This window comes from Lonchura striata, chromosome 9, assembly GCF_046129695.1.
Source record: "Lonchura striata isolate bLonStr1 chromosome 9, bLonStr1.mat, whole genome shotgun sequence".
Classification (NCBI taxonomy): domain Eukaryota; kingdom Metazoa; phylum Chordata; class Aves; order Passeriformes; family Estrildidae; genus Lonchura; species Lonchura striata.
The window spans coordinates 9608821-9659338 of NC_134611.1; the positions used below are offsets into that span (position 1 = coordinate 9608821).

Sequence of the window (50518 nt, forward strand, 5' to 3'; positions counted from 1 at the left end):
ATGGATTTCCTGTTCCAAGGAGGTAAGAGTTGAATCTGACCTCAGATGAATTGGACATATGGGAAATGGACAAAACCAGCCTTGTGACTATCTGCAGGTTTTTTCTATCCTAAGAGGAAGATGTAGTCAAGGCCCTTTATCCCATCCTCCTGCATCCTGAAATGATCTATTGCCCAAAAGTCCAGCTCTTTAACCCACCTGCCACAAACTGTGCTCAGATGTTCACAGTCTCCCGACTCTGCTGCTTTCCAGAGGGATCCCACACTGTACCAGGATGTGCTGTGCAAAGGCAGAGCCTCCACAATGCCACCTGCCAGACTGTGTCCCACACATACATTTTCAAAAGTGTATTATTCTACACTGAACCTATTTCTTATTAGGCAAAGTAGCAGAGCTGAAAAGACAAAACTCAAGTAAAAGTTTAAAATTAAAATCTGTGCCTCAAAACCACAGCATTCACTCAACTTCTTGCAAGCCAGATCTGTTGAGTCAGGTGTCATCTCAGTGGCTCCAGCTGTGACAAATCATGTCAGGCTTCTCTTGCTTTTTTCATTATAGTGAACATTCCAATATGCAAAAATTACATGTATTTTGGAAAATAAAATAAAGATATACCTGCCAACCTGACAATACCTCTGTCTGTCACACTTATAGCTGGGAAAAAAACCCAAACCAAGAGTTGGCAAGGGGTGCTCACCAGAGTCCATGAAGGAAGAACAACCCTCCCAAGCATTTTAATGTCTAAAGCTGAGATTGCCCCTCACATGAGCTGGAAGGCTCAGAACACAAAACCCTCTGCCTAGAAGACTACAATTTGTTTTTTTCCTTTACACAAGGCCTTTGAAACCAAAGCTGAAGCACTGCTATGTTGTGACTGGCCACATTTTGGTACCTCCAGCTTCCTTTCTAATTCTGTCCCCAAGGAATCCAGTTAACATAACACAACTGCAATAACATAAACTTCACAAAAAAGGCTGATCTAAAGCTACAGGGGATTTTAGCTGGAGGAGTGGAACTTAATGCTGCTTGGTCAACAGAGCATTAGGGAGTGAGAAAGAAAACCTTTGTAGCAAGATTTCTAAAATGGTAGAGACTTAGGTAATGCTTTGAGTTATGCAAAAAATGAGTAACAGAACTTCATGTCAAAAACTGCTTTGTACCACAGAGCTTTTCCTCGTGAAGGTGTATTATTTGTATCCACTCTAACATTTATTTATTCAAAGTTGTCATATTCTAAGACTGCAGAATGTTCATGGAGGATTTGGGATTTCTAGAAAAAGACCTGTTCCCTCACTCCCAGAAAAATCAGAGGAAGTATTATACAAAAAAATTACTCAGCAAGTTGTAACAAAAAGAAGGTATTGAAAGTGAAGCAACACAGGACAGATGTCAAAAGATGACATTAGCAGGTAAATGGAGTAAATACACAACTTTGTCCTTTACTCATCTCCTTAAACCCTGCAGAAATACCAGCCTGACCAGTCCTCTCAGCTGCAGGCTGTTTAAACCTTTGCACTACTCCCTCTACCTACTGCTGATGGGAATGGAAGGTTTAAGCTGGGATTTTTGTTTTAAGAACATCATAGCTGCAAATGCTCAAGCCTGAAAGCCCCAGGCCTGTGCAAACCCATATTTCAATGAGGGAAAAATAAGGGCCTTAGCCTTGGACATTATTCCTCTTAGTAGCAAACAAACTCCAAAGATATTTTTTCACTTTTTTTTTCCCTTCACATTTCTGTGCAATTTTTCCCCTTAAAGAACTTAATCTCATTCTGCAGCTGAGCACATCTTACCTGAACTGTTACTGGGATGGACTACTATTATCAACGGTACCTTGTTTACATTTCAAAATTAATTTGGCCAACAGTGGCCAAAGGTATTTTGTGTGTGCTCAAAATTCTTGAAAAAGGCATGTTCTTAGCTTGCATAACAGATATCTCAGAGTTCTTCTGGTAGTATCAGTAATTCAAGAGGAGGAACAAATTGCTTTCTGGACAGAATTATGGCTGCAATCCTGTAAGTCCCCTTTGTTTTAACCCACAAGCCAAATGGCAAGAACATAGGAAAAAGCAGTGAATACAAAAGCAAGTGTTATTTTACAGAGTTAAACACTGCCTTCATTTGAGAGATATGACTCCTATCTATTCCAATCCTTTAGATAAGTCAATAAACAATGCTCAGGAGGAAACTGTTCATATGACCAGATTGTACTTGTAAAAGTTTACAGTGGAGCAATGCCATATTTGTCCTAATTAACAGAAAACTAATGCCTTGGAAAAGATGATGAACAGTGGGGTCACAAATGTTGATTCATCCAGATATTAAAAACCAGGCCTGAGCACTGAGTTTGTGGGCAGTAGAAGACAGCTGAAATTCAGTATAAATGAACTGATGCATATAGAACAATAATTTAAAATATTTGTTTCCCAGTGCAGAAATAAGCACTGAGTTAGCATGAAAGGAATGAGCCCCCAGTTTTAAGAGATCTAAGAAAAGATCATCTCAAAACAAGGAGTGATCAGAAAAGCAACTGGAGAAAGAAAAATATAGATAGAAAATGCTCTTGTACCTTAAAAAGTTTTTAACAGGACAATTGGAATGCCACATACAGCAAGGATACCTGGATGGTTACAAGGGTCTCTCCATGTGACACAGTTAACAGATGACCTCTCTGTAAGCTGTGAAGCCTGAAGGTGACAGGACAAGAATATAAACACCAGGAGTGCTCTGAACCTGTTCACTGTCCTTCCAGTAAAATAAAAAACCCCACAAAAAAGCCCCCAAAAACTAAGAGTACAAAAAACTGCACTGTACAGGACAGAAAAGGAGTAAGTTAAATTCTATATGATGTGTAGGTACAGAAACTCATAAGCCATGCTAAAAAAGCTGTCCAAGGATTCCAAAAGGGACTGGACAAACTCATGAAAGACAGACTGGATTGAATCCAGACATATTCAATTCTGGCTCAAATTGGTGAGCTGGGAAAAAAAATGGCAATCAGTGGTAGTTAGGAAAGTACTCTGAGTAAACAGATGATTGGCCATCTTCATCTTCCTTCCAAGGTATCAACAGGGAGAAAATCCAGGGGGCCAGAAGGATTTTTGGTCTGATGCAGCAGAGCCATTCTAACTGCTCAGCAATCTGTCACCATTCCCAATAGGAGGCAGAACGATTGGCTTGAATTTGCTCTTTTTTATTATTATTTTGATTAAGTCAGGAATGTGAAAGTTTCAGTGTAAGTTCCTCAGCCACAGCCCAAGTATGTGAGGATGTGAGATGTGCCTACTGGACTGAGATGAAATTTATGGATGATGTACTGACAATGCCTGAGGAGGAAAAAGTGGATGCCTTCAGGTGTCCTTTGTGACAACCTAAATAAAATACTCAGTTCAGTACATTAACATGAAATCCATATTTATAAGTCTGAGAAAAAGACACACAGAAGAACAGGAAAAGTATATTTAATTCTCTATTAAACTTCCAACCAGAATACATTTTCCCAAAACAGAACTTAAAGCTTTTACATAACTGACAAGAATTTCATCATGATCAACACCAGATTTTACCAGGAGAAAACAGGTAACATACTGATTATCTTCTCTCTCTGCTCTCCTGGCAAATCTAATCTCTTTTCAAGGTGAAGAATTATCAAATCCTGTAAACCTCCAAGCAGCATTCTAGTTCCTGCTTACTTCTGGATATTTTGTTTATTTTTTAATTCCAAAGTAGTAATAAGAAAAGTATTTTATAGCAAATTCCTAAAACCTCTTCTAAAAAAACGTTGTTAGAGATCCCCTTTACAAGATCATTTTAATGTAAGCAGCAGCAAATTGGATAGAATGGAAGTCTGAAAGCATTTGTATGATCTGCTATTACAGTCTTTAAAAAATGCAACTCACTTCATTGCTATGCCAAACTATTTATAACTTTCCTCTCTTCCTTCCCAACTAACCTCAACAACAGTAAGCAGCCTAATTCAGCTCTAATTTTTACAAAATTGTCCATATTGATTAGAACAAAAGCTTTCACAAAGCCCCACCATGTACCATTTGTAAGTGTTAGTGCCTCAAGCTTAGCCATAGAGAAACCAATGGAATTGTTAAGAGATTTAAGTTCTCTAACCACAGAATTTAGGTGAGAGAGGTCCAATCAAACCCAGGCTGTGCCATATTATTGATAATGTCTAGTTTAATTCTACTTTTTTGTCAAGAATATCAAGTACTGACTATTCACTCTACTGAACTCAAAGTTTAGCTTTGCCTGGCTGGAGCTGTAGATTCTGAAGTTTCATTGCCATGCCCATGTTCCCAGAAATCTTCAGTTTGCCTTGAAAGAATGCCTAAAAAAAAAAAAAAGATTCTGTGAAATGCAATACAACATGTTATCCCAAATGCACCCCTCCAGACAGTTATGGATTCTTATGGATGAGCAGTTTGGCATTTCCAACAGTTCTGGCACCTCACCTCCAGCAATAAATGCATTGTCTGGCTATAGAACTGCAAACTGAGGAAGCTGTATTCTTATTATATTTTTGACACCTAAAGAGAATAAACTTGCTTGTTTCTTAGATTATCACAGCCACAGGTCTGTACCTGGAGCAGGCAGAACACCCCATGTTTGGGTGGTGACTGCTCAGAGCAGACAAGCTCATTATTTCAACTGCAAAGAATAAAGCCACAGTGACAGCAGGTGCCACAACTGATTTCTTAGTTCAATCCTCCTCAGCCTTAACTGGCTTTGCTCCTGATCAATTCAATTTTACAAATGTCTGTTTGTGAAGCAGACATGCAGAAAATTTGGATTTTTTTCCTCCAGACCTTGTAAGGTGATAAACTGCATGCACCAAAATACCCAAACTGTAGATGTAAAGCTGGAGCTGCTTCTGAATTTCTACATGTCTATTACAACATTTCAATAATGTGTTTTATCTTAAAAATGCTCCTAGACACATTTGAGTTTGCAGAATTTACCCCATGGTTACCAGATGAAAATCTTGAAACAGTTACCCAGAGCATTTCAAATTTGGAAGCACAGAACAGCAACTTAAAATTAACTTAAACATCTGGTTTACTTGTACACTAGGACTGCTTTAGGCATACAGAGGAATAAAAAAAAATAAACCAACCAACCAACCAAAAACCCCACAAACTCCCCACCCAACAACAACAAATGACAGGCACTCAGTAGATGCTCACCTCAATTTCTACTTTCCAGCATCAAGATGACTCCTTACACTAATGTCAGCTCTGGGGGTAAAGCCCTCCAAAGAGAGGCCCACATTCCTTCTCTCTCATGGCCAGTTGCAAAAACTGGCTTGCCCCTCTTCTCTGCAAACCAAGCACTATTATATCTCCTCCTGGGATATAGCACAGGACACATCCCTGCAGGATATCTGACATACATCCCTGTCCTTTCTTGATGAATCCCACTTTGGGTGATTTGTTCAGAGCACACCAAGAATTGTCATTTTTCAGATCAGCCATGGCAGTTTTGGATGAAAACATTCAAATGATGAATGATGAAGTTTGATGATTCAAACTTAAACACATTCAAAACAAACCATCCAGTTCCCTGATCATCTTTGCTGTACTTACTGTCTGAGGGTTCATTTTGCCAGTCATGAGTGCCAGCAGATCAGTGTCAGCCATTGTGATTGTACAATCTGCCTTCTTATCTGCAAGACAGGAGTTAAATGAAGATTCAAACTCAGAAATGAAAACAGTTATAGGAGCTACAACTACATGGAGAATCCTTTCAGACCACAGGTCAGCAAATGATTCCTGAAGTATGTACAAGCAAGAGCCACTAAAAAATATCAGCAAGAGGCCACCCAAAGCCAACAGGCAGCTGGGCCACCTTGTAGCACAGACCACCCCAACACTGAAAAAAGATGGGCCTTCCTGAAAAGCTAAGCAAATTAATTCCTTCAAAATAAATAATAATCTACTTGTATCCAGACAGAATGTTCATTGCAAGCACTGATAATCATCTTCCAGTTTTATCAAGCTTATATTTGCTAGTATGAAGATCAGCTTGAAATAGATGAGTTTTCCCCTGTGACACTCTCAAGATATTCATTACAGACATTTCAGGCATTTCCTGCCCTCTCCTTCCATGGGAACAACATGTGCACTCTGAAAACATTCATTTGAATTAATTCAAGTACAGAAGTTTCTAGGATCTTCTTCTTACCAGAAGTAAGCTGGAAAATTATTTTAATAAACTCTGACATAAATACTGATGTGTAAATCAAAGACCTAAAACCTGCATACATCTTTTCCTGCACTCATCTTATTATTAGACTGAAATCTATGATAGAATTGTTTCCCATGCAACAGAAGACTGTGGTCTTCTTTTTGTAATAACATAACAATGAATTTCTGAATAAATTCCCCTGTCATGTTTTTAATTAAAAGTTTGTAATGCAGGTTCATGGATATATCAGATTTTGAGGACTGGCTCTTACCTTTGGTTTTTTTGTTTTTTTTTTTTTCATTTTCATTACTAGGGTGTATGACTTCAGATTCAAGACAAGACATATTCATGGCAAGGGTACCAATCTCGTGTCTTCAATATTTTTATGGGGCTCCACAACACCACCCAGTCTATTTTTTATTTCTGCCTTTTTCAGAATGGAACTTGAAGTTTATGTCACTGGTACAGCACTGAAACCAATCAAGTTTTATTGCTTAACTACCTGCAGAGGAGAAGTAACTTGACAAGGCAGACCAGTTTACTGCTTACCAGTGTCTCCAACAAAGCAACTGAAGAAACAGCTACAAATTACACTTTTGGCCTAAATTTTAAGCAGTGAGAACAACAAAATCCCTGAGGCTTAATTTTCACTTCTTTTTTTCCATTCTGATTCCTGTGAAATCATATGACAGATCTACCTGTAGCCTCTAAGAAAATACACTATTATCTCTAGAAAGATTCAGTGTAGAAGATGTTTAGTTCTTGGTATGAAACACCATGGATTAAAATTGCCAATAATAAGAAAAGTTTAAAATTAAGGTAGCTCTACATCATTTTTGCTCAAGGTCGCTACAGCCTGAACGAATATGAGCCTGTATTTGTTAGTTTTATGTGTGCTGTGCAATGGCATAACAAAAGAGCACTGACCTGAATTAACTGCCACAGAACCTTTGCCATTCTTCACATCTACTATCCAAGTTGCTTCTTTCCCACCAGGACCATCTTTTACTTTGAAGGCAAAGATTCCACCAATTTTCTTAACAAATTGCTCTCCTTCCTGTAATGACACAGAATGGGAAAGTAATTTAACATAATTTTCAGTTAGTCTTAATTCAACAGAAGTAATTAAAAAACCTTCACCATTTCTACTAATATAAAAGTATCTATTCCCTCCATTAGGTATCATTTAAACAACCATCAAAAAAAATCTAAACAAACAAAAAAACCTCAAACTATGACTATCTATATTGAAATCTATTAAACTAAGAGAAATGGTTCTAATAGCCTTGTCCTGACATAAGTTTGACAAAATACAATTTCTTCTTCTAATCACACTTAAAAAGCAAGCACCTAACACCAAACACAAAGTTTCTTTGGTTAGTTAGCAAGCTTCTCACATACAATCTAAATTTGCCTCCACTGAAATATTCTTATGCAGATAAGAACTATCTGGAAAAAAGGTAACTTAAAATCATGGCACAGTGTAAAAGTTTCTGGCAAAATCCAAATCTATAGCATTTGTTTCAATGAGCAGTTCTGAAGAAGTGGTGGATGCTAATACATTTCCAACAGGTTTCACACACATTCTGCTGTCAATTAAAATCCTGTTGTAGGTAAAAGAAGTAGTTAAATACCTCTTGGAGCCTCTTTTCAATCTCTTTGAAGACCAGGTGTGCTTTAAATCCATCCACAGCTGCACTGAGAGGCACAGCTGCAATACGGTCATTGCTGAAACAAAAACCCCATTCATTTAAACACTTCTAATCACATTTGCAACATCAAATGATCACCAATAGGCCTAACACCAGCAAGAAACAGTTCATCAGTATAAAGCAACTCTGGTATCAAAGTGAAGCTTGCTCTCTTGCCAGCCTGAACTACAATCACTCCAGATATCTGGGTGTTCTGTGTGTATGAACTGAAGATTAATTTTATAATTTAAGTAAATCATTACTCTTATTCCTGATACTCTGGAGAAATCACCCTGCATGGCCTGAAAGCAACATGGAACCCAATTCTTGATTTCTGCAGGGGCACACAGAGCCAAAGTACAAAGAAACATCCAAAGAAACGGCAATTCAAGCAGCAGGAGGAACAGGCTCACTGCTGTTACCATCTCTTGGCAGCAGAGCCCAGAACTGTGGTCAGGTTTGATACTGCTGAAGTGACAGAATTGCTCAGGAAATGTTGCTGGAACTTATTGGGGTGGTACTGACACTGCCCTGCAGATGTGTGACAAGGTAGCAACAGTGGGCACTGTCTTGTCTGAAGGAGATATATCCATTTTGCTAAAAAACCAAGGCTGTACTAACAGGATGGAAACTGTAAGGCTCAGAAAAAGCACTGTCTTGTCTGAAGGAGATATATCCATTTTGCTAACAAACCAAGGCTGTACTAACAGGATGGAAACTGTAAGGCTCAGAAAAAGCCACCAAACAAAAAGCAGAACTGTTGCAAAAACTAATGCAAAACTGATCAAGTCCTGCTGCCTTGATGCACGTTCTTACCAGCCATTACTAAAGCCACAGGCTTGATCTGGAACCAGTCACTAACTGTACTGTAGGCAAGTGATGTGAAGGATCTTCATAAACACGGAATTTCACCACCTTTCCCTTAATTACACAATGCACATCATAACTCACTTACATAAGGGGTGTCTGAGCACATCAGCCACTGCTCCATTCCAGTCTGACACACACTGGTGCAACTCCCTGTGTCAGGGATGTCCCACACAGAGCCTTTGGGAGAACTAAAGGGCTTTAAGCTTCTCTAGTATAAGATGAAATGAGTATTGCTAAGATTTCTCTGGGTTGTCTTGTACTTAAGACAGTATTTTAAAAATTCTGAACACCCGTGAAGGTGAAATGAGCCATAGGAGATTAGACTTAAGTTCTTCAGGAGAAATATTATCTGTACATGAAACAGGACTACTTCTAGCCGCACCTCAAGACTGATGATATAAAAATAACAACATTTTCCATAAAGTGACAGTAATTTTAAAGACAAAGCTCAAAGCAATGGGAAAAGGTGTAGTCCCTCTAACAGTCTTTCCCCTCAGATTTAAAACTGTACTAACACCCACTGACAAGTTATGTGAGCATGTTTGCAGAGAATCCATATCTATATTTTTTTCCCACATGGTAAAACCTTTTACAGATTAAAAAAGAGACAGAATTATCACTGACACTACAAAAAGTCACTGCTGCAGCCCTTGAAAGTTCAGTGGTTTTTCTCATCACCTCATCCACAGGTTATATTGTCACCTCCCAGGAATTGCACAGGTTTAGCTGAAACAGATGTTAGAAATATGAGCTGGGAGGGAGGGGTGTGTTTCTTTCTGAAAGGCCAGTGTATGATAAATTCTGCTGTTCACAGGTTTTCAAAGAAAACAAAGAACTGAGATTAAAAGCCATAATACCCACAATAAGCAGGTCAATCTTTCTAAGGAAATCTGAAAGTGAAAATGTAAAGGGAACTGCATTGTAAGTCTTCCCTAAAATACCAGAATAATACAAATTTTAAGTGTTTTCTCTCAATTCCTGTCCATTCGAGCACTGAGCTACAGCAGAGTGCACACAACTTCATATCAGTGTTCTCTCACCTGAAATAGGCTATAATTGTACATGCAAATTCTGTAATCAGTAACACACCATAATTCTGAGGAATTACACTATCATGTGAAACATGGCTGAAAGCAATCCTTCACAGAGCTAAACCACTAACATTGTAGCAATGACAGCAGTGGGTTCTCTGTTCTCATGAATGTCTTGCTGGTGGCATCTTGGCAGATCCCTAGTGTCAATTAATTAACTTTAATGTGTCCTGTTTTAGTCTTGGAATGTTATTTTAATTTATTTGGTAGCTTTCTTCCTCCAAACATCACTCTTCCTTACAAGAGCCATTTCTACGAGGCAGTCTGAGCACTGAGAGTCACTGAAAAGCTCAATGTGACACGAGAGTGTGTGAGTTTAAACCTCATTACAGACCTGCAGTGCTGCAGGTACACAAGAGTCACACGTGTTTTGGTTTACAGGGCAATCTCCCCGTGGAGCCGCGGCAGTAACTCCAAACAGCGAAGTTCTGCGGTTGCAGGGAGCAGGACAGGCAGGCTGGGCCAGCAGCGCTCTGTCCCCGCGCTGTGCGCAGCCCCAGCCGGGCGCTCCGGAAGGCCTGGCAGCGCGGCCCGCGGTTCCCTCCGTGCCGGGGAGCCCCCGGCGTGTGTCGGCTCACCTGCCGTCCCCGGGGAAGCCCATCCTGAAGAGCGTCACGACCACGGCGCCGCCGAGCCCCAGGTTGTGCTGCAGCGCGACCTTCGCCCGCGGCACCTGCCGCCGCCCCGCCAGCCCGCGCAGCTGCCAGCAGAGCTCCGCGCACTGCGCCAGCCCTGAAACATCGAGCGCAGAGCCGCCTCAGCGAGCGCCCGCCGCACGCCCAGCGGCCCGGACACCCGCCCGCCCGAGCGGCGGCAGAGAACGGGCCGACCTTGCAAACCCGAAGGACGGGCAGCCCACTGCATCGCAGCCCTGACACTGATGATGTTCACCCGCCGGTCCGCAGCCAGGGCCCGGTCCCGCCGCACGCACAGAACCACGGAGTTGATTCGGTTGGAAAAGAGCTCCAAGATCGAGCCCACCATGCCCAAGCACCGAGTGTCAGCTAGACCGGCACTAAGTGCCATGGCCAGTCTTCCCTTCAACACTCCACCACCTCCCAGGGCAGCCCATTCCAATGTTTGACCATCCCTTCTGTGCAAAAATTCCTCTTGATGTCCAGCCTAAACCTCCCCTAGCACAGCTTGAGGCTATGTCCTTTCATCGTGTCTCCAGCTGTCTGGGTTACAACCCTTCTTTCATGGAGCTGGAGAGAGTGAGAAGGTCCCCCCTGAGCCTCCTCTTCTCCAGGCTGAGCCCCCCCCAGCTGCCTCTGGAATTCCTCACAGGATCTTTGCTCCAGAATTTCCCCCAGCTCCATTGCCCTCCTCTGCATGTTCCTCAGACTTTTCTCTTTTCCCAGTCTCTTCCTCTCCCTTAACCTGGACAACTTACTGCACAGGTCTTTGGACAAGGCAAAGAATCTACATTTCATGCACTGAACTGTATATATTGCCAATTGAAACACTATGAAGAGGAGAAGTTAAGAAATTTTAAATTCCAGTCATAGATGAGAAGGAACAGGTTTCATTCACATCCTCTCAGCCTCAAGGAGAGGGTGTGTACTGTGGTGCAGCCTGCCCTGGAATGGTTTGGATATTTAAGAGGATTTACACGACCCTTGTTTAGCATATAACTGGCCTCAAGACTGTTTCCAAGAGAAATGAAGTTGACAGGCTAAGACTTGTCATTTTCTGCATTTTACTGACTCTTCCTCCATCCCATGGCACTGGAAAAGCAAGAATGCCACTAAGCGTCTCTGCTTTTATCACTGTGTAACTGACAAAAATTAACATAAACCTGGCAATGCAATACTCTCACCGTTACAGATATCCACAGTCGCATTTTTCTGGAACCCTTTTTCTCTAAAGTTTCTTAACACTTCCCCTGGCCCCCACACTTAACTGCATATTGTATCTCACGGTTACAACTGTTCAGATTAAAATTTGGTGTTTCACAAGGTTCAGTTTTCTTCAGTTTCCTGATAACTTCTCATTTCCAAACAAGGAGGGTGAATTATCTTCACAAATCCAACACAGTTTAAAGAAAGAGAAAAAAAAAAAAAGGTGGGGGGGAATCTATGCTGCTGGGAAATGGTGACCAAGTTATCTGTTGTAAACATCAGATAAATATTTTGACATCCAAGACTTAACAAAATAGGCTTCTAGTACAGCTAACAATGGTACAGGCTATTCAGAGACAGTAAAAATCCCCAAAACCAGAATTTTAAAGGATGACATCATATTAGAATAGTTATTCAAATACTATTCTGAAGTTGTCCTATTGAAAAATTATTTAGGAAAGGTTAAGCTGTGTTAAATTGCTCCAACACTTGGATTATTTGGAAAGAAAATTGTGAAGAAGCTTTGAGGCCCTCATGTTTCAAACACACTGGTAAGCACCTGCCTGCTCAAGAGCTGTATCTCTTATGTAATGGGTGTGATTAAATGAAGGTTTTGCATACCTGTGGCACCAAGAGGATGTCCCTTGGAAATCAAGCCACCACTTGGATTAATAACCCATTTTCCTCCGTAAGTATTGTCTCCTCTGTCGATCAGGTCACATGCTCTTCCTATAAAACAGTATTCATGTAAGAAAAATGTTCTTTTTTATTTGTAAGTGATTTTTCAGTTCTGCTGTAATTTATCAGAGATGCTGCATGTCAGTCAAACCCTAGGAAATGTTACAGCTCATCTTTCACAAAGAGGAAAAATTGGCAAAACTACATTAATGACACTTGCTTATACCATTGGAGAAAGCATAACATGAAAGCAAAGCATTTGGTACAAAAGTTATTTTTAATTTGCAGTTTAATTGTTCTATAGATATATACAGCATTATTATATAATCAATGTAATAAAGCTATTTATATTTTGTTCATGAAACTGCAGTGATAACTATATTTTCTGTAAGCTGTAATTTGTGACCCCTAGGACTAGGAGGGTGAACACAATCCCTCACCACAAAGGCCAACTAATGGTACCTTGGGTTGTATTAAGACATTAAAACAGTGAATGAAACCACTCAGAAAATTAATGTTTAGAATTGTTCAGCTTTCCAGACTATAGACAATTCTCCCTTTTAACCAGCTCTTACTCATTTATTCTTGTACCAGCTTCTTCAGCCTACATTACTAACACTGAAGTCTAAAAAAGGTCTGTCATGGTTCCATGGTGCCATTAAATGACAACACCAAGTTAGACTTACCCATCTAAATCCACAGTGGTTTATGCCATTTCATTAATCTTTATGCCTAATTAGTCTATCATTCCAAGATAAGTTTCATATACTATTAAGGCCAGACTGACAAAGGGTTGTGAGAACAGCACTATTAAATAACCATGCACAAGGCTAATTAGTCAAATAGACAAGTAGCACTAAGATTATTCTGCATCAATTAAAGGAATGAACCTAAAGAGTTTAATGTACCTGTTGAAATATACCTGTCAAACATTTACCATTTTTGCTGCAGATACCATAAAAACACAGCAAAAATTGCAGTAGAAAGCAAACATTCAAAGGCAAACACATAAGTCTTCCTGGAATTCCATAAATGTCTGTTTCAGTGAGAAAGCTCAGACTTAATATACCACCTAGTGCCAGAATATGGTATTTCCTCACAATTAGTTAAAAACAAATTTGAGAAAGATTGTATCAGATAATAATCTATGCACAGCAAGAATATGTTTAGAATTTAATTATATCATGAACTGAAATAGCAGTTCAATGCAATATTTATTTGAAATCATAAAACACCCTCTTCAGCAGAAAATTTTAATGATTTTACTTACATACACAGGGCTAAATTTCACTGCCATTGAATCTGTTGTAAATCCAGAAAATTCACTGACATTAAACTAAACTGGACTGAGCATTGCTACACAGTTGACTTTAGATGCATGTTGACAACTTGCCAATAACTCTGAGGCAAAGCTGTTTCAAAGATCAGTGACTTGCTAAGGCCCCTCACAGGGAAATCTTCTCCTATATTTATATTCTTAAAAGGAAATACATAGATGGAGGGAAATCTTGGGGTAAGATTATGGTAGAATACAGCTCCAAAAAAAAGGGGCCTAAGACTGAAATCACATGAGTTCTTAATTTGGGTATTTTTGGTGCTTTCCATTTTAATAAAAATAATTATCTCCACTGCTGCTGTTACCTTCTGGACACAGTCCCAGAGCTTCGTAAGTGATGAACTCATTAACTGAGAAGCAGTCATGAAGTTCAATCACATCAACATCTGTAGGTTTCAGCCCTGCTTTTTCAAAACATTTTTGTGCAGCTTTTTTAGTCATGTCATAGCCAACCTGAGAAAAGGAGAAATTCTATGTTAAAATATCATTACAGAAATATAGCTCACAGTTTAATTTTTGCACCTAATTTTAACTGTGCTTCTATACATCCTGTCAGTGAAATAAGGAGATAGTATTCCGATTTATTTTAGTGCATCACGTGTCAGAGTTTGATATTCATACAATAAAAAATGTCTAGAAAGAAATAACACATTCTAAGGGTTATTGTTGGCATGCAAAACCTTTCTGGGGAATATCCTCTACTTCTTTAATCTTGATCACAACCCAAATTGTTCCTTTGCATGATTCAGACCAACAGATTTGAAACAAATCCTGAAATTGTCATGTTACGTTTTTCTATGAGCCACCTGATTGTTTTAAATTTCATTACTGTTATAAAGAGAAAAATGAAAGGAATTTTATTTTGTTGTTAAAGTCGCTTAAAAGATAGCCTGTAAATAATTTGTTAAAAACTAGGTTTCTGATAGCCTGTTTATATGTTACTTATTGTCATTCCACAATCATACTCCTTGCTTATTCCATATCTGTCCAAATGAAATCAATTTTACAGTCACCACAAAGCATTATGTTTGCTCACTTAGATGAAAATGTTTCTAGCATCACTAGGACTTGCAGGTACTTAAAAAAAACACTAAAAAAACCCAAAAACAAACAAAAACAAACAAACAAAAAAAACACCAGCCCAAAACTATAAACAAAAGAAACTCAGAAAAACCACCCCAAAGAGTACCATGGAATACAGAATTGTAAACCTACCATCTTCATACAACTGTTTCCTTCAAATGTGCTTGGATAATCAGTACTCATTACTTGTGCTACAATTTCCACAGCTTTTGGCTGCAACTTATGCCTTTTCACAAACTCCTCATTAGCCAAAATTGCAGCTGCAGCACCATTTGATGTTGGACTGATTGAAAGAAAAATAATGATGTTATTGTTCTAAATCAGTAATGTCAATCTTCATTAGACTGTTGATCTTCCATAGATTTATATTTTAATACAAACCAAAAAACCCAACAAACAAAACCCCACTTTCTTTGGCTGATACCACTGAAACTATAAATTCCATCAGTGCTTACTGGACACTTTCAGTAATATTTATACCAGACATTTGAAAATCATTGTATTGAAATAGAAATGTGTCACTAAAGTTTTTCAATTAAGAACAAATCAAAGCTTCTCCTTGGCTATAAACATATATACATTCCAAGAGTGCTTAGGAAAGGCTGAAGAGGAGAATTAACATTTAACAGCAATAGATGCACATTAGTAAAAGAACAGAATTACATGAGAACCCCAAAGTACAAAATTTATTTCAGCTCAGAATATTACACTGAGAGCAAGTATCTAGTGTTCAGTCATGACAAGAGTTTTCACATTTGTCTTACTTATAAAAAGTTCTACTTAAAGCAATCTGTAAATTATAACTGCCACAAAACCAGACTTTGTTTAAATAGATGTCCTACCATATTTGTCTTAACATCAAGATCTATTTCACAATGCAAAGTCCTCTCCTTACCAACACTGTAAGACAGTCAAGTAATCAAAAATTTTGCGAGAATGCAGAACTTCATCTAACGTATACTCCTTTTGGAACTGGGAATACCTAAGGAAAACACACAGATGCCACCTCAGATTGAGCAGCACACATACTAGTATCACACTACTAGGCAGCTATAGAGCTCTCTTTACAAAGTATAAGGCATTGGATAGAGAATTAATTTTTCATATATTTCTAGAACAATTCATTTATTTTCTCATTTCATAATAAAGAACATATGCTGGAAATACTCTGAATATATTCTAAAAATACTAATTTGTTGTGCATGAATTTTTTTAACAACCAGGGATGTTGACTATAGAGGTAGAGTACGTGACTCACGGGTTGTTGGTTGAATGGCTGTGGTTCTTCCATGCAATTTTCGCAAAGTATTCTGGATTTGTCCCTGAAAAGGGGAAAAAAAAAAATATGTTTAAATACTTTGTTTACTCAAAGTATTTACTTTGCTGACATAACAGTTTAAATATAGTGTTGTAAGACTCTGATTTTCAGAAGCATCTTTACAAGAGACACACTGTGATGAAGACTTTCCTTAGAACTCAGCTGAGGTTTCAAAATTAGATATAGACTACTAAACATGGCTGAGTTTTAGCTGACAGAACAACCAACTCACATATTTAATACTTTCATAAAAATACAGAAAAAAGTGCATTTTATTTCATGTATTATTCTACTACTTTAACTTAAATGATCATTTTCTTATCAGTGCAGAAGAGCTGCAGTGAAATTGTAGAGTCTGAGTGCATATATTTTTTCATATAATAGCCTAAAAGTGCAAATAAAAGATGCACAACAGGCCAGGCTGTTATCTTGGAGACAATTCCTTATCTTGTCAGGGGGTAGCAAACAGCAGTGGCAGCAGCCTTGTGCCAGGTATTAAATCAAATCAAATACCCAACAGCTTTTGCCTAACAGCTCAGCCCCATGCCCATCTACCTGTCCTGAGGTACAGGGATAAAATGCAGGGAGTTATGCAACCTTAATGCCACCATTTCTTAAAACAAAATCCTATTACTTTTAAATCACTTCATAAAGAGAAAACAATGAAAAAATGTATGTTAACAGACCATATTTCTCCATATGTTCTTTGCCAGCGCTTGCAAACATCTGAGGTGCCACTGGAGCACTTGCTAGGCCATATTTATTTATCATAATTTCTAAATGTTTGTCCATAGGATTAGTTCTGTCTGCAAACTGAAAACAGAAATACAAAGCAAATAATAATTTCCTTTTCTTTTCAACACCACCACAAAACTGTCACAGATTTCAAAGAAATTAGAGGTTTTTCTAATATTTTAACAAGTCTCTGTGCAGTATGTTGCACTTCAGTGATATAATCATAAATATTGATAATTTCCCATCTATAAAAAAAGTAAATAAGCAGATAATGCTTGAGATTATAACCACTGCACTGATTCATGGCAAGAATCATTGCTACATGATTTCTATCACAGTCACTATTTTCAGCAAGGGACTTTGGGTATTTTTCACCTCACTTAAAATCCCATCATTTATATAGTTTCAAGTTATAAAATTAATACCCTAGTAGTATTTTCAATGAAGCATAGATTAAATATCCTAAAGCATGTTAAAAGCTAACTCTCTCATTTTTATCACTTGCTAAATTTAACATTTTTCACCCAAACTCCTTGAATATATTATCAAATTTGGCAGTTCTGCAGTTAAATGACATATGGGCTCTAATATTGCTTGCCTTAAGGCAAAATACAAACAAACCCACACATACTTCTCCAGTAAAAACAAATAAGAGTCAAGAAGCTCTTAGTTTTTGGGAGAGTGTGTTAACAGGTCAATCAAGTAAGTATCAGACCAGAAGACCCAGAATCTTTTCTTGATTTGCTGTGTTGTTTGAGAAAGACACTTCAGTTACTAAAAGCTTCAGTATTTTATCTGGTATTTTCATTTTCCCCCACTAACCCAGTCTTTAACATAATCTTGGCAAAATGCAACAAACATGACACATAAATTTCACATGGAATGTTTTATAATTTACTTTTTATAGTATGTCATAGCTACCATCAGAATCACAAAACTCACGAAAAGATTATTTAGATGAAACAAATGATTTCTTTTGTCATCATCTACAGCAACACAGTAAAGCAAGTGGTATATTGACAATACATCTCAGAGAATGATGGACTGTATCTCATGTACAAACATATCAAGTGTTTCAGACACTTACACCTGAAGCAAGAGATCCTTTTGCCATCCTCTCAAAGCCAAGTGCCAGAACACAATCTGCCAAACCTTAGAATAAAATAAAATATGTGGCTATTTAAAACACAATGTGTTTATAAATGACACTACGTACTAACAACTATTCCATTACAAGATATGTACACAAACACCTACCAGCTGCTCTTCCTTCCTCCTTTTTGAAAGAGTCAAAGTAAAATAGACAAGGTATTGATACAAAGATATTGATACCTAAGAATGAAAGATCACTACAGGACTGGGGTTTATTTTTAACTGTCTGACAGCAACTCTCATAGACAACCAAGCATTTATGTCTCAGCTACAAATACTAAACAATCATATACAGTGGTACTATAGTTCTCATTGCAGAAACATCAGCATCGGTGCAAGAAAGTATCAAAGTCCACAAAGGAACTGCAAAAATAGGAGGAAATACTCAAGCATGGTCCGTCAGTCTGCTCTCTCCCCTCCCTTCCAAAAATGTTAAACACTTGTATTAACTTCAAGTTAAAAGAAAAAATCTAAGTTTTTTAGCAGATTCTTCTTTTCACCCTGGAGAATCTAGTGCCTGGAGTACTGTAATGCCACTTGTTCTGCACTCCTCCAAACAATTATTGCAGAAACATTTAACTGGCAGAACTGACTGGGTTCATACAGCTCATGACACAGGAAAAGATACGTACATCCTCACACACCATCCTACAGCATCCCAGACAATCTCTTAGGTGCACAGAGCACAACAACCCACCTCCTTCTACAAGTTGTCTGGCCATGAACAAAGCAGTGGATCCAGTAGCACAGTTGTTGTTAACATTGATGATGGGAATGCCAGTTAGACCTAGACCATGGTAGATTGCCCTCTGCCCAGAGGTTGAGTCACCTTCAGATAGAAATACAACATTAAAATAAGGTACAAACTCACAAAAATTTTGCTTTTTTTCGTTTGCTGCACATACACTGCCATGTGCAGTGCTATTGGTGCACTGCTACCAATTAAACTGTAAACCTGAACTTCTGAGCAGTCACTTTGAGTAGGGCTCTCAGGTATTCAAATTAAAGAACCTCAGAAACAAGATGAAACTCTTCAGATTTTAAAGCCAGAAGTTTGTCCTGTTTCTGTTTCACAGGCTGGGAGTAAAAGGGACATAACTGGACTGGACAGAAGGGTCTTAGAGGTGTGGCTTGGGAGCTGCTCTAGGTATCACAGCAGACTGACCCTACTTCACTTGCCACAACACAGTCATTAATAGAGAACCAGAAGGAAAGTAAATGGAAAAATCTTTTTGGAACAGAAATAGATTTCCCCTCAATAGAAAGCTTATTGATGCCATTGCTCATACTTGATACACACGTAAGTCTACAATTGTCATAGAAGTCACATTCCAATAAAACAATAATACTCACCATAAACATAACCCACACATGCCTGCTTCACTGCTGAATAAGGAATCCCAGCATCAGCTAAAGCTGCCTGGCCTAAAAAAAAAGTTTAAAAGTTGGAAAAAAAGTTTAAAACTGAAGGTAAAATAAAAAAAAAAATCAGCTTTTACAACCACAACAAGCGAACCTAGAGTAGTATGTATGAGTCTTGCATTCACAAATGAGAGTTGTAGAAATCCTTTATTATAATGTGCAAACAATTAATATAGTCTTGTATCTCATAAGGACAATTTCACAGTATTTTGAGTTCTAAACAAGCTTCTTTATCTCAAAATTTCACCCAATCAATTTCATGCATTTCATTCTGTGCTCATGAACTAAGGTTGTTCATCCCAATGAGAGTAGGTTTTGAATAATATAGGTAAGTGCTCAATTATTTAAGTGCACAATCCAATTTAAAGCTATCCTGCTGACTTCAGCCTGGAAGGGCTGACCTGGACAGGTCAGTTATGGATTTGGTAAAAGTGCTCTGATTTTAAATCTGTTTTTTAGATCAGCTTTTCCTTTATATGTATAATAAAATATTGGCTGTAAGACCTAAACTAAGCATCAGGAATCAAACAAAATGCTTTCTTACTAAATTACCTGCTTCCTTAGCCATGTCAGGATAATCAGCACTCTTCTCACTAGGCTTTGAAAACTGGCAAGAAAAAAGTAAGGAAAACAAGGTGAGAGTAAATAACAGTGAGATTTAATTCATATTTTGCTCAAATTGGTATATTTAAAAGCCTTATATTTGATTTAGAAATAAGTTTTAAATAATGCAAAAGATGTAATTTCATTAACCCAAAAGTGCATGTACAAAATCTTTACAATTCCCAAGTACTGCTGCCAGACCCTGCAATGGCTAAAAGGAGAAAATAGTGCAACTTTATGGGAGCTGAGGGCCATTTCTGGTCACTGTTAAAGAAGATACATGGCTATGGAGATGGACAATAATCCTGTCTAAAGCCTTTGGGTGGGACATAGAATAATTATAATCTTCACCAATTCATCACAATATTCACTGAAGCTTTGATACATATTTCCACTTCTTTATTTTTTTTTTGTTATAATCCTATTTGTAACAAGAAAATATTTGTTCTTTGTAGAGAATTTATTATACCTTACTCCTCACTGATAGAGGTGGCATTTCTATTTTCTTTGTAGTGTGACTCATTAGAGACCACTACAAGTACATGTGGTTTGGATTTTTACATCACTAACAAAGTGTCACTGCTAAAAGAAATCCTCATGCTAACTACTTATAATCCTACAAATTTGATGTCCCCTGTAAGCATATGAAAGTTATTTGCTGCCTCCTTCTGCTTATGTCCCTGACTCCAGTCATTTGTACCACTTGGCTGTACTTTCTGCAGTGCTTCCTTTCATTTAGACAGAGACCCAACAGAGCAAAGGTCATAAGAAAAAACAGTTGGTGAGTTGATCATTGTAGAAGTCTGTAAGAGTGATTGATACTGCTTGGGCTAACAGAGAGGAGAAGAGAGTACTGACAATTCTTCAAGTCATGCTCAAGTGGTAACTGAGATGATCCACATCTGAAAATGCAGAGACTGGGGAGCTGACAGTTACACGGGAAACGTGGACTGTTGTTGTGAGAAGACATAACAAATTTTAGTAGTCATTATATCATTAGTGTTAATCAAAGACAAGCAATACAGACTTAAAAGATTTTATTGTAAAATACTTAAGATGCAATATGGTGTGTGACAAGTTTTACTTGTCTCTTCCATGAGGACATCACAAGTGAGCTCAATAACTACTATTACTACATTCTGTGATCTAGTCCAATAACCACAATTAACAGAATTGTCTTTAACCTTTCAGTTCCTCCCCTATCACACAACATGCTGGAGAAAGACCCATGCAGCAACAAGACAAAAAGTTATTATTTAAAAGGTGGCCAGGGAGTTTCTGACTACTCTAGAAAATACCAAAGTTATCTTGAGATTCATCTGTCTAGACAAAAGTGGTTTTTTTACTTGTCCTCTTTGAGAAGCATAAAATTGCTTAGGCTGGAAAAGCCCTTGAAGATCGAGTCCAATTGCTACCCCAGCACTGCCAAACCCAGGCTGCCTGTTCCTGGGTTTGACAACCCTTTCAGTGAAGGAATTTTACTTAATCCTAACTCTAACCTTAAATCCGCCTTGTGGAAACTTGGGGCCAAGTCCTCTCGTCCCATCACTTGTTACTTGGGAGCAGAGCCCCACCTGGCTACCAGCTGCTCCCGGGAGGAGCTGAGCGGGGCGAGCCGCGCGCTCACAACCCCGGGCCGGGACCAGAACCGCCCCAGCACACCCTGCAGGGCCCTGCCCGGGGACGGGCCCTGGGCCGGCGGCTGCGGGGCCACTGTGCCCGCCGCAGGGCTGCTGTATCGCCCTGTGGAGCACCGCCTTCCCCTTGGCCGGGTCCGCAGGCCCCGGGCGGGGTGAGCTTTGCGCTTTGTGCGGGGCCGGGCTCTGCCCGCGCGCCCCGTGAGGGCTCCGCCGCGCCGGGAGGGCGCGGGCGGCTCCCGCGGCACCTCCGGCTCGGCGGACAGGGCGGCGCCGAGGCCCGGGCCGGGACACGGCGGTACCTTGGTCATGCCGACGCCCACCACGAACACCCGGCGCTGCATGGCGGCGATGTCGGCGGGACAAATCTTCCTTCCCCCGCTGCTGTCGCCGCGTCCCGCGGGCCCCCAGCGACGCCGGGCGCGGAGCGAGCGCCCGGGCCGTGCACCCGCCCCTTAAAGGCGCAGCGCCCCCCTTGCGGCACCGGCCCGGCGTCCCGGCCCATAGCGCGGCCACGGTCAGTCTTACAAACATCCCTGCTTATCCTCCTGAATTCCCCCTTCACGGCGATTAGCAGACGTTTTTCCAAAGTGGAGGTGCAGTGAAGCTCGCCGCCTCCCCGGAGAAGGGCGGCGAAGATGGTGAAGGGTGCGGAGTACAAGTCCTGCGAGGAGCAGCTGAGGGAGCCGGGGGTGCTCAGCCTGGAGAAAAGGAGGCTCGGGGGGCCCTTCCCGCTCTCCACAGCTCCTGACACGGGGTGCAGCCAGGTGAGGGTCCGGCTTTGCTCCCAGGGAACAAGGGACAGGGTGAGAGAAATGCCCTAAGGTCGCACCTGAGGAGGCTTAGGTTGGACAATGGAAGTTCTTCACAGAAAGGGTGATTAGATATTGGAATGGGCTGCTCAGGGAGGTGCTGGAGTCACCATCTCTGGAGGTGTTTAAGGAAAGACTCAGTACCACGGTCTAGGGGACAACGTGGTGGTCAGTCATAGGCTGGGCTCGATGGTCTCAGAGGTCTTTTCCAATTCAATTGATCCTGTGGTTCTGTAATTCTTTTCCTCCAGAGATGTCTTTGGGACGGATACTTGACGAGATCGTTCTCTTTTCCTGAAACGCTGCTTGTTACCTAGAGATGTATTTACAGTGAGAGCTGAACATCTGACCCTCCATCCACTCAACTTCCCCTTCCCTCACTTCGTCATCTTTGAGGATGCCCATGGCCGAGGGCAGAATGCAAATCACAGCTCCTGCGCAGCCGGTGCCAACCTCAGCCAAGCTTCTGGCGGCGCTGTTTGCGGCAGCACGTCGCTTCCCCCGCGGGCGGGCCGGGCGCTGCCGGTTCCGGCGCGGCCATGCTGCGGCTGTGGCGGGCGGCGCTGCGCGGGGCGCGGGGCGCGGCGGGCGCGGCCGGGGCGCCGCGGGGCGCGGAGGTGCTGCTGGGCGCGGCCGGCGGCGGTGAGTGCCGGGGCTCGGAGCGCGGCTCCGCTCCTGCCGGCTCGGCCCGGCGTCAGCGGGGCCGCGTGTTCCGGAGCGGGGGTGGCAGCTCCGCCGAGTCCCGGGCGTGCATTGTTGTTTTGCTTTTAGTTATGCCTTGATACTTTTTTTTTCAAGAACGCTGCTGAATGAATAGCTAGATACTCTTCTTTCCCCCTAAAGTTATGTGTGCATGCGACCTCAACGCAAGAAGTTCTGGTTTGCATAGCTTAGATTTTTCTAAAAGCATTATCGTGCAGTGATAAAGGTAGGACAGGACCTTGACATGCCTGTGTACATTTATCCATGAGAGCCACGAAGCAGTTTGAGGTTCGGTTCAGATTGCCAGGGATTTACTTTCTGTGTAACTGTTGCAGGGGTTTATAAACAGTTATTGGTATTTTGTTAGTTACAAAGACATCAGGTAGTTACCAGCTGTACATTTCCTTTGCGGATGCCCGCTGTTCACTTGTGTCTGCGTTGCAGTGTGACACATCTTTGGTTCAGAGCTGGCCGTAGGCAGAGGAAAAAACAGCGACCTTCCAGCAGGGCAGAAAGACCAAGCAAGGCAGGTGCAAGGTACAGCTGCAGCATCTTCCAATGTTAAGGCTTGGGAAGTGAGCAGAAGTCTAGACAATTAATAGTAGATTTTTTTTTTTTTCTCTCCAAAGCATACAGAAGCCATTGGATAATAATTTACAAATCACATGTGCAAAGGAGATGTAGTAGATGTTGTGGTTTTATTTTTCTGCTTGGACTTAGGAACTTTGAGTAGAGTCCTTTCTGCTGATGAGCTTATAGTGTTGAAATTAAATGGAGTTCACTTTCAAAATGGTTCTGGAACATGAACTGAATGTGACCTGTCTGTGCTGTTCTCATGCAAACAGCAATCCCAAGAAGATGGTTTCCTTTATTAGGGGATGTACTTGAACACAGGAAGACTGTACAATAAAAAAATAAATAACATTCAGGAGAAACCTAAGATGGATCATTTGGGCTTTGGTTTTTTGTTTGGGGTTTTTCCAATTTCTGCAGCAATTCTAAGATATATGTTCTTGGATGTCCTGAACATTTTCTAAAAGTCAGCTTATCCATGATCTTTTACAGGCCTGAATTTTACTGTTATTCTGCATAACTGGGTTTTGTAGACATGGTGTGCCACCTCCAGTTTTAAAATAACTGATTGTTTTAGAATATACTTTATATGCATTTTGAGGAAGGACAAGATGTAGCATAGGCAGATATTATTCCCCGTTGTATTACTGTGTCAGAGAACTAAATGAAGTATAACTGAAATTGTCTCCTATTACTAAGGTATTGCTGAAATCCTAATGAACCGGCCCCACGCGAGAAATTCACTGGGAAAAGTATTTGTAGATGAAGTGAGTATGGGCCTGGCCTGTGAGTGTGTTTGGAACCATGATCAATAACTAACTGCAGTGAGAATAGTTGTGGGAAATCTAAAAAAACTTATCTCATGATGAAGGGCAGTGGGAGATGGCATTGGGCAAGGCAGGTGAACCTGGAGAAAAACAGAATGTAACAGTTACTGCCTGAGATGTGGACAGATATATTTGGGTTATTTAAGTTAGCTAATTTAAGTTAACTTATTGAAGTTAACTAAAATGCAAGTTAATGTCCTTACTTGTGTCATTACAACAAAAGCATACTCATTGTCACACCTCAGCAGGTGACCTGTTCAAGGATGACACATCCTATAGAAAGTCTGGCTCATGCCTGGACAGGAGGGGAAGTTTTAAGTACAGCAAAGGTTCATCTCTGAGTGGAAGGAAGAAAAGAGATGGGGAAATGTGTCGTTCTGAATTTGTCATCGAAAAACCTGCAGGTTCCACTTACATGATTTCCATGAATTTTCTGGCACCTGCAGGGAAATAAACGCTTCATCACAGATTAGGAGCTTGCTATAATTTCAGTGTATATACACCTCCATATGCCTAAACTTTTACTGTTTTTTTGGGTTTTTTTTACTCTTGTCTGCACTCCCTCCCTCATAGCTGTTCAGTGTCCTGGAGCAGCTCCGCTTCGATGAGCAAGTGCGTGTGGTGGTGTTCAAGAGCCAGGTGAAAGGAGTGTTTTGTGCAGGTGAGTAGCAAAGGCTCTGCTAATTACTCTGAAAAGATGTGGTGGCTTTGAGGGTTGTATGATAAGCAAATCATGCAGAAATGCAGTTGGCAATGAGTGCTAGAAGAAATAAATCTGTCAAAAGGGCACAGAGGGGCACCCTTGTTATTGCTGCAGCCCAGATGCCCACACTCCAAATTCCATGGACCTTACTTGACTAGAATGCTCTATTGCAAGACTTTTTAAATGGTCTGTCCTCTGAGAGGGACAGGAGGGAACATTTCAGATGTCTTTTCTTGGATTCTATCCTTTTCCTCCTTTATTTAGGAGCAGATTTAAAGGAACGTGCAAAGATGGATGATGCAGAAGTTGCAGAGTTTGTTAGAAGACTGAGAAATCTTATGGATGAAATAGGTAAAGGATTATATCAGTTGGAAAATTTATCCTAAGCCACTGTAGTGAAACATTTAGAAATGCTGTAGGAGGGGATAACCAGCAGGTTACCCACCCAGGAGTAGCTTTCCAAATGGCTTCAGCTTATGCCTGAAAGAAAGATCCAATTAGAATTAAATACCAACCATCCTGCTGCCCCTCCAAGGACAAGATGTACTTCTTATCCACAACAAAGCACATACACGTCTATGTAATAAATACCTGCTGCAAGAAAGCATTTCTTTATTCCACACTTCTGTGGAATCCTTGGGAGGCAAGTGCTGTGTTGCTTCTCCCACTTCCAGTACATGTCCAGAAACACTCAAAATATGGCAGAGACCTAAGAACACAGATTTGAATCTCTAAATGGATTTACTAAATGAATTTGTGCAATGTCGGGGGGGGGGGGGGGGGGGGGGCTGTATCTACAACTCCCTCACCTCCCTTTTCTTTTTCTTTGCAGAATGAATATGAGTTTCTGCAAGTCATTTTCTTCCCTATTTATGAATTATTCTGCTCTCACTAGAAAAAAATACCAAAGTCAAAAATTGGTCTAAAATACCAATCAGAATTGCAATAATTTAAAAAAAAATGACAGGAGCAGTCAGAGGGGTGGTTACAGCAGAGAACTAGCTCACCTCAGAAGTTGGCATCCAGCTGCCTGAGTATTTAAAAAAGTATCAAGTAGCTAATCTCCAGATACATCAAGTTCCTAAGATATAGGGTACCCTAGAAAAACAGTGTTTACTGTTCCTGTTTTCAGGAGCCTTGGCTAACAAAAGCACCACAAAAACTGAGCATTGTGACAGGGCCTAGGGATGGTGTGTTGTCTTTGGCTGTTTAACTGCAACAGATGGATATTCATGTCATAAATTTGCAAGGAGAGGACCGATCCTGTTTTGCATTGCAGTACTTTGTTTGCAAGCTTCTTCGCATGGAAGAGGCATGTTTTGCATTCTTACAAAGAAAAGAGAAGTGCAAGAAGATCATTTTTACTCTTTCCAGACTGAAAAATCTGTGCCAAAAGAAAATGAGTCCTTGAGCAATTCTGAACTGAAAGCTTTAGAACATAAGGATTTAAATTCCAGGGCCATGTGAAACAGAACTTGTGGGACACAAGTGTGCAATCTGTGCTCTCTTCTGTAGCTGCCCTGCCCGTGCCCACGATCGCTGCAATCGATGGCTACGCCTTGGGCGGTGGATTAGAGCTGGCCCTGGCCTGTGACCTCCGAGTGGCAGGTTTGTGTTGCTCAGTGTAGCAATCTCCTGGTAACTGATGGCTGCATTTTAAAGAGAACTTATACACATGACAGTGGATTGTTAATGGAATCCAGAACCTTGAGAAAAATTTAAGAATAGGTTGTACAGAAATTGTGACATTTAGTTACTATTTGGAAAGCAGTTCCCATGCTTAAAAAGTAAAGCCTAAAGAGTTCCTTTAGAAAACCATTTATTAGTAAGATTGAATAGTTATTGTAATTTAATACTGGATCAGATATAATCTGGCTAAATCTAACCTTCCCATCTTAAATCAGTTTGGGTTGGAAGACTTGTTTGTTCTGTTTCCATGCTTCCATCCATTATATTTTATCTATCAGAGACCCGAGGTTCTAGCTAAAATTTTCTAGTTTTTGAGTTTTCTAGCTAAAATTGCTACACTGGAGTAAGCAGACTTGAGACAGACATGGAGTAAGTACTGTAGTATTCAGACTTTCTGGCTACCTAGATAAATGGAGTTCCAGTTCAGTATTGACAGTTTCCAATTTTATTGATCAGTTCAATCTGGAAAATTTCTAGTTATACAAATCAAAATGTAGCTAACCCTACATTTATTTTTTTAATAGCTTCATCAGCTAAAATGGGCCTTATTGAGACCACACGAGGACTTCTGCCTGGAGCAGGTAACCTTCATTAAATTTTAACCTTCATTAAACCTTCATTAATATTCATTAAATCTCACTTTCTCAGTTGCATTGTAAATATTTTGCCATTAGAGTGTGTTCTTGAACACTTAAAGTGTTTTGAATGTAAATTAGAAGTAGCATCTTACAGTCACAAAAGAGATCTATGAATCAAGAGTTCTGTCTCAGACTTACTCTAAATGTAGTAAAGTCCTTTACACCTTTTCTTTTTTATCAAAATACTGAAGCCTTTCAGATGCCTTCAAAAATGCTAATATATTCAGCCAGTAATTATTAAAGAAACACATGATCTCTTTATTTTGTAAGCCTTCTGGTTTTATAAGGAGACAAAATACTTCTGGGGTATTTGTCAGAAATAGAAAATGGTGTTTTCCCTGTTGTCCTAAGGTGGAACCCAGCGCCTGCCCAGATGTGTTGGAATAGGTCTTGCAAAGGAACTCATTTTCACTGGCAGACAGGTTGATGGAGAACAGGCAGCCTCCATGGGGCTGGTAAATCACTCAGTGCCACAGAACAGCGAGGGAGATGCAGCTTACCAGAGAGCTTTAACTTTGGCTAAAGAAATCCTGCCCCAGGTAAGTGCATTGTTCATGGGACCAATGTAAAGACAGGACAATGTAAATGTGCTCCCCTTAAGAGAGAGCAAACACCTGAAATTCCTTTCTCCGAAATACTGAAGCCTTGGTTCCTGATCTTTAAGTCTCATTAAGTCTTTTTGTGAATGCAGCTTCTGTAAGAATAAGTGTTAATATCCAGCTGCTTAACCCATGGGACAGGTTTAGTCCCCAGCTGCAGCCATGCAGACCTGTAGGACACATTGAAACTCACACCGTGTTCATCTGTGAAATGCAGACAACACCAAATTGAATTTTATAGGATACTTATTAACTTACTGCAAATTTCTGTAGACTAAAATGTCATTTAGAGCAAAATAATATAACAATTCATCTTTTATGAATTAATGTGAATTTAATTATTTTAAAATATTTATTGTGGTTTGGTTTTGTTTTTAATCAAGGCACCATTTGCTGTGAAAATGGGAAAACTGGCAATAAACAAAGGAATGGAGGTAATAACTATTTTTGTTTAAATACTGAAATGAATTAAAAGATTATCAGCTCTTACAAATTACTACAGTAAAAATGTTTATAACGGATGAGTTATAAAATTTTTATTTATATATATTTAAAACCATTTCAGAGGTTTTAAAATATTTCTTTAAAGTAAAATGGCAGGAATTGTTTTTTTTTCTGCAGACAGTAATACTGTACTTCTAATATTGAATATCACTTACTATGAGTGAGAGTGACTGACTGCTCCCATTGATTTGAGAGCTGTGAAGTAGCTTTGAGGGCTGTACTTCAGACAAACCTCACACCTTTCCTCTCCTTCCCAGGTTGACATTGCATCAGGAATGGCTATTGAGGGGATGTGTTATGCCCAGGTAAACTGCCTTCAGAATTCATTCCTGAAAGGAACAACTGTATATTAGTTATAGAATGAGCTTGACAAATGGTTTTAGTTTAATAATTCAAAATTATTCCTCCTGTAGTTCTTCATGGCAAGTTTTGCGAGCATGCACCTTTCTCAGCTAATAGAACAATATAGGGTATTACAAGATTACCATATAATGTGTCTCTCAGCATGTTTTAAAATGAAGTATGAAGACTACAGGAAATTGTTTTCCTATATAGATCTGTGTTTTTTTTCTTAGGTGCTTTGTTTGTGAGTTACACTACAACCCTATCTCTTTTTTCCTAATTGCGAAACATGGAATTTTATGTATCATTGAAAGCAAAGCAATCTTAGTCTTATATCACTACTACTAAATTAGTCAGAACTTAAAAACACATCAGACTTGTAAATGGAAAACATATCTCTTTGTTTTATTTTTTTTCTCATGTAGAATATTCCCACCAGAGACCGTCAGGAAGGGATGGCTGCCTTCAGGGAGAAGCGACCACCTCAGTTCACTGGCAAATAATGCGTTCTGCTTCCCCTTGAGTTTTTGGAAATAGAGCAGGACTGAGGAGGGCCCACTGATTTCTTAGGACTATTTTTATCACACCATTCTGTGCACTTAACTCCTTGCCTTGGACTGCATTTCTAACTATTCCACTGGATCGTTTTTCTTTACAAATCTCCAAATAAAAATTTAACTTTATACAACAGATCTTTAAAGCATGTTCATCTCAAGTCATTTATAAAGATGCATCAATGCTCTTACAACTGCTTTGACAGAAAAAGCAGTAGTAGCACAGAGGAGTGGCCCTTGACCCCAGCTCTGCTGGGAACAGTGCAAGACTGACCCACTCCAGAACCAAAACTCACCTCCAATGAGCTGAACCAGTGCTTGAGAAAACACAGGGCCTGTATGTACACAGGTACATAGGGCCATCACATCAGTCTATGCCAGACACCTCTCTCCATCACCTGTTTTCCTCTATTAGCTGACTGGAAATTAAGGTTATTTTCTCCTTCAAGGTTCTCCAGCACTAAAATATGACCTACAATTTAGCTCTACAGCTTCTTACATCCCTAGATTGGGCATTTCAAATAAAATTAATTAATCAGCAAACGTGGTTTTAGGAAATGCTGTATAGGAAATGCTTTATAGGTTACCAAAGTAAGATGTGGCTTACCACATTGGAACTTCATGCTATGATAGTATCAAAGGAAACCACAGTTTCACTTATGCCAAAAGTGTGTAGGAAACTTACCAAATTATACACATATAAATTTTCTATGTAAAGATCTGCAAAGGTAAAGCACAGTCAGGATTTTCAGCCTGCACAAAAGATTGCAAATTCTACAGGTGGAACAAAAAGTTTGGAAGTTGCTTCCAGAATTATTCTACTTTGCCAGAAACTCCTGAAGTTGTACAGGAGTGTGAAGAGACCTTTCTATAAGTGGCATATACAAATAGATATAGTGCATTTATACCTTGTAGGCATGCAGAGTTTTCAACTAGAAAGAATTCTGCTCACTGATGGCCTGAAGTGTGGGGGAGAAAAAGGAAATGGGCATTTAGCATCTCTGTGCTTGATGGTTGCAGAACTTCATGAAGTGATAGGTCTCTCAGACATCTGGCCTGATGCCAGCATTGTCCTTGCATTTTGTGCTGCATGGAGGAATATTTTTTTTTTTTTTTTTAAGTTAAGTTGCTTCAGCAAATTCTCCTGTTATTAGGAAAAGACAGCACTGTAAGGAGAGTTGTCATCTTTATTTTAAAATATTGTAGCAATTGATTTATATTCATTCTATTGACATCAATTTTGACAAGTTTTGTGTTCCATTTCATGTAATGGAAATTCAATGGCAGACATCTCAGAAGGGTGGTGTGTAAAAGACTGTAGGCTGTTTTTAATTTTGAAGCCACCTTCATAATTCAAAGCTACAGCCAGCTGAATTTCTGTTGGAATTGAGAAAACTTTATGCAACCAGATCCACAGATTAAAATGATACCAGCCAAAATTATACTTTAGTACAAAAACCAATTACACAACACTGATTAAATTACTGATCAGTACCTTTTGAAGTTGCTGAAATACACATTAATTAGGTTATTGAAGATTAGAGGTGGTGTTTTTCTGTGAATGATAGGAGTTGGGAGGGAAAGGATTTAAAAACAGTAAAATACAGTAAAATATCAAGAAGCCATTTCTGCTGGTAAGCTACTAAACATAAGTTTTCTTTTTAAATCCAATCACCGAATATTTACAGAAGAGTTTCTGAATATCAAGCAGTTGCCATGGAAATATGGAGACTAAGCAGATAAAAACAACACCTGAAATTAAATTGAATTTGAATGGACATGCAGTTTGCTTCCATCACTTGCATTGTATCAGGCATCTGTACACTGTGCAATATTTTTTATTCAACACATGGTTTGAAACCCAAAGGTAACCAAGAAAGAAATAAGCTGTTACAATTAGCATCTTTATGTAAAATTTCATACTCCACAAAATGCAATTGACACAGGGCTTACACAGAACATTGGGTGATACTTTGCACTCACTGTCATGGCTTGGAAATATAATTCACTGCACAATACTGACAGAATATTTACAGTAAATGAGGGCAATCATTAGTCTCTTATAAATAAGGTGACCAAATATCCCAGCCTTCCATGAATACATGCAGCCCCCTCCATGATGAAGTCATGTCAGTTATTTTGCTCTAATGAGCCTTCTTCTATCCCCATCAGTATTCTAAAAAAAAAAAAAAAAAGATATCACACACAACCAAAAGTAGTCGCACAATAACAAAACCCCATTCCTGTTATAAAATTTAAATTCTCAGACATCCGTTTAGTACTGTCTCATTTTAGTTCCATTTCTACTGCTTTACTTCAGTGGGTTTCCCTTTTCCCTGAATGTGATGCTGGTCCCCACCTTGACAGGAGCAGGGAGGACTCTGGAGAAATGAACTGTAAAAAGGCATCATCCCAGCAGTAAAGAAAACAAAAGAACATGGCTTGCAGGCAAGAGGAAAAGGAAGCTGAAGACCCCATTTGCGTCTAGAAGAGTGAAGAGATAATGGACATTTTGGTCGCCTTAGTTACAAGTCTCTCTGTCACCTGCATGCATGGACTTTTGTTTTAGTCTATAAGTGTTGATCTCACAACCACACACAGTTTTATTCAAACACCAAACTGGTGAACAGTGTTATGAACAGCAACCACAAGGATGGAATAGCCTTTTCTCTCAGAAGTCACAAAACAAGATACTCCTTGAAGTCTTCTTTCCAGCTGTGCATATGGATCAGTACAAGTCCCATCTCCTGGTAGCCAGCACTAACCCTGCAGGCATGACCAGCTCAAGCTGTGACCCTTTACAAGTTGTGTACGAGGTTGCCATTAAAGGTGACGTTCAGCAAGGTTTGGGTACCACAGTTACCAGCAAATCACTTTAATGGTGACCAATATATTATAAATTACTCCAACTACACACATATCAGAGAGGATTATTACAGAGACAATATTTTACACTCCTCTACCTGCAGCTTTCAGTTTGGTTTGGTTTGTTGCTGTTTTCTACACGGTGGTGGTCTCCCATGGCGCATAATGTGTTTTTCTAAACTATCCAGGATGGCAACAGCAATCCTTTGGACATGGGGATCAGTGTGGACATTTTCCTTGATGTTGTACAAATGCTGCAAACCACCTTCTTCAATTAACATGCTGCAGTATCTGGCGGCTGTAATAGGATTATAAAAAGGGAATTAAAACCAGAATTATCTAGGGTAAAGGTAGGAGATACTGTAAACACTGATTCAAATCCACTTTTGTCTCCAGGCAGTATTTAAGACACTCCCTAAAGTGCCCACAGAAGTGCATGAGTACTTTAACTGACAACACAACAGAGTTATTTGGACAGGACTCCAGCTGTAATCAGGTCTCCTTACCAGTCTGTCTCAGCTGAAAGCTGGAAAGTGCCCTGCAATATGCACAGTATTCTCTCTTCCTCCCACCTCCTCTACAGGCATTTAAAGTGCACATAAACCAGAAGAAATGAGAATCAAAAGCACTAGTGTCTATGAGTATCCAGGCAATAATAGCCCCTTTCCCAAAAATCCTGATACAGAACAGTTACCCAAAAAATGGTATCAGATATACCACATCATTTGTGGAAGCCTCCAAACTTGGAGAGCAAATACAAATAGTTTGCCAAATATATCGATGGTGGCCTCTCATTAATTATAAGTTGCTACAAATGCCTTTCCAGGGTTTTTTCCACTTGCATTCTGGAATTCAATAAGTTGAAATCACACCCCCATCAGCTGCAGCATTATTAAGAGCAGGGAACAGCTATAAAAAGAGCTGTAGGGTGAATGTAATGTGCAAGCTCCAGAAGTTGTTATGGAAAGGTCAGGATGACTGTAATGCAATCCACAGGGCATTACCTCAGATGGGCCCAATTTCACCATTCATCTCAGTGATGCAACACCAGACTTGTTTTAGTGCTGATGTTGAGCATTTCATTGGGGATCACATTTACTGTGGCACTACAAATATTTCAGTTAGGTTACCTCGCTGAGGTGACTATGACATAGACAAATGGCAGCAGAATAAAAAAATACACAAAAAAATTTAAACCAATTACTTTCAGACTACTTTACACTGTCATCTATAAGAAGAGGTCAAAATAAAAAGCAACTCCTCTCCAGGACTACTAAAAACTTTCTTGGTAACAAGCACCAAAAGCTGATGATTTTCCTCCCAAATACATCTTCAAATTTCAGAATTAAACACTTTTTCCCCCACGGTAGGTTATTACATTTGCTACCAAACATTTGGTTTCTCTGCAACTTTGTCCAGAAGTTTCTGGCATCAACTACCATGAGAATGAAACTAATTCTGTCTTGGTCTCAAATTAGGAGTAGGCCAATGCAAACCTCAGTAGCCTGCCATGGTCATTGCTCTTAATTTAAGAGAAATTTGTTGCCCAGCATTAATATTTGCATATTATATTTGACTAAAAACACACGTGCAAGCAAAAAATGTAGTTAAATCTTAACAAATCCACATTTTGGAATTAACACAATGCATCTAACAGTAAAATTTTAGTTAATAGAAGAGATGTAAGGAACTTTTACTACACTCTTTTTCTGCCCCATTTAGTCAAGCCCCTAATGTAGTTTTTCCAGAGGATTAGGAGTGAATACCCCAGAAATTCTTATTTTTTCCCACTTCATGCTAGTGAATAAAATACTAAAAAAAAAAAAAAAGAACTTTAAGGGTAATATTCTCTCAGTACATACGATTTTTGCTGCAGACATGCTGCATGGCCCACACTGCCCATAACTGGACACCAGGTGTCATGAAACAGCCAAGTAGTGGAAAAAATGGATTGAAAGACCTATTAAAAAAAAGAGAAACAGTTACTTGCTTTATTACTAGATACTATTGCTTCAGAGGTCCTGCGTCTGTTCATTCAGTCATGTGTTAACTACAGGAGACATTGACAAACATTAAGAGCCTCGTCTGCTGCATCTAAAACTCATTTAAGACAACTACCTGCAAATATCAGATACAGCAGATATGTGGTATGCTTTTTTTCCCCTAACTCTTGATCACAAGACAGGACAATAGTTACCTACCTGTAAGCCACCATCTCACATTCTGGGGTTGGCCAATTCAAAATGGCAGTATGCTGTAAAATACAGAACCAAGAACACTGATTGTTAAATACAAACATTGAAACAAAAATATAAAAGACTGTGATTAAATTCACCATCATTTCTGTACCAGCTGTTCAAGGAGAGATGTCCTCTGGCTGCGACTTAATGTCCAGGCCTGCTCTCCTCGAGATATCAGATGAGCAATAATCCCTGCTGCAAAGTAGCTGACTTCCACCTCCACACTGTGCAACAATTTACTGATGTGGTCTATGAAGTCCTTCCACATTAATTCAGAATGGAGCTCTTTAACTTCAGCTATGTTATTCTGGAATGGGAAATAAATAATTAAAAGAAAGAGAGAAAATGTCAAAATAAAGAAGATGGTGTGAGGAAGATAAACACAAACATGAACTATATTGTGTGAGTAGACACAGATAATCACTCAGATGAGATCTCTGTACATCCAGGTAACCACCACATACCAAAATACTGCTTTTGCTTTAGGAAATTTTTCCAGTCTAAGCAGGAATTTGCATCAAAACAAAGAGGTTTTCTTGTAAGTGATTTTATTCCATTAACATGTAGATTACATTAAACCAAAGGCTATTTTTAGCATTCTCAAGCCCAATTTCAAAAAAATTCAGCAGTGCAAAATTCTGCATTCCGATGACTTTCAACCTACTTTTTGCATTTGGACTCTTGTGAAGCCTTACTCTCCTTTCTGAAAAGCTCTTTTTATTTACTCTAACCATCAATTTCAATATAACTTTTGAAGAAACACAAAACAGTCCAAAAACATGTCAATTGTGAATAAAGCACACTATAAGGATTAAAGAAAATGTAAAAAATATTAGGATATGAAACACTAATTCTTCAGATTAACACAGGGTTAAAAAAATCCTTTCAAAATTAAATTTAAAAAGTATATTATTTCAAACTGTTTTTCTTTTTCATCTCACCAAAAGTCCAAGAACTTTCTGTTGAATGGATGATTCAGATGGAAAAGACTGTGGATAAAGGAAAGAAAAAAAACCAAGTAAACATTTATGCTTATTATTGAAACAGCTTTAGTTATAAACCCGTGCTGATAATCCACCACCAAGCCCCCCTTCCTCACCTCTAAGACTCTCATGAAAAGTTCCAGCCCTTGGTTTTCAATAAAGTGCCGACACGTTGTTGGAGATTCATCTGTGAGGTTCCAAAGTGCACTCAATGTGAACTTGAGGGTGGTATCTACAAGATTTTGATTTGTTTTCTGCTTCACTATTTGTAGAAGTTGCTGAGGGAAAAAAAAAAAAAAAAACAGAAAAATATCAATCTATGGATTAACTCCTCTGCTTTTTTCTGTACTAAGTGGGCAATGCATAGCTGTCATTTATACACAAAGATATATGTGCTTAAAGTCAAACAGTACAAAATAAACTGGTTATTAAACTTTTTACCTCTGCTCTGAACATGACCTGCTAAAGGAATTTCTTTGTTTCCACAGTAATTACATGTGTAGGGCTATTACAGATGGCAGAAAGCCATCCACAGAACTCTGAACCTTTACAGCAGTATTTACTTCAAATATTCTCATTTAGAGTATCTTTCACCTTAAACAATGAACTTCAAGATGTATCTTGGTATCTTATTTTGCATTAATTGTGTCAAGTTTTTCCACTTTGGCTTACCTTCTAAATAATTTTCACATGAATACATATTAATATGTTCTTAGAATTTTATCTCCTTATGTTTACTTTGTATCTTCAGGAATACTGCTATTATGAACAGCTGTAGAGGATGGGATGGCAGGAAAGCATCTGACTTACCCTAACAATGAAGAGTTCTGCACCAAGTTGAGCTGTTTGCTCTGTTGAAAGCTGTAAACAAACAAAAGCAAATCAGCATTATTTTAGACTTTAGAAATGTTATCATATCATCTCAAAGCTTAATTCCATACCTTTGCAGCAAGAATGGAAATTATGGCTACAGCCATCCTTTGCATGTTTTGGTCTTCATGATTGCAGAGCCACTGCATAACAAGTTTGGCTGCTTCAAACCTGGAAGTTAAAAAAAACTTAATTTTCAAAAGTCTCAAAAGTATTAGTAAAAGAAAGATGTAAACAGACATGAGAAGAATGGTTCATACTTCTGTAGAAAGAAAAGAAAGAAAAGTAGAAAGACACACTGAAATTGGATGTATTATATGAGTCTCTGTCAGCTTTAAGATGCTGACTTAAGTTCTCTTACTTCTAATTATGTATCAGAATGCACAGGAATTGCTTCCAAAGAAGGAAGAAAAATTTGGCACAATTTTCTGAAACAGCAGATAATCACACTTAAAAGTATTCAAACAAAACATTTGAATAGAAAAATATCTGCAGAAAGCAACCCCAGAGAGGGGTTGAATTCTGTTACATGGACTTAAGGATAGACCCAGCCAGATGAAGTTAAAAAAACCCTGTACAACAAAGGATTTTTCAGACCTACACTCAATGGTATATATTTGGGGCAACAGGCCTAAAACAAGATAGGCCATTCAGCACATTTGAATGATTTAAACTGAGCAAAACCGGAGCCAGAAACAAAGCTTCTGAAGAAAAATATTCTGCAATGCTACAACTTATTTTAACTGACATCTAAAACTTGCCTGTTAAATGGGACATCCTGAAGGATTCTGTCACTGCATAGTGAAAGAAGGCAATTCTTTTGCAGCTGTGAGAAATGAAAAACAATTGCTTCATTAGAAACACACATATTTCAGGACACTTTCTTGCCATTAACATATTTCCACGAGGTCCTGGGACGTGGAGAAACCTTTTGTTGAGACCCACAAGACAGAAAGCAGGGAAGTTTAGCCTTGTACCTGCTGATGATTTGGGAAGTGCTCCATGGCCTTGAGGAGCAGGTGAGTGACGTCTGCCAGGAGCCGCACGGGCATGCCGGCCGCCAGGTCCTGCTTGGTGAGGTTGAAGACGCAGGCGCTCGCCGCCAGCTGCACGGGCAGGTTCAGGGGGTGGTTCCTCATGCCGATCACCACCAGCTGCAGCACAAGGTTGGCCCACGTTAGCTGCTCACACATTTGCACACAGACCCCAAGAACAATCTGCCTCCTGCTCGAGGCCACGACAATGACTCACAGCACCCAATTTCTGCCTCCCTTGTACTTGAGTGAGAAATCCATCTGGTGTGATTTTAATTCTCAAGGAATAACATTTTCTTCTGCTCAGCGTGTAGCAACCTCTCAAAGAAGAGGCTGCACAGATTGCAAGAAATTCCTAGAAAGAGCCAGGCTGGGATAGAATCACCAAACCCTTTCAGAAGTGAATGAAGCAGGACAGAGTTTCTGCAGTGCAATGATAATTATGTAATGCCTTGTTGTTTGGTGCTGAACCATTTTGAATCATATCCTGAGCTGCTAGGTCAGGGCATATTTTTTGCAGCTTCTCCCTGAATGATGTTTTTGGCTATGTATGTTGATTGTGACCTCACCAACTAAACAACTAATAATATTTTCCTTGTTGATACCTGACTGGAAAAGTCTTTTTGATACTGATGCCAAATTTAAGGCCACTTGTTCAACATCAAAGAGGATAAGAAAAATAAAACCCATGTGTCCTACTGGTGCCTGTTTTTAGGATCCCTACAAAACTTCAACCATCTCTGGTGTTCTAGACATAGAAAGCCAATGCCTAGAATGGATTTCTAAGGAAGTTTCTGGGGTCCAGGTTACAGCCCCATACAGAACACTAACAATATCCATTCACCCATTACCCTACTGGAGGGTAACAGTAGAGAAGCTGTCACTGAATTCTCTCCTTATTGTTACTGTTTTGTGAGCATCGGAGAAGGCACTGCTGTGTCTGTAAGAGTAGACAGACCTTTGATTAGAACCCAAACAGATATGATCTAATGACAGAATTCATCATCTGAAGAATATTTCATATCATAATCAAAGGTATGTGAAAAAATTAATTTACATGCTACTAAATTTAGATAATTTCCACTAGTAGAGAACAATTTTGCCTAACATAAAACACTACAGGGCATCTTCTACATCACTTGTGTTTAAATATTCTTTATTTTTATTTAACATTACAATTTTAATCTTAAAAAACACAACCAAAAAGGTAAAAGCTTATAAACTAATTTATACTAGGGTTTTGGGGATAAGCTCAGGAAGAACACACGAGAACCATCAAAACTATTATTTTACCTTCAAAATTTCAGGCTTAGTTTTTTCCATGACATGTGTCAGGCTGAATAAATGAAAGAGTGCTTCTCTCACAAAGAAGGCTCGTTCACTGTACCGCTTCAGTGCTTCAGAAATCTGAGTTTCATTTGCTTCTCCTGACACCTGTGAACACAGAAATAATCTTTAGTTCAAAATGTCAACATTTTACTTTCAAAGTTTTGTTCTCAAAAAATGCAAAGCTGCAGTTTCAAAGGCAGTGATTTGGCCAAGTCCTTCAGTAAGCAAATGATTGCCAGCCTGCTTTAGTTTCCATTTAATGATATTTTCTGTTTATAACTGCAAAATGTGTAACTGAAGGTGGTTTGTTCCTCCACTATTTAATGAATCATTGCTGCAATCACTGTTTTTTAAAATTCTTAGGGCAGCATGCAGAACTTGTTCTACTTAACATGGCACATACAAAAAAAGCAAAATGTTTATAAATGAAGTGTCACATTCTGTGCATCCTGTATTGTATACAGGCATATTTTTTTGAAACTTCTGATATCAGGAATACATTAGAGCCTTGAGAGAGCTGATAGCATCTTGAATTTTGTTTTATATTCTCCGCTGATCAGAATAGACCAACCCTGTTTACTTACATGTTGCACAGCCAATTATACCCTGCATGAAAAATCTCCACTTGGTTTCATGTTCTCAACAATAATATCTGCCTAGTGTTCATAATTAAATTTCACAGGGCTGCTGTATAGACAGTAATATTTTACCTCTGCTGTTTCCATGAGTTCTGTGTCTTGTTTAATCTTTAGCAGTATCTAGACTAAGCAGTTGAATATTTCAATAGTTACTAATGAATTTAGGTCACCAAAAAAAAAAAAAAAAGAAATAAAACCAATCATAGCCTACAGTCTCTTCTTGACAATTATGCCTTTAAAAAAAAGGAATGCAAACTGCATTTTGCTAACCACAGTGCCACAAGTCCATTGTGACTTTCACATTACTAGAACCTTCTTCCTTCTTGCCTTTTCATGGCACAGACAGTTCTGTGAAACAAGTATTCTGAACAGCAAGGATTACATTGCATTACTTTATATCAAACATGAGGTATAACTTCCTGGTGCTGGATAGAACCACACCAAAGGGGAATTTGCTTTCTCTATGCATTTCAACATTCAGACACTTCAGTATCAGCTGTGACAATTAAGTACTCAATAGACCTGGCCCTTAACAACTGTCAAATGTTTCAGGGGGAAAAAATACAAAATTGTGTAGCTGTGTTACTCCATTTGCCTAAAACAAGAGCATTCTGAATTTTAAAACCAAAGTGGAAAACTGGACTTGCACAGGACAGATTAAACTGTGGACACATTAGGCTCTCTTCCTCATTCCCTCTGCAGCTTCCATCATCCTCAAGACACAGCAGAAAGGAAAACTCAGTGTCAAAGATGACATACCACTGACATGTCTAAAACAACTTTTTTAAAATTAATTCTGACCTGCTCATTCTCCAATAACTGCCTTCAGATTTTACAGAACAGGAAATGATGTCTTGTTGCCTGGCTCTAAAAGATAAATAAATGCACTTCAGAAAACATCATCTCATCCTAAGGGGCTAAGTAACTGAGGATTTGTTCAAGAAGAGGAAGTCTTTCATCCTAAGTTATTGCTTCTCAGGTGATGTATTCATCACGAAAAGACCTTTAAAGATGGGTAGAAATATTGTAAGAGGAAATAGCAGTGGTGATGGAGCATAACAGCAGCTGAGTTATTCAGCTTTATTGTATCTGCCGTGTTAATCATGAACTGCACAAAGCTTATGCAAATTCTACCTCCACCCCTTACACATTGCTGACTTATGCCAGATACTGTCTGGAATCCAGAGAATATTATCCCACTAAGTGACTTCAGGCAAGACAAAGTTCAGCTCTCTTAGATATGGAAAATCAAGATCTAAGGTTCACTGAAAAGGCACAGAAAGCAGATGTCTCTTACAAGTATATGTATATACACAAAATATGTAAATTTAGCAGTCAAAATTAAGTAGGAATTTCACCTAAAGACAGTAATTATAATTAACAGTTTAAGAAAATGTACCTACACACACACATATTTACAAGCTATTAGCTCTATTTTCCCTGCACATTATATTTTTTCAGTGAAATTAATTGCCCCACTTAACCTTCAGGTTTCCTTCTCCTGTTAAGAACTCTGAGTAGCCGGCATCAGTAGCTAGCAGTCCTACAAACTGCATCGTGGGCCGCTGCAGAATGAACGCCTGTACAGCTTTATCTGTGACATGTTTTCTTCCAGAAATGTCCAAAGACACAAGGTTAGGTAAGATATCTTTCTGTTCCAGTAAACGAAGAGCTATGTCCGATGTGAACTGTTTGTCATCCGAAATATCGAGGTGATTCAGGTATTTTAGTTCTCTTATAACATCCAGAATCTGGGTTGTGGTCATTTTCAAGCATTTCAGGTGGTGCATGGTCAAAGACTTGAGCCTGTCTTTGCAGGTGAGGAGTGCTGTTATGTCAGTGACAGAGGTGTTGGATATATCCAGACTTTCCAGCCTGGGAAGTGAAGCAACATCCGCCAAGTCCTCGTTGTAGAAGAGCACGTTGGTGATGCTCAGCGCGCGGAGCCCGGACAGCTGACTGAAACACCTCTCGTAGGGGTCTTCCAGAGAAAGAGTCAGTGAGTTCAGCACCAGGCACTGCAGATTCTGCTGGATCCACTTATTGCTGCCCAGTCCACTGATAATGTCTGTGATTGTGATATCTGCATTCACCCCCGTGGCGTCCAGCTCCACCAGCTTGTGATGGCAGAAGGCTTTGCGGAAAGCCACGGCTGAGATTTTGGCTTTGCGGATACAGGCGCGCTTCAAGCGCATCTGGTTGCCTCGGAAGATGCCCACGGTCCCATCGTTCAGAAGCCCTGTGGGAAAACAGAATCAGTGCTTGGCTCCAGAGTTACACAGCACCACTTCGACATTAAAGGATACAAAGTGTTGGCAGAGAAAATTCATTATAAAGTAGTTTGACTTGGATCATTACACCACCAATCCCAAAATCTTACGTTTGTGATTCTACTTTGAAGATTATGAGGTCATGTTTGGAAAATTCCAGGTTTAAGAATAGGACAGATAAATAAGAAGCAGTAAATGCACATTACCTATTTGGTTCAGAAAATGGAACACACAATAAATAAAATATGGGTATGATTCAAAAACAATCAGACTGCTGCCCTCATTTGCTGCATTTTTCTCACCGAACTGGTTAGAACTGTGCTAAAATCAGAATTTCAAACTTGAGTACAATTCTCCTTTGGCCACAGTTCCACTAACCTCAAGATTGCACTGCCTATCAGTGACCTATTCTCATCTTGCTTTAACTACATAATCTAGCATTTGATTGAATTCATAAGTAGGATCAATACTAAATTAAGCTAATTAAGTTCTATATGAAGAAGGTAGGAGTGTTGCTCAGAAACAAGCTGAATGTGAGAAAAAAACCTAAGAAGTGATTCAAAGAATAGAAAGAGGAGGGCAAGGAAAGGGTGAGAAGGAGAAAAAGACAGCAATGAAAAAAGAAAAAGCAATCTTATTTAGTATTTTTTTACCTCGTAGAAAGAATGTGTAAGTAGCCTTTTCTTACAAGACACTGGCAACATCCTAACTGAAACAATACATTGAGTTCCCCGAATTATCAAAAATGCATTGAATATACACAACTATGAAATCTTGGTGTCTTATCAACAGAAGGATTATGAAAAGTCATGTGAAGCATACAGTTGCACAACCATCCACACAAAAGGAGTAGGAAGGACATGTCCTAGTTTTGCTCCTACAGGGTTATAAATGTCAACACTCCTAGCTTTTCATCTCCTAACTTCACACATACTTAATAAAGAAAATTATATATGTATAAAAATGCAATATATTTTTATAATAACATGATTTCCACTACAGTTTGGATTTCCACTACAGTTTGGATTTAAGTAATTGCCTCTATGACAAAGGCAAATATAAAAATTTGCAGACCTTTCTAAGGAACAAATGGTTCAGGTATTTCTGACCAAGTAGTAAGAGGACTACTTTGCTCTTTTGCAGGAAAAGCAGAAATATGGGATGAAACAACTGGTGTGGAGCAGAAAAAATAAAAACAGTAAATATAATTTATAGTTTGGTTAAAGTATCACTAAATTACTTCTTAATTTTTGTTAATCACTTCATTTAAGGACCAAAGCTCTCTCCTCTCTCTCCTTGGCCTACCTTAGCAACACTGTGTTTATCTGCCACACACTTTTTTCCATCCTGCATTCTCTATGTTTGTGACATTTTGGTGTCTGGAAGTGTCTTCACCACTGGCAGCACTGGTAGTAAGTTTCTGGTAATTCAGTTTCCTTGAATCTGATTTCTTGAGACTACTCTAAATAAAATTCCTTTTTTTTTTTTTTTTTTTTTTTTTTTTTTTTTAATGAGCTTGTCTATTTTAGGACCATTCTTTCTGTTACTTCTGACCAGAACAACTTGAGAAAACCATTACCTGCCCAGTAAGACCCAAATAAAATCTGCACCTATAGGACAGGGTGTTTGGTCTGTTTACAATAATTTTTCTAGTGTCATGTCTCATTTTTTAACAAAAGTCTCCAGCATCTCAAGGAATGGGTCTCTTATCTCTAGCACAATTTATACCTTTACTTTTTCATGATAAGAAGTTTTATTATACAAATTTTATCATGCTTAAAGCAAGCAACCAAGATGTCAGCCCTAGCCTCAGAGAAATGCTGACAGAGAACCAGTAAGCCAGTACACAAAACGTAAAAATATCATAAGATTTTTATACCACTCTAAAACTAAGTGCTTTGAAACAAATAATTCCATGTCAATAAAAGTGTTAAGAGAGATAAGAAATTGTCTTAATGAATCACAAGTTTATTCTCTAACTAAATCACATGGGCACACAGTAAAAAAAAAAAAAAATCAATTAAATGGTCTTCAAGAGGTATTGTTGCTAGAAGTAGTAGAATCTTTTTTTATTTCTGAAATGATTGAAAGAAGATTTAAGAATGTTCAAATAAAGGAACAGTAAAATCAAAAACATTAGTCTTAAGACTAAGAACTTTCTATTTAGATCTGTGTGGCAATGCAAAGCTCAGCTGAAGCTGTGTAAAGCAAAAATAACAAAAATTCTCTGTTAAGGGATTACAGAACACAGTTTTAACAGCTGCAACAGCAGATTCTAATAGAAAATATAGCAGAACTGCAATGTCACATTCCAGTAAAATAAGTTCACCACTGACCCACAAATGATTGTTTTTACCATGAAATGCCATCGTCTGCAGCAGTCGATCAGCCACTTCTTGAGGGAACATTCCTGGCTCCTGCAAGCAAAGTGTTCCATCTTGCCTTTCTGTGCAGAACTTCTCTAGGTTGGCAGTCAGGAAATTCAAACAGATATCAAGTAAAGAATATGGAGAAGCTTCCTCCTGTCACACGCAAAATACAATGAAATAAAGGAGATTTAGTCAAGGCATTCTTTCTACAAACCTTCCATTACTCTATAATGTCTTTTTTTGTTAGTCTGGCAAATATTATGAGAGGAGATGTCTCCCTCAGAGCCACATGAAGTCAGGTCACACAATGAACAACTGGCCAAACTGATGGGAGCCTCCTTCCCCAGCCACCCCCAGAACCACATCCAGTCACATCTGCTGTGCTTTGAAGCCTACTTGGGTTCCCAGAGGAACAAAAGCAATTACTGAAAAATAATTTTAATTTATGAAGTCTACTGTGAATTAATAATTCAAGACAGGCTGAAAGAAGATTTAAAAATCAAATTATACTTCTGCATTTAAAATATTTATTTTAATCTTTCATTTAACTCAACGCATATTAGAAGTCTACTACCAACCTACACAAGAAATGCAGATACTGCAGATAAAATGCATATATAGGAGCAATTTTTGATACTGAAAAGGGCAGCCAGAGCTTCACATCAAAAAATGAAACCCAAAATGAACTAGTTTAATTCCAAATCTTGTACAGCAATAAACTAACATGTATTACAGTATTCCATTTCCTCTTTCCAGGCACTCTGCACCTGGAAATCATCTATGGCACAAGTCTAGGTAGAAAGGACAAGGCAGAATATAAACTTGACTTTTTGCCTCAGAGTTTGAGGTTGTACATTGATACATGAAAATCTCAAAGGGTTTTTTTAATCCCTGTCTAATAATAACCTACTGTTTTCAGCCACACAGATTAATCAACATAAAGAATGACTCTCAGCACTGTGAATCATTCCCAGCACCACACAAAAGAAGGCCAAGTGACTGGTACATACTCCCCCAGACAATATTGAAAATAACAGCATCAACTGTTGTCACATCTCATCTGTTAAGAAAAATAGTAGCTTCCCTTTTATACAGAAAGTTCTGGATCATTTAACGTTTCTCTCTCAGCTCATTTAACTTTTGTTGCTTCAATTGCCTAATATGGAGCACTGAAATATGTAAAAGGTTATACAGAAGAAATATAAATAAGGTTACAGAGATAAAGCTTCTAAAATAAGGTGCACATATTTGAGGACTGGGAGGTACCACATTGGGACAAAGATGGAATGGAGTCTATCTTTAATGAATCATGTATTAATAACAATTAGAGACTACAGTTTAATAGCTCCTGAAGACTTAAGTACAGGCTTGGGAAATAAAATCTCCAAATTATTCAAATGGAAGCTCTTTCTACAGCTTTTGATATGCAACTTTTATTCCTTTAACTCAGTTTTGCTAAGTGCTAAAGTTTCATCATTTTTTAAGCTTTGTTATTACAGTGTATCATTAAAAAAACAGGAGTTACTTTGTAATGCAACTTGCTCCCATACCAGGGAAGGGCAATTTTGGCTGCCTCCAACTGTAAGATGACAAGAAAACGAAGGACAGAATTTGGAATTGTAAATGTCTTTTGTTTCTTTGTAGTGTGCTATGATGCCTGACTATTTTAAAACAGTACATTTTTTATATGAGATGGGAAATTTTCCTTTTAAACTTGAAATCAATATATATACTCAGGACTACTATGACAACTGATAAATAAAAAAAATACAACACAATCTTTACTTAAAGGTGTATGAAAATCATTCCCACTGAAGCAAAGACATCCACATCTCCATTAGATCTTGTGTTTCTAATTTGATGTTTAAAGATGACAAAACCAGAATACTGTCTCTCTTCATTCCTCCTGGAACTGTTCCTTCCTGTCTGCCAGAAGAGCTGAAACACTTTGATGTACCAGTGAACAAACTCCAATGAGAATATTTAGCCCTGTAGATAGGCCACTGGCATATGACTCAGAAAACTATTTTTTCAGCCAGTATCTCTAAGTGGCCAATGTGTCCTTTGGAAATGCAAGTTTAATTTTTATATAATCCCTCTGGAAGTTCACACAGGACATCCCCACTCAATCAAGGAACAAAAACCACAAGCAGGGATCAATTATACTTGCAAACAACACAGTTCTGTTTTTATAAACTTCACTCATTCCCATTATAGGAGCCATTTGTAATATTTCTTCAACTTGCTGCCAAAAGGCTGAGAAAATACCCCTGACAAAGGCTCCTGAGGTAACCTGGGCAGACAGGCAAAATGTTTTTATCTGTATCTAATAAAGTCCTCTGAGAAGCATCCTAAAAACAATTTCCTAGACTGCCTGCTACTGAAATAGAACAACTCAAATGTAGTCTGGAAGCCTTTCATATGAGCTGGAGACATTCCTTTTCTCACTCCCCTATACTTCAAGACAATATTGCCCAGTTAAAGTTGTATTTAAGCTCTTACAAGGTCAGAATTTAAGTGGTTCCTTTCTCTAGCTCTGCTTTTGAATGTCAGGTTGAAGACAAACCTGCCACTTGTTTTCTAATCACTTCACTTTCTGCCTAATGAGACATTATAAATGTATGTCAACCATAGAAGAGCACTTAAATTTTTTGGTTATTATTTAATAAACATCACCCAGCAGTTTTTGAGTAGAACTTCTCTTATGCTGTTTTACTTTTTCATAGTCATCTCAATTATCTGATACTTCAATTAACCTCACAGTTTCTTTCATTATATCAAATTAATTGAGTAGGAAACAAATATAAAAATTATTTCCCCAAACCACAGAATTATGAATTACATGATGCAAGCTGGGGTCTTCATTAACTAAAACATATATTATGATAGTAATGTGACACATCTAAAGCCTGACTAGCTTATGGAATAGCACAAAAAGTAGAATAATTGCATTTAGATGGGCTTTAAAAGGCTTATTTATTTTTTTTAAAAAAAAACAACTTTGTAAGTATTCAATATAATCAAGGAAAACCAAAAGTGTGCAGGGGGATGGGGTAAACTGCCTGGCTGCTGGCCTCTAACAGTAATCCAATACAGTGGTGAACTGAAATGCAAAACCAGATTCAACTTGATGTTACCAGCTCAGCTTCAAGCTCACGCCAGTTGGAAAGGTTCTCCCAAAGAACATTATCCTCCACATTTTCTTTTGAGAATTCCATTAATCAGCTTCAAATACCACGAGAATATACTCAACACATATTTCGAAGTGTAGTTAAAAAACAAAAAGAACTTAAGGGGACACATTAAAGCTCCAGGAATAAGTTAAAGACTCTTAAGGCAAACATTATAAACCCAGATTAACTGGCTGAGTGTAAGTATCAAAATAAAATCCCGTTTCTTTGGGGAAGCATCACCAGGCAAGTACCTCCTTATATAACAGTACCTAAACAAAAATAAATTAAACAGGTATAACTGTTGTTTTCTGTCAGTCATTACAATCAAGCTTTGCAAAAAAAAAAAATTTAGAAAAAAATTCCACTGCTGTGTGGACCTTTCTCATACAGTGGTTGTGATCCTACCAACTCCAGCCTGACAGATTCAGTTCTTACAGGCTCCATCTCTCAGACTCATTAAAAATCAAACTTTTTTTTCCCATCAGTAGTGTTTTGGTTTGGCTGGTTCTAGTTCCCCCCTCAATAAACCAGTATTTAACACCGGAAGACAAATACCAATTTAATTTCTAACAGAGCCATGTCTGTGATGTGCTCCCCAAGTTTTACACCCAATTGCAGACTCAGGATGACAAACCCCAAATATGCAAAGCCTCTGTAAGCCAGGCCCACATTCTTTTCCCACTCTGAAGTCTCAAAGGATGAGATGGGTACAGGGTTAGGTTCCAATTTGTGGTGATCATTTCTCTCAAAACATTAACAGGAAAACAAGAAAGCAGTAATTTAGAGCCTTGCTCTTTGGTGTTGGATGTACCATGTTTTCCAGCTATGTTCCACCTCTCCACAGCTCCATAACTTTACTTACTTTCTTAAAATGAACATTCTTAAAACAATTAAGAAATAGCAACTCAATCAACAGCCACCAAAATTCTTCTGAGTGCTAAAAGATGAAAGGCATTGAAAAATAAACAGCTTCATGATTTATGCTACTAAGAAAGCTTTATGATTATCCTATTTAAATTAAGTTAAATGGAATTAAACAGAAGTAGGTGATTTATTAGCCAGATTCAAGGAAGGATTATGTTCAAAACTCCAGTTTAACATTAACTATTCTGGCACAAGAAGTGGGAACATAGAGATTAAAGCTGCTACTGATACAAAATTAGCAGTGATCACAAGAGGCCTAAAATTAAATAGTGCCCCATTAGAATGACATAGTAATGCCACTTATTTTACGATTAATATCAAGAACTTCAGATACAAGTTCATCAATTAGAAATGATAGAGTGTGGAACCGTAGTGTGCTGAACCACAAAAGAACAAGGTGAAGCAGCCAACGAAGGTGCCAGGAGAAGCACAAAAAAAAGGGAAGGATTAAGTCACTATCAAAAACTCAGGAGATCTCACAGGGCTATTTATGTCAAGGGATACCTGCACCATTTCATTTTAAAGGTAACTCTTAAAGCTACTAGAATCCCCTGGAGAGGAAAAGCACATTGGGAATAGGACATAAACCCAGCTTTTCTTAGCCTAGAAGATCAAAAGGTGAGAGATACAAATGCCACCTATAAATAAATACAGCACAATGAATATAAACTATAGACAGAAAGAAGCCATTAAGGAGAAGCACACTGCAAGCACAGCAACAAAGGTATGTAGAAATGCCATGAACTGGAAGTTTTGCCATAAATTTAGACATCAGCACATAGTTAAACATTCTACCCTAGTTCACTGATTAAAAGAGCAAGCACAAAATGTACCTACTTCAATAACAATGACACATAACTTTATTAGGGAATTGACTGAAATTAGGCTTTTAATGACAAGGGATGAGACTAGATTGCCCAGGAAGCTTCTGCTAGTCCTTGAAAAGCAAATATGCACACTCATGTCTGGAGCAGAGGAGCAATCCCAACAGCTCCCATATGCTGTGCTCCGGCCTGTCTGGAGAAGGGAAAGGCTGCTCCTTTGGCAGCTCCGTGCTGGAAGAGCTCGGCGCGGCCCACGCACCGCGTCCTGCAGCCAGAGCCCGGACAAAGCAATTCCCGGTGGGCAGGTGCTGCCGGGGCTGGCAGGAGCCGGAGGAGGCTGTGCCGCGCCGGGCTGCGCCCTCAGGCCGCCCGCCGAGGGGCTCTGCCCCGCTCCGCCGCGGCCGCGCGGAGCCGTGAGGGGCGGTCCGGGCGGCGAGCCCGGCCCGGCCGTCATCGCCCTCCCGGCGCCCCGGGGACACGCCGAGCCGGGACTGAGCCTCCCTCCCTGCCGTGCGCCGGGTCCTGAGCGCCTTTTACATAACAGGCGGCAGCGGTTACACAACGGGCGGCGGGGCTGGCCGGCCTGGCCGCGGTGCCGGCGGGAGGGAGGGCAGGGGGCTCCGCCTGAGCCCCTCAGCCCGGCTTGGCCGCCGCCATGGCGGCCCCTTCCCCGGGGTCACCTCCGCTACCTGCGCCGGGTCCGGCACCCGGGGCTGCAGGCGAGCAGCTCCCTTCCCTTCCCTTCCCTTCCCTTCCCTTCCCTTCCCTTCCCTTCCCTTCCCTTCTCCCTCCCTCCCTGCCCGCCACCGCCTCACCATCGCGGCGCTGGGTGCCGCCGGCGAGCGCCCCGCCAGCCGGTCCCGTCGCTGGGCTCCTTCTCTATTCGCTTTTTTCCTTTCCCTCCCTTCCCCCGTGTTTACCACCCCCGACCTGGAAGTGAATGTTGCAACCGGCCGGGAACCCGCCTCCCTTAAAGGGGCTGCGCCAGCACAGGTCCGTGCCGGGGCGGCGGAGCGGAGCCGCAACACTCGCGTTTAAGGCTCGAAGCGTGGGGAGAAGGCGCCACTGCGCTGCAAAGAGCATCAGCCCCTCTTGGTACGAGCGTGTGGGACCTTTCTTCGGCCCGGTTGTTCCGGTAGTGCAGCCGGGACCGAGAACTCTGAGGCGCCGGTGAGCAGCAGCTCTGGGCACCTCCCACCGCCGTGGACGGGCGTCAGCTTCGCACCTCGTGCTCTCAAGCCTCTGCAATTTAAGTGTTTCCTGCACAAACTGGTTTGTTCTGGTAATATGAATAATAACCTGCACCACTACAATGAGTTCTGCCTCCTGCTTTGGAGGGGAGCTTTGCTATAAGCATAAACCATTCCATACAAAGTAACTGCAGTTTTCAGAAAACAGTACTAG

General features: G+C 39.6%; 3 protein-coding genes across 6 annotated transcripts; 1 reads left to right on the forward strand and 2 right to left on the reverse strand.

Moving 5' to 3' along the window:
* Positions 1-3456: 3456 nt before the first annotated feature.
* SCP2 (sterol carrier protein 2) lies at positions 3457-22109 on the reverse strand. The gene is made up of 16 exons (XM_021529571.2): positions 21955-22109; positions 19965-20019; positions 19344-19415; positions 18688-18819; positions 17926-17990; positions 16790-16916; positions 16044-16107; positions 15681-15767; positions 14918-15068; positions 14008-14155; positions 12310-12417; positions 10426-10579; positions 7830-7923; positions 7123-7252; positions 5595-5674; positions 3457-4339 (listed from the first exon to the last, which is right to left on the reverse strand). Exons 1-16 carry the CDS (start codon positions 21994-21996, stop codon positions 4244-4246), a joined length of 1605 nt encoding a protein of 534 aa, XP_021385246.1. The 5' UTR covers positions 21997-22109; the 3' UTR covers positions 3457-4243.
* Positions 22110-22152: 43 nt separating this feature from the next.
* Positions 22153-29733, forward strand: ECHDC2 (enoyl-CoA hydratase domain containing 2). Of its 3 annotated transcripts, none has more exons than XM_021529558.3 (10): positions 23064-23106; positions 24439-24506; positions 25140-25227; positions 25534-25620; positions 26785-26877; positions 27483-27539; positions 27948-28135; positions 28579-28629; positions 28957-29004; positions 29467-29733. In XM_021529558.3, exons 2-10 carry the CDS (start codon positions 24456-24458, stop codon positions 29542-29544), a joined length of 741 nt encoding a protein of 246 aa, XP_021385233.1. In that variant the 5' UTR covers positions 23064-23106; positions 24439-24455; the 3' UTR covers positions 29545-29733. The 3 variants fall into 3 exon arrangements, with proteins under 3 accessions (XP_021385224.1, XP_021385233.1, XP_077641479.1); XM_077785353.1 differs by lacking the exon at positions 23064-23106 and adding an exon at positions 23648-23703; XM_021529549.2 differs by lacking the exons at positions 23064-23106; positions 24439-24506 and adding an exon at positions 22153-22419.
* A 1029-nt stretch (positions 29734-30762) lies between these two features.
* On the reverse strand, positions 30763-50138 carry LOC110470129 (protein zyg-11 homolog B). Of its 2 annotated transcripts, XM_021529537.3 has the most exons (15): positions 49930-50059; positions 44181-44346; positions 41039-41793; positions 38881-39021; positions 37531-37707; positions 37315-37379; positions 36625-36724; positions 36494-36544; positions 35800-35961; positions 35642-35689; positions 34810-35007; positions 34662-34714; positions 34323-34420; positions 32559-32758; positions 30763-31771 (listed from the first exon to the last, which is right to left on the reverse strand). In XM_021529537.3, the coding sequence occupies exons 1-14, from the start codon at positions 49930-49932 to the stop codon at positions 32568-32570; spliced, it is 2208 nt and encodes a 735-aa protein (XP_021385212.1). In that variant the 5' UTR covers positions 49933-50059; the 3' UTR covers positions 30763-31771; positions 32559-32567. The 2 variants fall into 2 exon arrangements, with proteins under 2 accessions (XP_021385212.1, XP_077641478.1); XM_077785352.1 differs by having other exon boundaries at positions 30763-32758; positions 49930-50138.
* Positions 50139-50518: the final 380 nt, after the last annotated feature.

What these genes read in the sequence shown, in the direction of transcription:
- ECHDC2 (XM_021529549.2), top strand. Translation starts at nt 22,291, where the DNA reads ATGGTGAAGGGTGCGGAGTACAAGTCCTGCGAGGAGCAGCTGAGGGAG. An exon ending in CTGACACGGGGTGCAGCCAG is followed by an intron (nt 22,420 to 25,139) that starts GTGAGGGTCCGG and finishes CCTCCCTCATAG; the next exon opens with CTGTTCAGTGTCCTGGAGCA. An exon ending in CTGTGACCTCCGAGTGGCAG is followed by an intron (nt 26,878 to 27,482) that starts GTTTGTGTTGCT and finishes TTTTTTTAATAG; the next exon opens with CTTCATCAGCTAAAATGGGC.
- LOC110470129 (XM_077785352.1), bottom strand. An exon ending in GCAGACGATGGCATTTCATG is followed by an intron (nt 41,794 to 44,180) that starts GTAAAAACAATC and finishes GTTTTCCCACAG; the next exon opens with GGCTTCTGAACGATGGGACC. An exon ending in AGAAAGTTCTTGGACTTTTG is followed by an intron (nt 35,008 to 35,641) that starts GTGAGATGAAAA and finishes TTCCCATTCCAG; the next exon opens with AATAACATAGCTGAAGTTAA.
- SCP2 (XM_021529571.2), bottom strand. Translation starts at nt 21,996, where the DNA reads ATGCAGCGCCGGGTGTTCGTGGTGGGCGTCGGCATGACCAAG. An exon ending in TTGACTGTCTTACAGTGTTG is followed by an intron (nt 15,069 to 15,680) that starts GTAAGGAGAGGA and finishes TCTTTCAATCAG; the next exon opens with TCCAACATCAAATGGTGCTG. An exon ending in TTCTGTGGCAGTTAATTCAG is followed by an intron (nt 5,675 to 7,122) that starts GTCAGTGCTCTT and finishes CCTGTCTTGCAG; the next exon opens with ATAAGAAGGCAGATTGTACA.